We start from the raw sequence: 60,129 nt of genomic DNA on the forward strand, positions 1-60,129 counted from the left end.
GCAGCGCCACAACGTGGCCCTTGAAGCGCTACGGCCGCTTCCTACCCCCGACGGACAGCGACGATGAAGGGCAAAACACCTCCTCTTGGAAGGTGACGGGCGGCGCGGGGGGGCCTGGCTGCTTGGCTGTGCTGTAACTGGCTCCAGTGGGGTCTAGGAGGCCGCTGTGTAGCAAGCAGTAACAAGTGCGGCCTTGCAGGTATATTTTTGCAAGTCCAGAGCTAATCGGGAGAGATTTTGCCTCATACATTATTAGAGTAAACACAGCAATGATATGACAGGTAGTGGCCTTTTTTTTTTTTTAAATACTCCTTCCTTCAGCAGTGACCTGTGGTATTAAAAACTATAGATCAAGTTGGAAGAGTCTGTATGGTTGTTTAAAGTAGTTAAATCTTTATATGGAGGTACAGTTAGTAAAAAAAGTCATAAATGTACCTTCTGTCTGTGGGAGTGAAGGGCAAGTTGTATTACTGAGAGGTAAATTATACACTTGACTTGTAGCACTGACCTTTGAAACCTCTTATTTTGCACTAGAAATGGAAAATGCAGATTTTGTGCTTACAGGGCTAAATTTTTATTTTGTCTATCTTTTTAAAGGTTTTTGAATCAAATGAAGAGTCAGGCCATCTTATCCTTACCATTGTTGTATCTGGCCATTTCTTTATTTCCCAGGGGCGAACAGTACTGGTAAGTTTCTCGTGTATAAGGAACATTTCTCCATTCACGTTAGCATCAGGATTAACTTCGTTTCCCTTCTCAGCTTCATGTTCTCTCCCACTGAAAGAAAACTGACAATTTTATTTTGCTCCTGGTAATTCCCATGTGCTGCTTTCTCTCTGCGTTTTATCAGAATAATACTAAATGTATTATTTCATACTGAGGAACAGTGTCTCTTCTGCGGCTCTAAAAATCTAGATTAAGATGTAATGCTAAGTGCTACTCGTGTTGAAGGATACGCATTTGGGTTTTTTTCATGATTCTTCTGCCTAAGAAAACAGAGAAAACACACTGTTAAGAAATAGATAAGTACGTAACTATTAGTCCCTATGAGGTTTGCTGTATGATCCAGCTAGTTTCTTGCCAATGACCTGTTAGTGTTTTGATTTTGATAATTTGGTTTATCAAAGGGTATGGGGTTTTTTTTCTATGTTGGGTAATGTGATCTAACATACCTGTTTATATTCATGGAGACAAAATAACAACTTCAGCCTTATGTCAACTGATTTTCCTGTAGCCTGTACTTAAGCATGACCAGCTACTAAACTAAGGATTTCACAGTGACACTGAAGAGGTTAACAGAGGTTAACTGCATCTAGAAGAAGTTGGTTTGATGCTCATGACAGAAAAGGCCTGTGCTGGAAAGTGGAATCAAGTGTATTCAGTGCATATCGCTGGTACTCAATGATGATAACAAGTAGAAATTGGCTGATAAATATATTGGAAAGCTATTACAAGCCACTGGAAGATGCTGCAGTATTAAGATAACAAAGACTTTTTTTTATTACTGAATACATAAGAGAGTATGTTGTTGCTTTAAATATGTATAAGCTTACAAATTAGTTTTTCCTGTGCCTCTTAAAGTCTTAAGCTTACAGAAATATCTCCTAAGTATAGGGAAGAACCAACAAACCCTTGAATGTTTTTGGCCTGTGAGTTTGTTATGAGTATTGAATAGATAATGAATGAGCTAACAGAGAGCTGTCAGTCTGCATATCCCTCATACAAGACATATTTGGCTCACGTATTTTGTGAGGACAAGTTGAATGTTTTTGGACAAGGTAAAAATGGGACATGGAAAGTATTTCAGCAGTAACACTGAATAAGAAAAAGGAATGGAGTAATTGAAAGTCCAGATAGGTAAAAAAACCCAAAACAAAACCAAAAGCAACAAACCTGCCACTGAAGTGACACTTGCTGCCATCTCTTGCCAAATTCTGCTTGCAATGAATCAGTGTAGAATGCACCTCTCCTGGGGCTGGTCCTGTTTTCAGTATCCTGATGAGACAGCTGCAACTGTTTAGTAACTAGTAGACTCATATTACTTTCTAGAATGTCCTTGAAATAACCACATAAAGGCTAACTGAAAGTAAGTTTTAGTAACTAACTAAAGAGCAAAACAAGACACAGACAAAAAGCTGTAGCCCTTCAAAGACTGTGTCTGGCAAAGACTGAATCTGGCAAGTAACAATGGGCAGATAAAAGCATGCTGTCATAAGGGATGAGTGCAAGAAGTATAAGAAAAGCTTTATAAAGACTTGGCTGAGAAAAGCACTTTCTTGCAGCTCTTGGATTTAGTGGCTAGTGAAGCTTTCAGGCAGCTGCCTTGCTTGAAATGCCAGATGAGGAATTTCTGAGATCTATCAGGTCTGTTTCAGCTTCGAAGAGACACTAAAGTATCTCAGTAACGATCACAGCCTAAGAATAGTGCAAAATCGAGGTGGAACAGACATGCTTGGTAGATGTGACCAATATCTAATACTGACAGTTTACAAGAAAAAAAAAAATGTTGGTTTTTTCTTAAAAAAAAAAAATGATTTTGGCAATGCTTCTATACCAACCTTAAGGCCAAGACTAACAACATTTTATTAAGTTTTAGAGAAAAGGTATACAAAACCGGTGTCATGCATTTTAAAACCTGACTGTCAATTCCTTTGGGTGCACTTCTTGCAGTGCATGTAACCGGGATCATGCTGCAAATGTGTTCTGTGCATACAGAACTAACCTAGTGTGAAATGCATTGGTACAACATGCCTTATGCCTATTTATATTTCTGAGATTGGAGCAGTTGCAGTCCTCCCACCATTCCTCTTAAACATACTTGACTCACTAAAAAACCTAGAAAATACCCAGTTCACGAGTTCTGAATGTCAGCAGGCATCTTTGGAACTACGTTAGGTTTCTTGTTTACGAGGGATTTGGTCCAGCACATCTGGCTTAGCTTTACGGCTTAGGCCTGTTCCTTAAGCACATGCCTTCCCAGACATGAGTTCCTTTTCCCAACACTATGCAAGACTGATATGCAGTGATAAAATTCTTCTTCCTGGGACAATCCCAATGTACAGGTATCTTTTCAGTCTTTGAAGAACACTGTGGAATCTCTGTAAGTAAAGCAGCCAGTGTCATGAAACAGAAGGGTGATGCAGTGGGGTTGTGCTGAAAAAGACAGCACAGGCAGTGATGCTGTTAGCCAGTAGCTGATAACAGCACTGATATCAAAGTAAGTATGACCATTGCTGGATCTCTGAATGGTTTTCTTCAAGTAGCCGGCAGGGACATTAGAAACTTAGTATCATTGCCATCAAACTGCCCAAGGGCAGTTTGCACCATAGTCTTTGGTCTTCTAAGACTTGTTGAAAACAGGACCAGGGCAGCAGGAGCACCTTACAATGCAGTAGACTCAAAGCAGCCAGAACTGCACAGGCCACTGGTGGAAATTTTGCAAACTGCTTATTGAGATGCTGTATGACAAAAAAGTTGCAATACTGTGCACTCTATGTTATTGCTGTAGAAATAATCAGACTGTAGAAATGGTTAATCTCACTGGTTTTATCTCCCTCTAGTCTCTGGCTCTCAGGAGTTGTCAGAAACCCGTCACAATATTTAAACAGGCTTTGCACGACTAAGTACGTATAGTTCTCTTGAATCTGTTACAAAACAAATTGTCTCACTGGGGGTCCATTACAATGGACATTTTGTCACGGAGGATAATGCGTAAGTTTCTGCTCCAGAGGGAATGTATCAAGTTTGATAGAATGCTGCAATTGTTGGAATGATTCCGCTTGTTTTTTTACTGTGTATGCTCATTTCTACTTGCTGGCCTGGGCTACTGAGTATTTCCTTTTTATTGCCAAGGACTTCTCCAACACATACGTGCTGCCTTACTCACTTGCATTGAAATTCCTTGTGCTCTACTTACAGGACTGTTTCTTGCTGTGTCACAAGGACACCATTTCCTTCTCAACTTGAATAACTATATTGCATTTTTGTAATTCTTCCATGGATGAATAATAAAGGGATTTTTTTGCCCTCTAACAAACAGTAATCCAAAGTCACAGACTGAAAAGTGTGAACTTCTAGAATTTGGCTGTTTCTGTATTTCACATAGTACTTTTCTTTGTTCATTCTTCTGCGGTGAACAGTGCTGTTAACTGAACTAATGCTTACCTGAACTTGGTGCTGATCAGCTTTATGGTTAGTTTTCACTAAACTAACCTCGGTTGGCCGACATGCTAGTGATAGCTCCCAGTGTTTGTTCTCTTAGCGACCATAGGTCCAAGTACCCTTTTTTTTGGATGAAGGCATAATTTTGTTGCATTGCTTAGTGATTCTTTCATCAAACTTTTTTCATGTCAAGTGATGATTTCTGAAATCCTAAGATACATAAACTATTTTCTGTAATATACTCTCCTGTCAGTGTGAGAATAAGAGGATATGGCTTTTGTAAGAGTTATTTCCTTGGTGAATCCTCTTCTTTGGTGTCAACCTTTCATCTACATCCAATATTCACTACAACTCCATTTGCACAAAACTGAGGTGAAAGAATTGTGTAGAAATGGAAATCTTGTATTTCTTGATGGTTGGATTAACATGATCCATTCTAGGAAGGATATTCACATGTTCCTGACTTGGTGTCAAAATATTTTCTCTCTAACGGATGTATTTATGTGTTCTCTTAGTCCTTTTTATTTTCTTAAAGCATGAGCATTAAGAAATCTTTTCTTTTCCTACCAAAGAATGGTAGCTATTTAGAGCCAAGTGAGACTATGACTCTTCTATGATCCGTTTCGAAGAACAACGTTTATAAAATAGCAATAAAACATTCACGTATCCTAACAAATGATTTTTTTTAATACATATAGAAGACTACAGAATTATTTTCATGAGCAATAAAATAGAATATTTAATGAATTCCCTTCTAGCAGTCTTTTCACTAATGGAAGTTGAAATACTATTTTCTTGCCCCAAAAAATGCTACAATATATGCACTGAGTCTCAGCATCTGAGAGTGCTCCAGAACCTGTCATTAAAGTACTTCCATGCTACTATAACAAATAATCGTGGACATATTCAGTGTTTCCATCAATTGCTTGAAAAAAACCAAATTATTTATTTTAATGGGTAAAGTTTTGGGGAATGGGTATGTGTTAAAGATCACTTTACGTATTCTTTAATGACGCTGCCAGAGACATACTCGAAACTATCTTAACAAGGAAACAACTGCTTTCCTTTAAAAATACAACCTAATTCTTGTGATTCTAGCTAAACGGAATGAAGAGGAGGGTAAATGGAACTTCAGAGCATGGAACATAAAAATCCCTGATGTGTAATGCAAATCAAAGGGTGTTTTGACTTATTTTTATTTTAAACAAAGTTCTTCATTTGGAATTAAATTACATAACATATTTAGAGGACCTGTTTTTGCTGCAGTGTTGCCTAAGACGCATATTTTACAGTAGAAAAATCTCATTCTTGCTTACTGTAGATAATGGAATTTTACAGGAATATCTCAACAGCATCTCTTATCAATTTCTGGCCATACTCTCAAGATACATCACATTCTGTTTACCACAACTCTTATTTCCTTCCCCTCCTTCAAATCAGCTCATCATGAAAATTATATTTTGCTGTTTTACTCGATGCAATTAATTCTGGTGCTAGAATTCTTAATAGCCTACAAACTAAACAAATTGAAATTGTGAAGAGGACTTATTTAATAGGATAAAATTAACCCAGAGTAACTGGTTTGCGACCTGATCTTTTAAAGTGTAGACTAAATGCCCTTAGTGCCCTCCTGGTCCCCTCATGACTTCTAATAAGCTAACAGTGCTTAGGATGCAGTAGATTCTAACTCATTAATTAGGCAAGCATTCAGCAGATGTTCTGATGTTCTTGATGCTCTCTTTGCAGTGCCTGAAACTTATGCACCAAATTTTTGCAATGATATTCACAACAGTGCCTTGGGTAGACGAAAGTCCCTGTGCAATAAATGAGGACATTTGACAGGAGCCTGCGGAAGTGAGGAGGTTGCTAATGCTGCTTAGTAGTCGTACATTGCAAAGCTAGAGAAAGACTTTTTTTTTTAATTACAGGTCCTATGATTGCTATTTGAAAGAGTAGAAGGAATCTTAGTTTTATTAACTTACTCAGTACCACAGTCGTGGTTCCAAAATTTCAATTTTAGTGTGCCTATTTCAACTTATGCTGTCTTGGTGTGATAGTTTTGGACGAGCTGAATATCTTTCTGCTTTAGCTCCCCCATTTATGTTTGATATAATGATACATTCCTGTTGTATAATGATTGTGTATTGGTGATTGGCAGCAGTAAAGAGTTTTAAGGGCTTCTAATCTTTACTTTTCTCTTGCCTCAATTCTTCTAAACCCAACTATTAGAATAGTTTTTAAAGACTAGTGATGTCTATTAATGAAATGTATTTACTCTAAAGTTAGAGTTTAATCTATGGTATTGATCTAGGGAAGGACATATTTTGTATCAGGAATTAAAGAAGAAATTGCCTAACTTGCCTTACTAACGGGATGTCCTGAAGAGCTTTAGCCAGCTAAACCCCACAAGCATCCAGTTCACCTCTGTTGGTCCCTGGTCAAGTGCCACTATTGTAGTTTAGGGAAAAAACCCAATTCAGGTTCTCACTGTGAAATATCAAGGTTTGTCCTGAGTTAGGGGCTTATCTTTGCTATTCACTCCTTCAAGGGGCTGTAGTTGGTACCTATCTCGGGGAGCTCTTTCTAGAAAGCTGACACCTGGCAGCACGTGCTCCTGCACCCAACACTTTGGCAAAAGACATTCATCGGTTGCTGAGTCCCCTGGTCATGGTTGTCTTGAGGGTGGCTGCGTGTGTCCGATATTTGCTACTTCATTTAGCTTTCCTGCCTCTGTAGAGACAGAGGACCCGGTTTAATGAGTTCAGCCCTGATGTGTTCTTTTCCACAATCAAACAAGCTTAATAGCAAGATTTAAGATCCGTCTTCTACGAGATTGGGGGTAAAAAAAAAAATTGCACGCAGAGCTTAACATCCTTTCATTCCTTATTCCAGTTAGCTTGTTGTCTGTCTGACTTGGTTTTGAGTTTTTTGGCCTTTCACCTGCTATTCTATATTATGCAGATCTTTTTGAGACGCTAATGCTTACACCAAGATCTAAGTTATATACAGCCTGTGAAGCACATAGTTTATGCTGTGCTCTCATCTTCCCAAAGATGCTATACGTGACATATTTGGATACAGACATGTAGCTTGGAAATTTTTGCAGGAACAACTTTCTGCTTCCCCCACTCTACAAGTTGTCATGTTTGGGGATGATTTTTTTTTTTTTTTATCATGCTGACACTCCTACTCTCGACTCAGTTTTCAAGACAGCTCATACTGCAGGAATAAAAACCAATGTATCTGGCCTTATTTAGATCTTTAAGATACATGTAAAGAAAATTTCTACTTATAGGTGTGTTACAAAATAATAATGCAGATTTGATTGGAATTGTGTTCAAAGTTTAATTCTCACAACTTCTAGTTTTAAGCTGGAATTACAATTTTATTCTACAGTCATTAATGAAAGGAAGACTTCCACTTTTTAATAGAAGAAGCATTTTTTCAATTTAAAAAGTGTAAAATGGCAACACACATTTGCTTTTGGGAAGGCAATGAGTTACAAATTAGTGTTTTTCAGATATACACAAGCATTTGATTTACAATCTATATGTCAAGTTTCAAGCAAACACTTGTGAACATGTTTTCCAACTAAAACCAAAAGTTTTCTGCAAGTGTCTCAGTTTTGTCTCTCCTTTAGTGTTCAGTGTAATACTTGAACATTATTTACCTGCCTTTTCAGGCTGTTTGCTCTCACATGCTTATTTTTACTGTCTCTTGAGATAATGGTTAATAGAAGTCTTATCAACTACAAGATTTCTATCATTGCAGACTTTTATCAGATGTATTAACCACATTGAGTGGATACCTGGACATACTCCAGCCATTCCTTTGTTGCTGAATTAGTTGCTTCTGAGAATAACCAAGGTGTTAATCAGTATAAATGTTAAATAATAATAGTACCTTGCATATTAGAGGTCAGAAGAATCTTGGTATCTGTAACTTGGTAAATCACACAAAATCTAGATAGTGAATATTCTTTCTGAAAAGATTTCTCACTGTACCTTACATCCTCAGAGTGGCTATCCTCAGAGCGGAGTTCTGGGTAGGATGACACAATAACAGGGCAGTGCCTCTCTCCGTCTGGGCAAAATGGCCGGTTGTTGAAGCCATCCGTACCGGTTTTGTGCAGTGTTGCACGAGTTTGCAGGTGGGGGGCTCAGAGCAGCAGAGCATCTTACCCTTCCCCAGAAGAGTGCTTTCCCAAATCTCTTCTTTCGCCCTGCAAAGGCACCACGAGGGGTATTATGCTAAGTTTTGCTCCCCGATTGGGTCTTGGCAGCTTACCTTGGGAAAGGATGAGGATGGGATTAAGGAACTTTCACATCTTGTTTCCAGGGAGGCAAGAGTATGGCCTCTGCAAGTAGATCGCTCTGTTTTCTGGGGAATTGTGTAAGGTGGTGCTGCCTAGCCTGAATCAGAGCGGTGCGAGCGGGATGTTGTCCGAGGCCTTTAGCTTTTCTCTTCTGCCATCTTCCTTCAGCTGTCAGACAGGACCACTCTGGCAGCTATGCACTGGGATATTAATTAATACAATAAAATTCCTTTGATCTCATGCTGAACTCATCATTTCTTGCAAATGCACATTCCCACTCTGTGGCATACTCAGCTGACTCCTTAATCCATTACATTATACAACAAATACATTCATTCTGAACTGTGAACTCTAAGAACAAACTGTTTTAATTGCTTTTCATGAACCTATTATAAGAGGCAGCCAAAACTGGAGAATGTGTGTCTGTGTGCATGGCATTCTGGGTTTTTGTTTGTCTTTCTTAATATTGGTTGTAGTATAAAGGCAGAGTATATAATGTTTGTGGCAAAAAGAAAGTTTTTCTTCCTAAGCTATTTACACATAGTTCAGCTTCATTTGAAAACATCTGTCTTGCCAGTGAGTGAATCCAAACTAGTTGATGCAAGCCAGCCTAGCTGAACTGTTATACAAAGAACATTTCTTAAATATATATTATTTTTTAGCTAAGATAGGGTTGCCTAAAGACCGTGCAAATCCAACATAAAATGGATAATCTGTTCCTCTGTTCATATGTTGCTTAGTACCATAGGGTTTCTAGATGATACAATAATAAAAATATTCATAAATAATATGCAGTACCTTCCAACAGAGATCATAGGCCTCATTATCCAGCAGCTTTGTGAATGCTGAAATGTAAAATGAGAACAAAAGTATTTCCCAGTTAATGACAGACTAGATGGCTGTAAGGCTAGACCAGTGTTATTGGCTCCTCTGCCTCATTAAGGTGTGGTCGTGTTTTGCCTGCTTCCAAAATATTTGGGAAATGCCTTGCTTTTTCTGCTTCAGCTTAATTCTTCTCAGGGTCCTCCCTCTGAGAGACTTAGATTTTTGCCAGAGATGTATGAAACTCTTTTCCTTTAATACAGCATTCTTACAATTATGACCCTGAAGAATGACAGGAGGAGTATATGCACGATTGAAGGTTAATGATCCAACTTAGAAAAGCGCTGCCATTTGTATCTTCAAATTGTAAACATTGGAGGTCTTGTGTTCCTGCCCAGTTTTTTTGTCTGTATTCCCGGTTAATCTTACGCTGCCATCTGCCTTTGTTCATGCCCAATACTGCTCAGCAACGCCCGACTCTGAACATAAAGCAGGTATAGATGGTGTCTGCTCAGGGGGAACAGTGACCACAGCTGCTTTTTCTCTGTATTTCTGTTGGTGTGGTGGCAGCAGTCTGGTGGGACTACTTCTTTTTTCTTTGTCAGTGCGTATGTCCAGAGCAGATTTAGCCTTAATTCATTATCTCTGGAAAAGCACAATCTCAGTATATTGCCACGCAGTTTCCAGGATCTACCCTGTGCCTAGCTCCTGGATGTTGGCAGCGACCCTCTCGACTTTGAGTGATGAAACAAGGGACAGCTTTATTTTGGTCCTCCTTGTTGTTGCTCTGAATTCATTTACCTAACTTCATTCATGCAGATTCATAACTGTCTCATTGTTGGCAAAAGAGAGAATTCTCATTGTTAAGGAGAATCTCATTTTGTCTTACTTTAGGCAGCCTCAAATACAGTCTGCTAACTGAGGTAACATGGAAAAGCCATGAGGAACCCAATAGAAGCCAAAATTTGGCTTATTTGCTGCTTAGAATTGAGGAAAATCTAGAGGATCCTGACTGTAATGACAATTACTGATGTTAACAATTCAACGATGAAGTTCAGTCTGAGTAGTTCTGCGAACCTGAGTTTGTCTAAAACATGCCCCTGCCTTTTCCAGGTAGCTTGCTTGTGCCAAATCAGCTCTCATATCACTCAAGTACTGCACCAAGTTTTCCTATCTGGTTTAGCTATTCTTACTTACTTATTTCTGTTTGGCAATATACAGTCAACCAAAGGTGCAAGAGGAAAGGATATACTTTCTGCTTTGTTCTTCAATTAATTACACTTGAAGTAAATTACATTTCAGTAAATTAAAGTTTTGGTTTGGAGTTGAATAATTAGGAGTATATAAATGAAAAATTCCAAATGCTGGTTTTTTTTCCAGCATTCTTTTCCTCAGAAGGTAAAGAATTTACTTTCTTAAGCTTTGTAAAGTAAAGGTAAATTTACCTTTACATATAAAAGGATGACAACCTGGGAAATTTTCAATGAAATAGTTGGTAGGAAAGTGAAACGTTGGCTGCCTTTTATGATTTCTTTGAAAACAGTTACTATTTTAAGATGACAACATTTATTCTACCTAAGTCTTCCAGTGAAAGGAAAAACACTATAAAAATAGACTTAATATGAGAACAGCTATATTTAAATAAACACATTTGGTGTGTATCAAAAACAGTATTTGAAATGAACTGAGTAAGCACCAGTGGCCACAAGCTAGAATGGCCTAGTGAAAGAATGGGGCATTAGAATTACTTCAATAATGGCATTTATTGGTGCTTGGTGGTGGTACCGGAGGAAGAGCAAGTAGCAGCAGAGAAATTCCCTATGGCAGGAAGCACTAAGCACGTAAGCACGAGCAGCTGTCATACTCCAGTGTGATTTCTTAGACTGGTTGGTTGTCCAGGACTCAGCCTGGCTGCTTATCCAGAGTGGGCAGTTCTGAATTGGCCCATGTGCCTTGAGAAGGTATGGATATCGCCCTCAAGGTAACCAAGTTAAAAGATGTCAACATTTACAGCTTTAAATGAGGGAAGTAAGTCCTTGTGCTGAGATGAAATTCACCTGATTGTGAAGGTAAGATCATAATAAACATGTAAGTTTGTGTTTATTCAACAAAAATAAACACACTTGGTTTACTACATTTTGATTATTTGTATAAACATCAAGAATACAGTTTTCTGAAAGGGACAGTTTAAAATATGAGCTTTTGCTTTGTATATTCTAGTTCTACATGTCCAGTCTTTCCCTGTTCTGATTTGAGAGCATACCCCTACCCGTTCAAACTCTTGCACTGTGTATGCTTTCTGGAACTACTTGTTTCCCCTTCTTGAATTGGACTGCAGGCTTGTACCTCACTCCTCTAACTTCGATTCTGATTTTCTTGCTTCCTTCCTTAGTAGATCCCTTTTAGCAACTATGGCAGCAGGAGCACAGCAGAGGCTGATAAGCATTGTAGATGCGTGTCACTCCACGTCTCCTCTAAAGTACTTCTCGTGTACACAAAACAAATCTGCATTTTTATATTTTGTACAGCCATGTATTAAGACCTCGTTGCAATGCATATGCACAATTAATGCTGATTTTTCCTGTGGCAGATGCTGCTATTTCCATGATGCTGGCGTGACTGAAATTCTTGACTTTTGACATAACTTCCTGCTGGGCACAATTGCTAGCTTAACTTGCTGATGCTTTTCCATTCTCAGCATTAAACAATATTTTGGGACCAAACTTTGCACAGCCATAAACATCCTTAGCCAAATTTCAAAGCAATATATTCTACAGTGCAATTAAAAATATGACCCATGAAATGCTACTGATTATTCTAGAAACGTTCTAACAGTGCTGCACTCTTTTCTTACCTACTAATCTCAGCTCATTCCTCAGGCTTTCTGCTCAATACCTCCCAACTGTAGTGTCCTCTTACCAAGCTCTCCTTGGGCAGTCTCTCAGAAGAGGCTAAAACTGCACACCCCAGAGGCAGGGGTGCTAAAATGCCAGGTGTACAGAGGAGCAAGGGTATTTCACAGGCTTCCTTTACTGTGTCGGGCACAAACTCAGACTGTGTGACAAACTGAGCTTCTTTGGAGACTTCCTACTATTTGACATCAGAGTGGATTTTGTCTGTGTAGAAGAAGGGTGCCTTCACGCTAGACGCAGCCTCCTGCTCCACTGCTTCAGCAGTCTAATTACATCATATAGTATGGCTGGAGAACACTGACTTACCAAGGTGTTCTTTTCTGTTGCAAGGTCTATCATTTGCAGTTTGTCCCTTTTAAGAATCCAGATTCCTTCACTAATTCCTGTAAGAGTAGAGAATACCTTGGTACCTCCCATCAGTCACAGAGGTCTTCTGTTCTTTTGACCTTGAGGCCTTTCACACCTTAGCAAGTCCTACCTTGAGGCATTCTGAGTGCACTCAATGCAAACATACATGCTGCGAGTGGCTCATCTTACCTGCTGTCAGCACCTGCTTTTACAGTGCAGAGGGAAATTCTTCTCTCCCTCTGGCCTCAAATCTTTTGAGAATGATACTTGCGTGCTGTCTTAGCATTTTGGAGCCTATCATAGCAGGTGTCTGAGATCCCGTTTGCCTTTGGTTCAACTCTGCAATGCTTGCTAGACATTCCTCTCGTAAAAGTTCATTTAAAAATCTACATGCCATTACTGCGTGAGACTTTAGAGCCAGTGCCAGTACACTAAAAGAGCAGTGTCTTACTGAGGTGACTTCTTGTACCAAAATAGAATGGCAGATGGTTTCCCAGCCTGGACCTGCGTAAGATGTATAGTAACTCTGGCAAAAACTCACTGCTGGCAGTCCAGGATGGACATGACTTGTGGTTCTTGACCCTTAGGACACCTATGAAAAGCAGCCTGTGTGAAAATTCATGGTCGTTGAAAGCATTACGAGTTCAGATAAAACAGTTAAGTAATTTCCTCCCTGCCCTTAAATTTGTTTGGGTTTTTTCCCCCCCTAGATTTTGCTAACTACTATGTGGCAGTCTGTGGGAAGTGCCTTGGGAGACACACTCCATCACCTCTTTTATTACTCCTCGCAATTTTTATATGATGTTTTCAGCTTCCTGGGGTATTTTTACAGAATGCTGAGCAGTCTGTCTTCTCTGAAGAGACTGACAGTTAATGCAACTGGAGTATAAAAATGTCTTTATCAAGTTATCAAAGCTGCTTCTTGTTTACCTGAATTCCATCTGGAGAAAATGCATCTTTGAGCCTTAGATAAACCAACTGCTGCCCCGTTCCTCAGGTTTGCCTGCCCTCTGCTGACCTCTCGGGCAACTTCGTGGGACACAGAAGAATTTAAAGCTCTCTGTTGCAGCTGTTTTATTATGCATTTCATAGAGGCTTCCATAACGTGCACAAATACAAATGTAAAATAAATATGGAAATTAGAATGTACCCTGACATAGTGTTGTTACTGGAGCTACAGATTGAAATTTAATTCCCGGTGCGGTAAAAATTACATATTGGCAATTGTTTGACAGATACAAAAGTTGCATGTATACAAATGACTAATCTTCATTAGAGATTAAATTACATCACATAAGTGTACTTCTGAGTGTTGCATGTTTGCTGTGCAAGTGGTTTGTGTTCTGCTTTATTTCAGGAAGGCTTTTCATTAATTGATTCCCACAAGTGGTTAAAAATAGTAAGAAGAGCAGACTGCCTGCTGCTCTGCGCACAGTCAAAGGTAACTTGAGTTGCTAACATAATTCTGTATAAGATTTCTTAATATTGGATAAACTAAACCAGAAGTTGAGATACTGTAATTTGTCTACATAAATTAAAGTGTGTTTTGTTGTTTGGTTTTTTTTTTTTTAACTCTAGCTACTAAGCAAGAATGGATTGAATCATCTTAATGTCTTTTGTAACTGTTAATACTTAGGTCTTTTAGACTGCTTTCTGAGAGTCAGCTACTAACACAGCTAGACCGGTATTTATTTTACAATCTCTCTGCCACTTCTGTTAGCACATCTTCTGCTAACAATTAAGAAGATGAAACTATTCTCTTACATGTACAGGAGCGTGCTGCTTCTGAGTCATACTGCACTTTGGCAAACGAAGTATCCAAACAAACAATTATTTAGCCATTTTCTGGCCCCTGACACCTGGCACAGTAGTAGCAGGCTGGTGATTCTGACATTTGGTATGCAAGGCAATGAAAGGCACCTAGATTTCTGATCTTCCCCTCAGATCTCATGAAAAGTGGTTGGTTAGCCTTTAAGTAAATAAACAGCACTTGCTTGCTATCAACTTACATGTAAATCTCCATTTTCTTGGTTTTTAGATGAACTGAGAAGTTTCTTCTTCATCTACACTGAGCACTCACCAGGTTTTTCAGAAGCAAAGTCCGTTTCAGAATGAGAAGAGCTCTCCCTTCTCCCCTGATAGTTTCTAGGCTTTGTTGTTTCAGCAGAAACAGCTTCCCCTCATGTAACTATCTCTACTTGACAAGAGAATTCCTCTCTAAGTTAGAAACAGGAAACCTGGAAAAAGATTGAGCCCCTTGTTCAGTAGCTGCAAGAGACCAGTTTTAACTCTTTGCCCCGTTCACGGAAACTGTTAAGGTATAAAAACATCTCAAGTATTCCGAGATGTTCTGGCATTCTCCCCTGATAGGAACTCTGGTACAGACTGGCTTATTGTAATTTTGGATAATAGCAATATCCAGAGTAGCTGGAAAGTGTAAGAATTCCTGTTTAGTTGTGTTTCGATCTTTTATCCGATTTCTTTTATGAAAGACATGTAAGTATTTCTTTATAGGATGCTGCAACTAAACAATATAGGTTGCAGAGGGGGAAGTGCCTTGCTAATTGCCAGGTAAAGCAAATGTGAGGCATAGTAAATTTTGTTCAAATAGAAGGACTCATCTCGTTTCAGAATAAGCCTAGTCTAATGGTGCCACTAGGAAATGCATAACAAGTATCTTAAAATGTTTTAAATTCATGGGTTATGCTTGCCTGAAACCAAACCACCTTTGCTCTCTGAATTTTGTCAGATTCTTATAAAATGTGAAGTATCATTGAAGATGACTATCGAGCTGTTGCAGGAATTAGTTCTCATGAATCAGTAGATCACCAGTTTCCTTTACAGTTACTAGAACCAGTTCCCCAGCACAGTGCTAAGGGATTCTGCTGCATCTCACAAGAAACACAAAATCAACATCGCAATCACTTTGAGGCTTGAACAAAGCCCTGAGGGACAGTTCAGAAAAGGAAGAGTATTGACATAGTCTTCAATTCATCTGGTACATCTGAATGTTTGCTTACCATAAATTCACATGACTTAAAAGTGCATTTAGTGGCACTCCAGAGGTCCTGTCATGCAGTTTCTCTACTTGATACCCTAACTTGTAGCTGAAGCGATCCCTTAAATGCTGTGAGTGTATCTGGCCACCATGCTAATCTTCAAACATATTTTTTAAAAAATTCAGGCAGCCAGCCACACCGCGTAAGGGGTTACGGCTCAACCTTGGTAGACCTAAGTAAGAAAAGAATCAAGCAGAAGCCATTTAAGCAGAGGAACGCAAGCTAGGTTTTCAAAAACCAGTTCCTGTATCTGAGTGCACAGGGCAACTAAGGGGCATGGGCAGCTAAATATTTCTGATTTACCTCGTGCTCCTTGTTCTCAGCCTTATTTCATTCCTTTACTGGTTCTAGTTATTTTATTTCTTTCCTACACTTGTTTTTGTTGCTGTATGTTACCTGCTTTCCAGTCTTAGAGTAATCCATGTCAAAGAAACACAGAGGTTCATCACTGGGATCATGTACTGCTGAAGAAACTAAGTGAACATTAACTGATTGTTTTTTATAAGTCATTAATATTGCATTTATAGTGAAACTTACTCGTTTCTTAAGAAATACAATTTTAATAGGGTGCTGTGGACTCCTAGCTAGCAGAAATCGTTCCTAAACTGTATTTTGAGAAGCTTAGTGGTAATATACTTACAGGAACAAGACATGTAGAGAAGACACCGGTCACAGATCGCTGTTGAAACTCAGTTGTACTAGTGGAAATCTTACTCTGTGAAGCACTCAAGTGTCTAATTCTGAAGCCGTCCGTACCTGCTGGATGAGCACTTGTGTCTTACGCTTTAGCTGAAACAAACAGCTGCGTGGCTGTGACTGCCCTTCATACAGCTCCATCTCCAGTAATCTGTTCTCTCACATTAGTCTTTGACTCTTGTATAAAAGCTTTTCTATATGAAACAATCAGTAAAAAGTAGCAAGACAAACGTTCTCTGTATTCTTGTAGTAGGCAATTTCCCTTCAGAGTGTTTTAATTGAGCTCACCTTCCCCAGCGTGGGAAGAGGTGCAAATTTGATGATCCAAGTGACCTTAAGGTTGTTTAATACTTGAGCTCCCGTATGGTTCATGTGTTACTGCCCAGTACTCAGTTTAAGCTAAAACTTGACACATCTTAGCTGAGTTTGAGAGCTTTCTCCTTCTAGGAAAAAGGTTCAACTTATAAAGTCTATTGTTGTTTATAAACTCTAATCGTAAGTATTTAACATTCCTTGTGAAAAAGCAGAGGGCAACACGAATAGCTCAGACTAACAATGGATGTAGGAATAACTAAACCAAGCGTTCTTTGAAAGTCTCCTGAAGAAATTCTAGTTAAGATGCAAGTTACCTTTCTTTCATTTTAATGAGAACTCACCTGTCTGGCATATCCACAGATCAGTTCTCAGTTACTTGAAAAGCTGACCCAGTTACATTGACATCTTCGTTCATTAGAGAAACTATAACTGGCCACTGGGAGTGCTACAGTTTGAAATTTTTGACATTTTTTTCCCCTTTACAAGCTTTTATGCTTACAGTGCCCTAAAAATCATTTTATGCAATAAAAGCATCTTAAAATAACATGCATGTAAACACACAGGCTGTCATGAAGAGCTGGCTCATCTTTCAGACAAAAATCTTTAAAGTGAAAGATGTCCTTGTATCCATGTGATCAGCAATCTAGTAGCGTGTCGAGTTGTTAAAAAGAAATGGTTTTGACATTGAAATCTCAGAAAGATGAAGACTCAAAATAAGCTAGGTCAGTCCAAGGAAAACTTACTACTTTTCTAATACTTCAGCTGTGTTTTAAATTCAAAATTTCAAGATCAAACTGAAAGTCCTATTAATTCACTCCCGAAACAAGAGCATTCAATATGTATCTGCCTTACATCAGCTGAATGTGCTTAGGACAAGCTTATCGTGCACAACAGGCTCTTTAGCCCGCCATTTTCAGGGCAGTTTGCTGGACCTCATGTACTTAAAATTATTTTTATATCTGTACCGCATAACAACCTAGACTGGGGGTCAAGTCCTATCCAGATTTTTTTAATTTAAATCATGAAATACTACTAAAAATGTAAAGTAATGCATTTGAGTTTCATGCACTCCTAATCAACCATCTATTCAAGGAACAGCAGCATTCAGTTGCAGTGCCAAACTGAATTTGTACGTTTAGCTACGCACAGACAGACCAGGTAGATAGGTGAGGCTGGGTTTGATGGAGACAGGAACATGAATCCTAAATGGAACGTACACTTCCCAGAACTTTCAGTTTAGATGCCAAAGTTAACTTCTGCTTCCTTTAATTTCATTTTTTGTCATAAATAACTGTTCAGAGTTGGCATACCCTTCTAGGATACTACTTGCAGCAACAATAAGAACTTTATTTCCCTGCTATACATGTAAAAAAACTCTGTCACCATGGCAAGGTTTCTTCTCTTGGCTAGACCTTTAATTAGTTGACAAGTGGCCCTGCTCACTTACCATTTTCTTGGGGGTTTTTTAACTGATTTTTGTACAGCAAATCGTAGTCTTCTCGTTTAGCTGCTGGGAAAAATGAAGATACAGCAGGGAAAACTTGTTTCTTTGCTTTTAAGTTGGTGCAGGAATCCAAAAAATGTATTGCCTTCTTCCTAACTTTAACAAATAGGAATTTAATGGACTCAAAATAGTTTGAGGGGATTCACAGTTCATTTAATTTCTCTTTGGTTTCTGAGCAGAATGAATGCCGCATGTTTCGTGTTCAGTTTGGTGGAGATTCAAAAGAACAGATGCTGGAACACTGCTGCTGTTGCGTTCAGAAACTTGCAGAGTACGTACCAGTTCACATAACTGATGAGCAAAGCCAGCAGCTCTACCACAGTCTCGGTCAGCTGGCTAATGGTGAAAATCAAGTGAAGGACACTGAACAAAATCCATCAGTGCTATATACAGTAAGTAAGCAAGAGCATATAGAAACAGAAAAATAATCAGCTAGCAGTGTTAGGTCTGTAAAAGCCAGATTTTACTTCTGAAGAAAGTTTCTTGCAGCTATGAGACCATCTATATGAAATACGATTTGGGCAACCCAAAATTCAGTTTACATGCAGGGAAACCTCATTAGTGAACAGGGCTAGCTGTTCAGGAAGTCACCTGCTGAAGCTGGCTATCCTCTTCCCATGTTCTTAGTGTGCCTTGAAAAAAAGGCAACAGAACAGTGCCGAAAACAGTGGTTCTAGCTCCTCAAGCTTACTGTAATATACCTCAGAGCAATCAGATGCGTTTGTTTTGGCCTCCAGAAGTCACTAATAACCAAAATAAATTAATATACACATTTTCTGTGATCACAGGAAGAATATTGGGAAGCGTGTGGAATGAGATTTATAGGTGGGGAACAGAGCTTTGCTCTGGGGTTTGAACTTTCCTTTAGCTAGGGAGCCTGGAAACGAAGGGAACGGTTGATGCCAGGCTCAGGCACACACAGGAAGTTACTAACCATTAAAAGAAAGAGCCGCAAGCGCTACAGCCAAGCATTGTTTCCCAATTCCCAATGGGATCGTGGTACAGTTTGGGGAAGACTTCTATGCTTTCTGCTGAGGTTAATAAACGAGAATAGGGAGCAGAAGAGGAGAGCTAAATAATTACCAAAAAAACCCCAACATCCACAATTTTATCAGTGTGGATTTCAGCAAATGCTGCTGGGACCCACCTGGCAGACTTTCAAATATACACACGGTAAGAAAAATGATCAGAGCCATTTAAGTAACTATGAATTGTGTTCTTTTTTACATTTACCTACTCCTGTTTTGCAGTGTTAATAATTGTAAATAAGCAACTGTATCAATTTGAGCTTGAACCTGACACATTTAATATGCTCTCTTGGGTATCCAGAGGATCACATTTACCAGCTCTAAAAAAACCATCCCTGCAGCTAGCTTAGCCAGCATAGCTCTTGGGTATGTGATAAAAATATCAGGACCAAGACTGCAGCCTCAAAAAGGAATGTCAAAGTTCTCAGCTACATCACTGCCATGACAGGACTCTACTGGATGGTGGAATCACATTTTGTAGAGAATGTGCGGGGGGCGGGGGGAAATAAAAATACATTGCTAATTTGACTCTCACCATTTCCAGGAAGGCATATGGGAGACCTTCAACAGCTGATACTCAAGATTTATTGTTTGTTCTTTATGCAGATAACCTATACTTTGGGCTTTGCTCATTTCCCGATAGGCTAAAGCAAAGAATGAGAGGTAAAGAAAGTATTTCATGACAGGATGCTACTGAACACCAATGACTGGCATTAATAACGCTCTTGCTCCAGAAGTTAAGACTGAAAACCTTGCTCAGAAAATAGAATTGAGAACTTAAACCATCTTTTCAGTGATGTGACCCATGGGAAGGGAAGCGGCACGGCCTTTTTTAAAGTTACTTCCAGTAGGTAGTTTAAAAGTTCTCTTAGTTTAGACATGACAGTTTAACTGCAGGCCCATTATTTCCCATCTTTCATTTTTACAGACTTGAGCAGATGTGCATTCAAGTTCCATAAAAAGATGCCTTTTTACTGCATAAGGTAGCCGAGCACATTCTCTTCCCGTTATCTCTAAAAATGGAACCGCTCCCCTTCTTGCACATACCCACACTCAGCCCTTATTTGCATTTGCTGTTTTCTAGCCAGATGAGCCTCTACCAGATTCCTGCACAAGCCTTGGAGAAAGAAGATCTGTAACGCAGCTAGCACAGGTAAAAGAAAAAAAAAAAAGAAAATAAACTAATATTTAGATCCTGTAACTGAATCTCTCGGGCAGAGAGAGGGCAAGATATCTTATGTGCCATAAACATCTGGTAAAAGTCTTCACCGTAAGTCAGGGTGCCATCATCTATACCAAAACCCAGGATCTTGTGATCTGGAGCTGGGAAGTAGGCTGCAAAGCCAGCTATGTCATGGTGTAATTACCCCATTTGCATGAGAGCAAAACAACTACCCAGAGGTCACATCCCAGTAAGCGACTTTGTCACTCTTTGACTGCAGGAATAACTTCTGCAGTTGTAGCTTAGGTCTGAAAATATCGATCATCCTTGGCCTGCAACAAAAACAATCCCATCATTTCCTTGACAGCTTAACTGAGAAGTCCAGGGTAAAGCCGTGTTTAAAAGTAACAGGAAGTTCACTGTTGCTTGTTTACTGTGAATTTGGGACTGTAGGGAATCAGATGACTGAGGAGAAAACTCTCTTCTTTCCAGCCTCTGGTTTTGTGCTGTTGCTTCTACAGGTCTTTCTTACCCTTTTGCCATATTCATAGAATGATCAAGTCAACGTTTCCTCATGCCAGCAGTACGAGGGACAATTCCTCTGCTCCCTATTGCCAATCTGTCCTCTCTTAAACCCAAAAAAGCCCTTTGGAGGCCTCTATTTTCAGAAAGCAGAGCTCCCTGTACTCCCCTCTCAGGGGCCAGAGCGGTATTAACAAGCTGTGCTGTTTCATTCCCAACGGTTTTGTTACAGTCCTTGTACGATGCAGCAAGTGCGCATCAACAAGCCAGACTGATCAAACAAGGCGGTTTGCTTTAGCAACTCTGTTTTTCCTGACCCATCTCTGCTTTAAGAGGCGATACTAGGAAATGTAAATTAACACCAACGTTATAAAAGAATTTATCTTCTAAAAACTGCTGGGTTTTGGTCCCTGTAAAAGACGAATGCATGACACCTGCCTCTGACCAAAGCGCTCTGCTAGCAAGGCCTGCCTTTGCGGTACGCATTGATCCATCTCACTTGAATTACTAACAAATCCCTCGTCACAAAAAGATTCCTTGTAGTAGTTTCCTACATCTTCCTCTACTTCTTGGTCACTGTAATATGACTGTGCTCTGAGCTGGGATTTCCCATGCCCTGGCCCACAGGCTTGCCATTGCTCAGGGCTGAACTTCTTTTCCCCACTTAAACTTCAGACCTCCCCCTTTCAGCTGGGTCATTTCCCCATTATTTCCCCCCAGTAACAGAACCATTCATCTTGATCCCCAGCTGCCTCTGTGCATCACAATAAACTTTCACTTGAGCTGCTTCCGATTCTTGTAGGAACAGCAGCACGGAAAGCGCCCGGGAGTTGCCCGATAACCCACCGGTCTGTTAAACTTCTGCATTTCTCCAGCATGTCTAACAGATGAGAGCAGCAGCGCCTCAACCTCAGGACATGACCTTGGGCACCTTCCACTCTGCTACCACTGGTTTTACACTGAAAAGCGACGCGATGCACATAGTTTGCCCACCACTGAGGGAAAAAGCTGGAGGAGGGGTTAAATGGGCACAAAAAGGATGTTTTAACTCTTTAAAAAGCCCTGTAATTTACCTCTGAAAGGCATCTTGCTAAATTAAGAGCCTTGAACTGCATACTTGGTTACCCTTACACAATTTAAACGGCAGCACACACACCTCACACAGGGTCCTTTTCTCTTACACAGAACGGCTGTTCACGAGGAAGCCGTGTTACCCAGGAAATTGGCATTTCTGACTTAAATAATCGCAAAAGAATTTAAAGTTGCGTAAAAGCTAACTGGAATTGAAGCTAGGTATCACAGAAACAAAAGACATTTGCATGCAGAAATCATATCTGATAAAAAGTATTTAAACAGCATTAATAACAAGGCAGATGCATCTTATTAAATCCTGAAAACTGTAGCTGCATTGTTAAAACATGCCTGTAACGTTACCTTTTACGTACAAAAATAGCGCAGCGCCTCTGGTTTTACTTTCGCAGTCTGTGCTGAAAAAGAAGTCTGAGCTCCCCCTCGTGTATCGGCATGCAGCGTGGCGTGCACAAGAGCTGGGGCCCTTCATCCGCTTGTGTCTTATGGATCAGAATTTCCCAGCTTTTGTGGAAGATGTGGAGAAGGAATTGAAAAAACTCACAGAAGGTTGAGAAACACCAACTGGAATATAAGCTCCAGGAGAGCCAGCACTTGGAGGACTCGAGCTTAAGTGCAATTAAATATTTGGGAGGGGGGGGAAAAAAAAATAGTCTCGGGCATTTTTTTGTCAGTGTTTTATTTTTAAAAACAGGTGAATCCACTTTTTATACATCATTGCACTTCAACAAATACACAGAACACAAGTTCATGCATCTACAGTTACGCACATCATGAGAACCCTGTTAGGTCTAATTTCTACAATCTTTAAATCATGAGAAATTACAGTGTCAAACTAAGGAGTATAACTAGTTGCATAGAATATCACCATGCTGTAACATTTCATCATTTAAACAAACGAACGGAAAAAAATATAAAAGTGTGCCTGAATTGAATGTACAAGAATATGTTGAACACATCAGTGCAAAAGGATTTGAGAATTTACATGAGTTAACAAAACAAAACAAAAAAATCACTGAAAAAGCAATCATATATATATACATTTATAAACTGAAGTTTTGTTTTCAACTGCATTCCACCACGTCGAACCATTCCAGCTTTTGAAGTCTGATTACAGGACGCTCTCTACATAGGTTAAGCCCTTAAGATAATTTCAATTTATATTACTTCTCTAAGTACCAGAACCAGTATAATTCTCTCTTCTTTCCGACATACAGTAAGGAATGAATATCAGCAGCTTAAAAATGAAACACAATTACTGTATTTTGGTTTTCCCCCTCCCCCCAAAATATAAATATATACTGTATATATTTTTTAAGTTTTGCTGTACTTTACAAAAAAAGTATCACTAGATGGCAGCAGTGCGTTTTAGAGCTTTGCCAATTTTAAACAGCTACAGGAAGTAAAAAACGGCGCATGCGTGAACCGGCGTACTAGTTCTAATGTTTAAATAGATGAAAGAGAAAAGGGAAAAAAAAAAAGAAAGAAAGGAAAAAAAAAAAAGCAACATTCACAGCACATCAAGCCCAAAATAGTTTACACCTTCTACACTGAAGCATTATTAAAGTTTATCTGGCTAGGTCATCCTTACAGGAGAGGCTAAATAAGGCATGCTTTAGACAGTCATATTGTTGCTCACTTGAAAAGGAAAAAGAATAAAAAATAAAATAACTCAGACAGAACTGGAGTTCTAGAACCAAGAGTTCCAACCCTTAAATTTAGCAGGTCATATTGCCATCAGTCTCTCAGAAACTTAAAGCTCTAAAAAAGAAACGAGAAAAGGTGCTAGTCAATGCCCGGCAGCGTTCTCAACACCCCGTGCCGTAACGGCGTGCAATCAAAGCGCGTAACATCCGTCTCGGTCTTAAAAGAAGATAAAGGCTTCCCAACCAACCCAGGTTAGCTTCCAGATTTTAACTGAATGAGGAAGGGTTTGGGGCTTTTTAAAGTTTTATTTACAATAGTAGTGATGGTGTAAGAGTTCAACAGCTACCGGATCGTTCAACTACCCCCATATTTTATGGCAGAGATCTCCGGGTAGCCCCCGGTGCCCCGTGGAGCGCGGCAGGAAGGCTAGTGCCATCCTCCAGGCAGCTGGTGACCTTTTAAGACGTGGAACGAGTTGTATTTACGCACCCCAACCACTACAGAAAAAGGAGGACTTTAGCCTGACCGTTTCCAAGACGGGGGTGAGTCATACTTACATGATGAGTGTTTTTTAATTTGTGTTTCTCTGGCGTAAGTTTTTATCTTTATGATTGTTTGTAGAATTGGTTTTCCTGGAGAAATAAAAAATAATAATAATAATGGACCAAAAGTTAAACAGCATTTCATTCTTCCTCCTCTTAAGTGGCTAAAGACAACATGACTTTTAGACTGTACGGTGCCACCCTCCTGCCCCATGCAATCCACCTCCCACATCTCTCATCCTGCCTCCCAGTTTTACCACTTCCTTTTTATAGCTGAAGCTTCCCCCCCCACTACTTTGCCATTTCCTTAAGATATTTGTAAAAAATAAACCCACGTCAAATCTGCCACACCAGGCAGTTGGGGAGACCATACAAAAGTTTGTTTCCAACTCCTTTGGCCGTGTTTTTCTGGCCAGGACCTTGCAGCTATCACTCTTCTTCACTCCAATGCTAACAACCAAAAAACTACCATTAGTAGTGTACTACCATTAGTAACGTCACACGTAACATAGGTCGGATGTCCTGTAATAACTCCCATAAACCCTCAGATGAAGCTCAGTAATTTTTTTCCCCCCCCTTAAAGTGCACTTACATTGGCCCAGCTGGTTCATCATCTGCAGCAAAAATTCCAATGCAATCCAGGGAAAGACAAGGAAAGGAAAGAAAAGAGAGTCAGTCTCCGCACCGTTAACACCGGCTGAACTGCAAACAGCAAACCGATCTATCTACAGCATTAAAGGCCATTCCACTCGATAGTGCAAAGATTCATGGAGTTATTTTTTCCGGATTCGGGTTTTAATGGCAGGTATGTTGCTTCAATGGTTTTAGTTAACACTTTGAATGCTTGTCATGAAGAACTGCAACTCTAGCGGACAGATTCTTGCAATATGGTCAGACTCATCTTGTCCCCAAGTTCCAGTGGTTCAATCTCATAAAAAATAGATGGGAAGACAAACCAACATTTCAGTTGTAAAATCCTGCTGGTTGTTTTCTTGCATTGATTTTTTTTTTTTGTTTAAATAAATATATATACGTTTTAAAGCCACTCTGATGGGTAATTACTGGTATATACACGACAGGGTATATACACCATACGCTCACCTTCCCCTGTGGACAATACAACCTCTACATATTCCGTTTTTCTCAACGTCTAATTAGAACGGACCAGGTTAGGAGGAGGCTGAGGGTGCAGTACTTGATTCAAGTATCCCAACGCGGTCCTTGGCTAGCGACAGGCATCGTGCGTGCGTCCGATAGAGCACAGGGCCCAAAATGCCAGGAAAAGTTAGGGGTGTTGTAATGCCTCCAGGCACAACAGACTTCAGCTACAGAAGACCAACAGCATTGTTCTGCCTGTGTTTCTCGGCAAAAATATTCTCTTTTAGGAATTGGGAAAAGATCCGCCAATGAGTAATGTTTCGCATTAGCTCTTTCATGACCAATTGAATGTTGTTTTTTTTTTTTTATTATCAAACACCTTATTTTGCAGTACCTACAGAAGACAGAAGTGCATTTAAACAGCAGCACAAAAATCAATCCAGAAAACATTACGGTAATGCTCCTGTAGAAGTTTTTTTGGGGGGAACAATTCAGGACCCGCTGTTTTCGGCACTCAACAGTTGCCGTTCCCACCTCGTGCTAGAAGGATTTTTCACTGAAGTCTTTAAGAAACTCTCAGCAGGATTCCACAAGGGTGCTTAGTGCACATGAAGCAGTTATGGAAATTACAGTCTTAACAGTGTAGGCATCCGCATGAGCACACGCTAGGAGTAATGTCGGTCAAAGGGGACATTACTCCACCTGTACCTTCAAGGCAACGGATAGGCAAAGCCACCGCTAGCACAGACAGTGACCGGAACAAAAAAAATATTTCAAAAAAATAAAGAACTAACCACAAACCAAGAGCTTTACAGCCAAAATAACACACTAGCAACACACCAGTGTCCACAGAGGTCCGTTACCAGCAACAGTACACTATCGGACAAGATACAGAGAGAACTAGGACTAGTGAGGACAACCAGACATCAATGTGCTGCTGCATATACAGCGGAGATTTACAGAGACACATCGGGTACTGAAACACAAAGCACAGCAGAGTAGATCTAGAACTGCCCTCCACAAACATCTTCTTAAGTCAGAAAAGATCTTAAAGCAGGCTGCGCTACGTACTCTGCACGCTGGGTGGGAAGAGCCTCAGACAGACAGTAAACCCTTAGTTCGCTCCATCCCCAGCTCAGCACTGCTACCCATGCCGTTCTGCTTTAAGACTCGGTTATCTCAGCTTGCTGACGGGCATAATCGACATCCTTGAGAGTTTGTTTCGCTGGACTTCAGAAGTATCAGACTGCGCCATTAAGGTACAAGCTCTCTCTCGCTAGAAAATAAGCATTTTCCCTTCTCCCTTAAAATATTTAGATGCCTATTGCAGATAAGTAGCTTTGCGTGTTTAAAAAAAAAAAAGCTTCACATTTATAAAGGCTGCCATCAGGTCTTTTCCTAACGAAGATCCAACATGCCTATCAGAATCCTTACTATACGGTGGATCACCACCACTCGCCCCTTTCCCATCTATAACGTAAAAATGGAGATAAAATAAGACCGAGGAAAATTTCTCTGTGCGTTACTATCCTGGTCAGCCACTTAACTGCTGGAAAAGCATCCCCAGTACAGTACAGTACAGACAAAGACCGAAACCTCAGCGAAATCAGGGGGCAACAGAACAACAGAAAAATAAGTACAAAACTAGACTAAATCAAGATTAAAAACAGCAAACTGAAATCCAAATTAGTTGTGAACGTGAATGAAGAAGTTGGAAGAAAAAGTGTTAACATTATGACTTGTGCATTGTATAGACTGAAGCGGAGATTAAACAAACTCCAAAGCATGCAGATCTCTCACTTACCACCGTTTTTTTAAGGGTATGATGCAATTGAAGGGGGGGAAAAAAAAAAAAAAAAAGAAGTCATAGTAACCGACAAATATCAATATAACTCAAAACCGTTATGCCAGAAGGCCTGCTCTAGTAACCGACTGTCTCTAACGGTACGTAAAACCTATGGCCATAGAGAACATCCTCCCAGTACACTGCTTCATTCCGTTCTGCTCCCAAAAACGCTGCCAGGTGAGCTGTAATTTTATAATTGACCGCACTAAACCCCTCCTTTGGCAGGAATTTGCTTTTTAATTGGGAGGGGATCTCTGCAGACTCCAAAAACCCCACTGTTTATATAATACAAGATTTAAAAAAAAAAATATATTACACCAACAAACCACCCAACCAGCCAAGCCTTTCTTGTGGGTACAGTAATTATCTGTAGCCCCGAAATAGCACATTTCTGAGCCGAAAGGTTAGAATTGCTGCTGTCTTTAATGCATCGTGTAACACATGTAATCAATCCTTCCAGGCAAAAATATCTGGACATTAAAATTGCAAAATGATGACAAATAGATTCACTTTAGCTCCTCCACTTGTATTAACCGTCTGGGAACGTAACTCGTGCTTCGGCAGTCTGAAAGAGGGCTGTGTTTTGTGGCCCCCCCTCCCCCCTTACTTTCAGCCTTAATTTATAAGGCATTTTAGATGTTACTCAGTTACTTTTACCCCCTTTGGATGACTACAGCATTTATTTTTAATATCAAACTAATCTTGTGTAGTCTCTTATGACCAGTGGAAGTTAAAAATGAAACACTATGGGGTACTTCCAGCACTAAGACTCTAACATTTTTGCATCCAAAGGGACTCTTACGCTTCCACTCGTGCCTTAAAACCCGCAAAGAAATTGGCACAGAGAGGAGCCGAGACCAGCAGCTTCACCAACGGTTCTTACACCGGCACCTGGCAACCCTCAGACCGCCTTCACAGATCGATAGCGAACTGGAGCATTATTAAAATGTTCAATTTCTGTTCAAAAGCTCAAAAGGAAAAGCCAGCGGCCTGTGGCACTTCGGGGTCCTGTGTTACAATACAGCTCCTACGGTCTGCAAAGCAATTTGTTGGAACCATTACAGAGACCGCTGGGGAATTTTTAAATTTAAAAGCTAGCTTAAGGTTTTGCTTTCTGGGAAGAGAATATCCGACAGTGGCTTGAAAACTTTTGAGAACAACATTTAGAAGAATTTAGATGTGTTGGCCCAGGTTGGAAAAATTAAAATTTCTAACAAATTTTTCAGTTCTTAACACGCAAAACATGCGGAAGGCTCCACATCGAACATTTGAAGCAGTCCACAGCCATGCAGGACAGCGATAGCTGTTCGCAGGGACATGAGCGTTACAACCGGCGTTAACCGTTTAGGGCTGCGGTTGCACGCGAAGATTCGAAGGCGGCATTTACCACCACAACACACGTTGGGTTCGGGGTAACGCTCTTCTCTGCGGCTTCACTAACAGGAATATTTTGGAGGGAGGGGGAAGAAGATGGGAAAGAAGACCCTGGCCTTGCTCGACAAAACAAACCCATAAAAACAAAGCAGTTGCTCTGAAATGGAACAAAGACACAAGCGTATCGTCAACGGAGACTCTCTGGCCAAGACTACTCACATTAGACTGGAGGAACTCTGATCCTGTAAGAGCATCTAACAAATTAGTATATAAAGGCCCAGAGGAGCCAGGCTATTCGATTAGCACTGTGCTACAACGATGCTCGCTGCTAGGTGGAATCAATAGCTACCCCGTCCCGCAATGTGCCTGTCTGACAATTCTCTCCCCTCGATGAAGAGTGGGAAGAGAAAGGTAATAGGGGAAAAAAACCCCACCCCAAAACCAACAAAAATTAACTTGTTACAAGGTAAACTGTTTCAGTGAAAACATTTTGTTCTTTAAATTACTTACAGTAATAGCAGGAACAGGGAAAGTCAAGAAAAAAATAAATGAGTATTAGAAAGGATGTGGGGCTACAGATGGAGCTTCTGCAGAGCCGGAGCAGAAAAACATTTATGGGAAGTCTTTGTATTAAGCTGAGAAGTGAGAAGGGAAGAATGAAAAAGGACATGTTATAACCCAGTCACCTCACGGCTTTGAACTAAAGGTCATGTAGAATATGGATTTTCAAGTAAAAACTGTTTACATTCCTACGGGGGAATGTAGCCAAGGAGTTTTTACTTTCTACTTACCCCAGAACACACCCTTTAAAACAGCGGCTTGGCTAATTTTAGGCTATTTGATCCAACAACAACGGAAAATAACCACTTTCTTTAGGAATCCTTGATATACTACATTCAGGTCACAATGGCTGATCACTATGTCTGTCAAAAATAAGCAGCTTAAGCTATACCAGAGAGGAATAAAAAGCTATTTGCTTCCTTTTATTGTCAAGAGAAGCCCAAGCAGCTTGCATTCTGAGCAAAATGCATCAGCAGTCCCCTGCTGAAACTGTTTCCCATCATACATGCAGGGATGTGCCAGTGTCTCTGGCCTCAGCATGCCACGTTCATGCAGCTTTCATCACCAAAAGCCACTGGAAGCTGCACGTTAGTCACCCGCTCTTGATTTTACAAAACCTAGTCGCGTTCTGGAAAAGGTGCGTGATCCGGCCATTGCTTTACCGTGTGTAAAGCAAGTCAAAACTCTCATTTTGAAAGGATGCAGAAATTCAAGCGTGATCTGCCCTCCCTTCCTCCTTCCAGCACATAATTTGGATGCAAGGGGGCTCGCACCTGCGGGCAGGTTCATGGAGGTACTCGCTGCAGTAACCTCCCCTCCCAGGGACGAGAATGCCCCTAATCCACAGGCACGACAGCAAGAACCCGCACGGGGCATCCACTAATGCCATCCTGGCACCATTTCTGGTGGAAAGATGGATTTCACGAGTGCAAAGTTCCTTTTTCTGCTCTATAGCAGCAGGAAAAAAAAAAAAAAACACCCAAAAAACCAAACTGAATTACGTGAAGGAGGAAATATTAGCAAAGGAGCTCCTGAGCAGCCCTGTTCCATGGCATGAAAAGCAAATAAACTAAAGACAAAAAGCAAAGTCCATGCAAAAAAGAAAAAAACCCAAAAACCTGCGGTCAGGAAATGCCAAAGTTAAAAGGAGTATCCTCACCCTTCCAGCATGGCAGCACTTCTAGACGGAGGTAACACCTTTCGTAAGGCCAGCAAATACATTGGGAAAGCGTCTCGTAACACACAGCCCTTTATCCTCCCCCAACCTCTGAAACCTAAGCGGCCTCACTCTGCAGCTAAACAGTAAATTGAGAAGAACTGCTCCAAATTTAACCAGGTTATCTGTCACTCTACCCAGCCGCCAAGAGGTGAGGTAGTTGGCACGCTAATACAGGTAATTTTTAGCCTGTGGAACGTGGCGATGAGAGGCAAAGGGAATTACTGAATTGACTTTATTTTGGCTGGCCAGGTAGAGTTCCCAAGCGCTCTGGAAAGCATCCCAGACACCTTCCAGGATAGAGATCATGTTTCTCTCCCAACAGTCACATCCCCTCGCTTTTCTATGGAGCTCTTACAAATATCCTCTTGCGTGTACACAAGCGCGCTGCAAATAACACCAGTGAAGTTACCGATCTGCTTTGCCGAAGCGTTATCCATCTGAGAAACATCATATGCTTCTAAAAATAGTTCTTCATCAGTCAGGGTAGACTGGGGGGGACCCTTCAAGATATGTCACCTCACTACCTTTAATGGCACTGAATCGGAGGATTCTTTGGAGATGTGGAAGTGCTAAATAGTTCAATACAGTTCTCCAAAATAGCGGCAAGACGAGCAGTTCCTGGAAGGTGGCACCTCAGTGAAGGCAGGTTAGTACAACTGAGAAAGGTAAAAAGGACTCCAATTAAGCATGCCTGTTATTAATGGAGTCTGGAGCAATCCTGTGCCAGCCTCCAGCTTGGGCTGGTTTTGTCCCAGGGGACGAACACAGCACGCTCTGAAGGGCTGTCTGTAACTTGTGTAAGCTTGACTGAGCCAGCCCTGGAAGCGACGTCACCGGGGTTCTGCACGAGGTGAGAGCTCAGCGTGGGCACCAGCATCTCCCAGCAAGACCCGAGATAAAAGCAGTTCAACTGCATTTCATCCTACGCCGTTATCAGTCAGGCTCCGCACAGGCTGCAGGTGCACTTCTAGACTGTCGATTTAACAGTTCCTTCAGCACCAGGAAGGCTTTGATTTCTCTGTATACAGGGGAAGTTACCACGTTTAGCATCGCCATTTTTCTCCAAAACTTTTTAAGAAATCCTTAAAGTGTCCTGAATAAGTCATCTTTGCACTAAGTCTATGCAGAAATCCTCACTCCTGAGATCTCTCCTCTCAACAGGACAGACATTAGCCAGTACATCAAAGGATTCTCAAGGGGGAAAAAAGCCTCGCTGAACGTGGGAGATACCTCTCCCTAAGGTGGGACCTACGGCACCCCACGGCCCACCCCAAAGCACTGCAGAGGGGAAAGACTACAGGTACAAGGCTTGCACCCCAACATTTAGGCTGCCTACCAGTAGCCAGACATCGTATCTGCAGGAATAGATGGCCTGCAGCAGCAAGGACGTGCCAAGCCAAACGGTAACGATCCACTAGGCAGCAGTCCAAAGATGCAAAATGGCCATCCATCCTCAAACGTGGCTGGGGTTTTTGGCTGCTTCTATCTGCTACTCCAGAGCAAAGGAAGAACATCAGCGAAAACGGGTGACTAAGGAACGTCCAGAGTTATTCCGCTCCGGGAAGATGGGGAAGGGGGTGATGGTGGGGAATCGGAAGGAATCTCGGTGTCTACGGAAAAATTGGGAGACATCCAAGGACAAAATTCACATCCCAAGCAAGAAGGTCCATCAGTGAGGTTACTCTGCTGATGAGGCTAAGAGGGTTTCCCCCCCCCCCCCCCATTAGCAAGTAGGCACTAACAGCTCAATCATTATTGCTGCAGCAGCTTCATACGAAGGTCTGGCACAACCACAGCCCTTGTCCTTAAAGCTTAACGCATCAAAACCAATACTAAAAAAAAAAAAATTCGGAAAACCAGCGGATAGGTGAGAGCGCTCATGGCTGTTGCCAAAATAATATTTATATGAAGTAAAATGGTGTTTAGACTAATATCTGCATGAGTTGCTGGCTCAGCTATAGGCTCATTGATGTTACCCGCTACAGCTCACTGCAGCATGCGGAGGCAGATGTATGATTTTGGAAGCAGAGAGTTTAAATTCCCAATGATAAGCACGCCATTGCATTAAAACATTAACTTTGGCATTTCATAACAATGTATTTAAAAATAACAAAATTAAGAATAACCTAAGTAGAACATCCAAGTGTGGAAATCAGCAGCTTGATTTCTCACATACGCATTTGTAAAATGCCCCTGCTTATTATTATAGGGAGTTTCCCACCACAATATCACAGAAAGCTTCAAATGCCATTACAGAAAATGCAAGAGTAGCCAAGGGAATGTAGGACTCAAGTCAGCCTTCAGTGGAGAAGACATTAGGCTGACTGTGTCTCTTCGTCCAGGCAAACCTAATACACAGACACCGACTGTGATATTCAGTATTGGATTTTGTCCTCCAAGGAAAGTGGACAGAGAAAACATTTGTCCACCACAGAGGTGCATCACTCTCCAAGATTCAAGCTTAGCGAGCAAGCAAATTTAGTAACCTCAGTTACTTGGCTCATCATCTTGGACACTTCCATGAGAGATGATGAGCCTGGATCCCTCAGGCATCTGAAAAGCAGCCAGACCAGCCACGAAAACTTCAGCCTTGCAAACAAACAAGTAGTGAACTCTTCACCTCCCATGCGTGTTTAATTGTGCTAACATGGTGGTGGCACTATGATCTGGTCAAGTCAAAGCCAGTTTCTATCGGATTTAAGTCTGTTTGAGGCTGCTTGCCATGAATATTCACATATCAAATTACAATCTGGTATCTTGTTTCAGTCTTTGTGAAACTCCACCAAATCCAAGTCTGAAACGCAGGGAGCTATGAACAGCCACCATCACAGAGGTGAGATGCCCTCCAGCCATCCCAACATCAAAGTTAGGCCGACGTGACACAGCAATACGGGAGAAGTGCAAGAGAACATTTAAATTGTCTTTTTTGAAGTTTTCCGGGCTGGTTGAGAGCCACTTTGAGGACAAACTGCTGGCAGTATAAACCCCTTAGCAACCATGAAGCTGTTAGTTATGCAGAGGAACATGCACTACACAGTTTAAATTTTCTTGGATACACACCTAGACGAGTCCCAAAGCATGCTCTATAAGCAGTTAGTAAATGCTACTCAAGTGGTTGAGATCAAAAGCTAGTTTCCTCTAGGTATGCGCTACTTAAGACACTTTTAATCTGCTACAGAAGTGATCCAGGCCTCAGCCATTCTCAAAGTATTAACGTTTATTATCTGTTTCGTTAGGTTTTTAAATTTTTTTTTTTTTTAATTCTCTGAAACATAGCTCAAGAACCATGAGGTTGTTCTTGCCCAAACTTCACAAAGTAGATCAGTGTTTCAGCACCTACGTTCTCATGCCAAAAGGCAAACGTCTCGCTGTGTCGTTCTCGATCCCTTGCGCAGCTCGACCACAACTAGTCTTGGCTGCAGAAGCTACAACACAGCTGCCTTTGGAAGTTCTCTACCATGCTAGAGGGCTCATCCAACCGAGGAAGACACTAACGGTTCAGTGCTTCCCGTCCTGATTCAGCGTGTTGCCCTCCATGGACTCTAAAGCAGCTGCTCCATTACTTGGATGCGTCATGTTCCTGCAGCACGACGGCATACCAGCCGCTTCTCACAAGGACTCCTCGGATGGCTTTTCTTGATAAACACTGTAGTAAGCAGCTAGGTGTCACATGAAAGCCTGTTTCTCGATGTGGTTCTTTCCAATAGTCATTTTAGCCTCAAGCTGCCCCTTCCTCCATCTTTAAAAGAGGACGGTATGCAGAAGGAGCTCAAAGGTGAAACAGTTACTACTTTGTGTACCAAACACAGTGTAACTAATTAGCACTACCATCAAACCTGGTAATAAATACCTAATCTTTAGAAAATACACCTCAGTGGCCATTACAAGTAGATACAGTTTCCAGAGCATTCTTTAAATTCAAATTCAGTTACAGACCAAAATAAGAGTCCTACCCCCCCCCCCGTTTTAACACTGAAATCATGTTTTATTTCTGAAGCATCCCTGCGGTCCCAATCCCTTTAAGTGTAATGTTGCCTTACAAAGCCTGCCCAGCGTCCAACCCAGATGCCACATGGACGAGGGAGTGCCGTTGGGGATTAGAGTGTTTCCAGCTCTCCCTTTGTGCTGCTTTACGTTCCGTAGGGCTGACGTGCAGGATTTCTCAGGGCTAATACAGCAGGAAAGAGATGGGAGCACTAGACCCACCTTGTGTAAGAAAAGCTTTAAAGATAACGAAATAACCACCCTCCCACCCCATAGTCTGAGATCTCAGGGAAATCCAGCGCTAGGACTTCGCACAGCACTTGGACCCTCTGCACTTGCTGGGCTTAGTGTTTGGAGAATGAACAGATGAGAAAGCAAAGAGCTCAGAGCTGAACGAACTGCGCTGCTGATCCTTCCTGTCACAAAGCCCCGCTCTGTTCTCCTTCCACAAGTTCACTTTGCCCTTTTTTCCTTTTCCTTACAAGTGGCTTTGAGCACACTTACCGTCTGGGACTTCATCCGGCCGCTTTCTTTTCTCATAAACAACTATGATGACAACGAGGATAACGATTTCTGCCAAGATCCCCAAAAAGGGCCAGAGGGGAGCCAAGTGGCTGCGGACACGGAGGATGGTTGTGACGGAGACAGAGCCGACCTGGTTGGTTGCGTTGCACTGGTACTCGCCAGGATCCTCATTTATCTGTAGGTTTGTGATGCTGAGCTCAGTGTAGTTGTCTTTGTTTGAAATAAAGAATCTTCCGGAGGAGTTGTTGATGTCCTGATAAAAGGAGAAAGGCAGAAGAGGAAAAGAGCAAGAGCTTTAGTAAGTTCCGGTGCCTCTTCATATCTATGTCACAGAAACTAGAAGAGGTTTGAGGGATTCTTGTGAAGAGGCTGGTTCCTTAACACAAGAGAAAAGCCCACTGCTTGTGTTTATTCTGTACCCCGCACTAAAGTGAGCTGTGCTTCACAACAGCAACAACAAGAAAAATGCCAGCCTGACCTACAAGCTCTATTTTTATCCTACTTTAACAGTATCAGCCATGAAATACGCCAGCGGTTGCGATCATGTAAGCTTCCGTGATCTCAGCCTTTTGCTTCAAGAGAAGCTGTTACACTGCACTCACCAGTTTACAGCAGTAAGACGAAACAGGTCAACCTAAACAGGTAAGACAAGTAACAGGACAGAGGATACATTCCCTAGCAGGGGACCGAACGATTTCGGGGGGCGGGGTGGGGGGAAGCAGTACCAGTTAAACTTATTCTACATTGCATTAGATAGCATTTTCTAACTATTTAAGGTATGTCGGCCCTAAGAATGTTTTGCCTTTGCTATATTTTTAAAAGAAACACGCACTGCTCACAGATTTGTGGTCAGGGCAGCCTAAGCCACTGACTTCAGGAATATTTAGAGAAGCTGGTATTCAAGGCACCATATTCCTTCTACATTTGAAAAAAAAAAAAAAAAAAAAAAAAAAAAAGACTTCCATAGTTGCTTACATTTAAAGAATTAAAAATTAAAACTTTGACAAAGGACGGATGATTGACTTTCCTGAAAGTTAATCTTGGGTGAATTTATCAAATAACTTTACCAGAAAGGCAGTGTGAAGGGAGATCTGCAGAAAACCATGCAGTACTCTGATGACTCGCAGCACTTGGTAAGTCACTCATACAGCACTGTCCCTTAAAAATTTAAGCTCGCACTCAACAGCTAACAATCCACCCATACTATTTTTTGCTTAACATTTTTTCTTCGTCTTTTGCTCACTAAAAAGTAAGTTGCCACATGGAAAAAACACAGTCACTTAAATACTAGTAAGGTATCACTACCACATTTTAATGTTAAGTCTTGTGAGCTCAACCAGTAAAACTGGCAATCAGTTTGAGAGATTTATAACCAAATGCATTTTTAAATCACATTTTGCAATTTACAGCAAACACCCTGAACATCATATCTTTCTGGACAGGTCATAACTTTGCCCAGGAGCAACACAATAAGCAACTCCGTTCACACAGCAGATATATAAATATCCATTTTGTACTCACTGCTGCTGAAAAATTTCAGCTTCACTCACTCATGTACCAGACTTTTGAGGAACTGCATTTCGAGAAGTTATAAGGCACCCTAAATAATAGATCCCTAAACCCAAGGTGCTCATCTCCTTCCTTACTGGGGGTTTTGGCAATACATGCCCGACAGCCCAGTTTTCTTACCTCAAATACTCCATTGACCTTCTTGCGCCACACCCACTCGGGATGTGGGAAGCCCACAGACTTGCAGTACATGAGTGCCTCCTGCCCCTCATTTTTATTTTCGCTTCGCTTGTGGCCAGTGATGTCAGGAGTAGCTACGAAACAAAACAAAAAGACTCCGTGTTTACAAGCTGCTCATCAAAGAGAGAGTTATTTCAAGCTCTGAGAATTTGAACAGAAATTAAGTGACAAGTTCCCTGGAAGCTGTTCCTTTCCCACACTGAGCTTATCTTACAGAAGGAAAATTGCAATTCCCATGTCTCTGCAAGCAGCATCTCAGCTGAAGATTTGCAAAAACGTCCTTCAGGCTTTGCCAGACAAATTGCCAGACGAGGGAGAAATCTCAGCATCAGACTTGAGTTATCTACCAAAAACCTACAAAAGTAAGATGGTCCAGCCATTCCCCAGTGCAGGAAGCTGAGAAACATCCACGTTTCCCTCCCCACCACTCAGAAGGTCCTTCTGCGGCTCTGCAGTACATTCAGCTTTGAAACAGAGCTGTCAGAGCTTCTGGTTACAACTTGCCCATCGCGTCAGGACTCTGAACTGATACTGTCTTAACATGAATTTCTGAAAGCTGAATCGAGGTGTTCTTCCTTGCAGCAAGATTTTCAATTTGGTCCACAGACATGCTGGGACTTGTTCCACCTTACGGCAATACTACTCCCAGGTACCGCTGGGTATCTGTAACGCAGCGGAAGTGAAAATCCCTCCAACACAGAATCGTTTCATTTAGCCTATACACAAATACATATATTCTAAGGAGGGTTGCCGGTGAAGCTGGGCAACCACAAGCAAAACACAGTCCTGAATGTCAGCAGAGGGTCTTCCGAATTAATTTATCTATAAATAACGTCACTGCTGTTTGCCACGTTTGTCACAGCAGGCCGCTGCAGCCTAATACCTCACGAGAGATTACGATGGATCAATGGGCTGCCTGAGCTGAACCTTTGCTTAAGCAGATGGCTTCGGTGCTGTAGTGACCACCTTTAAAGCCCATTCGCTTTCTAGCTTGCTAATTATGTCACACGTGGCCTGCTGTGTGATTGCAGGACACTGATCTGTTAATCCAGACAAAGTCCAAGCTGAGTGCTCCAGGAAAAGACCCCCAGGCACTGGAATTTATTACAAGGGTAATAAATTTATTATTTGATAAATATTTATTCAAGGACAGTTCCCTTTACCACTAGCAACCCCTACATAGAGGTAGCCAGAGGGAGCACAGGTTTGTCACTGCTTACCTGCGGCTGCAAGCTAAAAGAATTAAGCAAATGTCACAGTTGTCATCAGTCGCAGCGAACAAAACCAACCAAAACATCTTGTGCAACCGCACAGCATCAGCTGAACCTGCTCTTCCCTAATATTACATCACAACTCTTTGGGAAAATGCTCGGCAAGTTTAAGTACTAAAGGAATTATCATATTTCAAAGGCAAGAGCTTTTCAAACGCAGAAAGCAACCCACGCCTTACTCCTGGCAAGATTCTTTTCGGCCAGTAATGCAGCCGATTGATAATGCTGCTAGAGGCAGAATTAAAATAAGCTTCTGAACAACAGAAAAATCACAGTTGTAAGAATACTTAAGCCACAGTGTTCCTTAGTATGTGTGTATTTGCCTGAAAAGACGCCACCAGGAGAGGCTGATCCAACCCAGGCTTTTCTCAAAATGCCTGTGTAAATTCAAACAGGATTTCCAACACCTGCATGAGCTCTGCCGAAATTCTGACCGTTTACCATGTAAAGAAACATGCACTCCCTGCTTACAGAATTATTAACTCTTAGTTGCGTTTTTTAACGGATGATTTGCTCCAACTCGGCAACAGCCAGAGCTGTCAGTAGGCACCAACAAGCTGAACAGATCCTCCACGCTGGATGCTGCTGCCGAGGGAGCTGAAATGGGAGCTCATTACCTAACAAAAATACTATGATTTTATCAGCCCATAAGGAAGAAGGTGAAGGAAATACGTCATCAAATTCTGTAAGTATCCACACAGGCAAATAATGGCTTTGCTAAAAATATTCAATATACATGATTGTGTAACAAGAACGATGGATGAAGTTAGACAAATGCTGACTAGTTGCAGGATGATGCTACCCATGAGTATGACATAAGAAAAAGGCACTAGGGGCTTTATTTATCTTTACGAAAATGGACACCTAAAATGTATCTTTACACGTCAAACACGAAAATACTTTGAGAGACAAAAACATGAATTGAATGAAGACACCAGATCATAACAATTCTCTGGTCTTGTGCAAAAAGAAGCTGCCAGGTACAGAAACTGAAGCAAGCTGGAAAGGAAAGAACACCCCATACTTGCTAAGCGATCACATACTACCTGTGCCTACGAGGGGCAATAATACTCGGAGGAAATTAAGTCTTCAAGCTGATGGTCTCAAAGAAAAAAAATAAATCAGCCTTAGGGTAGAGTGCACTGCATTACATCTTCAGGATATTAAGCATCAGCACGCACCTGCAACGTCCTTTCAAATCACTGTCTGCAGCCTGAAAGAGGAATATAACATTTATTCCTAAAGGTGGTAGTTCAACAAGAAGTGAATTTCATCTCGTGATCTACTGAAAGGAGTCATCTCCTCCTTGCTAGGCTTGGAAAGTTCTCTTTTAGGCAGCAGCAACGTAAGCCCAGTGACTTCCCTGTGGTTTTTGCTTACTTGAGGATGATACGCAGAGATCGCATCCAACCTAATGAAAATGAAAGGCCAGCAGAAGCGGAGCACAAGAGACAGGCTTATGGTGGCAAGGCAACAGTCCCAAAACCGGCACTGAAGGGCTGTCAAAAGCGATTGCAAATTACCCCCGTTAGGATTCATCAGCTTAACGCTGAAGCCCCACACCGTCTCCATCTGTCAGCACCTCGTTTTTCACTGCCATCCACCAGCAGACAGCGAGGCAAAGCAGAACCTTGCAGGGGAAAAGGGTAGGGTAAGTCAGCACTCCGCAGCTGGCCCGCTTTTTCTATAAGGTTGCTGATAAAGAAAGAAAGAGGGAAAGCTTTCTAGGACACAGCAACTTCTACTGCAGGGTGACCTAGTGTTCTCCTACGGCCAAGAGATAATTATATTTCTTTAAGAGGACACCTTTGCCGGGTTATCCCAATGAGAGCACAAGTGACAAGAATACATTCTGCTCTTTCCTTGCTGGGCAGAGTCATGCAGCAGCCATTTCCAGCTCTACTAGGACGAGGACTATTTTTGTAGGCGGTCTGAGGGGAGCACTACACGGAATATTAATATTTCAGGGCATCTGATGCTAGCCAGCTTCAAGCTATGGAGGAGACATTAATCCAGAACTTATTCTACCAAGCTGTTTGGCTAATTGCGTTCTGCTGTACAAACTACAATTAAAATATCGCTGCAACTGACCTCAATCACAGATTTAGCAACAGAGCGATGTTTTCCTGTGAAGCTTTTCAAGTCAAGCTTTTTCTCACACCGTTCTGCGCCACTGCCAGTAACAGATAAAGCACAGAATGAAGCAGGTTTTTTTCAGAAAGGATTTAGATTTCACTTCAGCTTTTAAGCAGCTGAACCCACATCTCTGTTCAGATGCAGTTGGCTGCGGAGACGTGGGCACAACATGCTATGTCAGCTCCTACATCAACGAAACCAAGATAATGTCCCTGATAAAACAAGTTGATTTTGTCGGGGTTTTTTTATTCTTACATTGTGAAACTGGAAAACTAAACACTGAACGTTTGTTTGAAGCAGCAGTGGAGCTGTTTCAAAAAAAGATGGGCTAGTTTACATTAATTTCTACTAAAAAAAAAAATCAAAATGAATTAGTCATTCTTGACACAAGACTAAACTTCTGATCAGCATCATTCATGTGATAGCTTTAAACTGAATCACAACAGAAAGGGGGTTTGTGCCACAGCAAACACTGGGCCTTTTGGGCATATTTGGTCCTTGAAGCATAAAGTGCTTTGTGGATGGTGTATTTTGAATACAGCCCTGAAAAGAGGGTTGTTTTTTTCTTATTACAGGGCATGTAATGTTGTTTCTTGATTAGGAGGTATGCAAGCCCTTAATTTCCAGGTATTTTCAAGACATTTTACCTACATCACTAAAAGGAAGGGGAGAACTAATACACGTAACTCCTCCAAACTATGTCCCAGTTAACAAAACCCTTTCAAGTTTTCCCATTAAAAGACAAAATTAAAGCAAGGGCAAAAGCACCTAAAAATATTCTGGCATGTAGAAACTATTAGGTCTTATAGGTGACCTAGTAAAAGGGCTCTGGAAGATTTATTTTTCTGCACTGTAATTCTAATCTATGTCTACCTTTATAGCCTGGGCAGAGGGCTAGGACACCAAAGGAACTGCGACAAGTGAGAATGTGATATGCATTTTCTGTGCAATGCTTAGGACCACTCTAAGATGCAGCTGTGCTAAGAGAACGCCCCGATTTCTTAATTAATTTCTGGTACAGCATTGCAAAACTGCTACAGAGGTTTCTTAAGACAGTTAGGAGTCAAGAAACCAAGCTCTTCCAAGGGTGCTGAAATAACCACTCGTTTTCCAGCAATGCTGCTTGGGCTGGAGCCAGAGTGAAAGTGGAAGAGAAACATTCTGAGTGCAGGTATTGCATGTGAAACAAGAGCCTCTGGCTCAGCGGAAGTTAGGGGGTATAATAAGTTTTATGTCTCTCACAAGCAGCGAATGGGACTGGTCTGAGCACTTGCTACGGGGAAATCAAGAGCAACTCGGAAGGACAGAAGAGGAAGGTGCAAAATGAGGAAGGGATAAGGCGGGAAGTCAGAAGAATCCCCTTGCTGACCTAACGGCAGAAAAGCCTTATAGGAAGAGGCATTAAAAAGCTCCACCTGTGCAGGTGCCCGGGAAGAATGCAGCCTGTGATGGCAAGGCAGGGCAGAGACAACAGTTGCCCTCCGTCAGTCTTGCTACGTACATCAACATCTTCCTTGATGCTTGCACTACTTCTGGGCAGCCAGAGGGAACTGCAAGCACCTGCCTTCCCACCTGGTCCTCACTGCTGCTGCTCTGCACCGGACGATGGTTGGTGGAGTATCAATAGACGAGACGACAAATTCGTTTCCTCCTTCTCCCAACCTCTTGATAAGAGCAGAAAGATTGCAGAGGCAAAATTCTCCAGGGTTGCCTTGTGGTTTTTTTTGCTTTTAATCTCCCAGTTTTCAGAGCTCTAGCATCACAACACCGCAGCAAAATCACTGCAGGTATTTCCACCGTGTCGCAACAGAGCGACTTAAAAAAACCCTGCCTCCAGATGGGGAGTAGATAGCGCATTGCATCTTGGCTAGTGCCTGGCAGGATCATCGTCACGGTCCCTGCTGACTGACAGTAACCACATCACACATCACGAGCTGGTTATCTGCCATGCTCTCAGCCGGCTGACTTCACTGCGAAAGCAAAAGCTGGGAGAAGATCCCCGTTTCAAGGCAGAACCTTCCTAACATCAGCATTTACTCAGCCTGTTGTTTCTGGCATAAAGCTGCACTCACACAACGCCCCTAACAGCCCCGAGATAATCTGAGCAAGAACACTCAAAGTCTCCACCAGACACTTCATCCCAAAGCCGACTGTGTGAGGGAAGCCAGAGATATGGCCTTTCTGGGAATTCACCGAGATTGACATTAAAACCCAGCATTTACAACTGCATATAACTATATGTTATATAGTAGTGCTGCCCTAGGACTTTCTTTACCAAGAAAATCTGCTTTAAATATCCACGCACACCTAGCAATTCTAACAGCGATGCTCATGTTCCTGCATTTTTGCATTCTTACAGAGCACACGTAGAGATTCAGGAAGAAAATAGGCAACGTTACATAAAAGGCAAATGGCACTAGTATATCCTGGATTACATCTGCTGCGAGGCATTTGTTAAAGTTGTTCACAAGTTGTCAGAAAGTCACTATTTTGGTCCACAAGCACTTTCGTATTCTGAACCATCTTTTCTATGTGCATCAGCAGTAAAAAGTTGCAATACAATTACAACTAGCTATTCAGCAATTAAATTTGTGTACAACTGCTTGACCACAAACACTGTGATAACGCCACACATGCAGGTTAGCATTAAATTACACCATCTGCATGGTCAAACAAGAGTCATGCATCACTGATGCGTTAACATGTGCCTTGATTAACAAAGAGGTAACATTTCCACACACGAAGTAGTATCAAAATCGGTTTGCTTTGAGAACTAGAACTGCTTTGGCAGACCACGTACAATATTTACACTGAACTGCAGGGATCACAAAGAATGCCTCCTTTTGCAGAGTAAAAAAAGCCTGTGTATTCTTTGCAACTAGCATGGATATTATTCAGAGACATTTCCATCCAAGAAAGTATGTGTGATACCATACGAGTGTAGCTGCACGGCTCTTCCAGGAGCAGTAAATCAAACGAGTACTCTCCGATCAGAGTGAATTCGTGTACAGTGCTAGAACTGCAAGGAGACTGCAAAGTTCTCTTTAACTTGTGCTTTAAATGCAGTCCCAATTCATTACTAAGTTTCCAAGTAACAGGAGTTAGAAAAAGCACCTTTTCAGTTTAAAAGTATACATAGAGTCTAATTTCAAATGTGGGTTACATACGATTTCTCACTCTAGACGAGCCCTGGTACTTCTCTCTACCAAGGAGGAATTTGAGCCACTCTTGTGATGCCGTACGGAGGAGCTGGAGAACACAGGGCTACTGAGTCCTGGAATTGCGACTGCCAAGCAAGCTGCAAGTGTAATACCTCCCAAGAGTGCTGTCGGAGTCATTAACTTTTAGCTGATGACTACTCATTTGTATTCATGTATAAATTACCCATGAAAAGTTGTTAGTAATATTAGTTGTCATTCTCCCTCTGCCCTTTGTGCCAGTCCCTCAATTAGATATATTGGCTTTTCTTTCTACAATGTTAAATCCTATGTCCCTGTAAACCTCTCTGCCAAGTTCTCTCGGTGTCCCCGCCTGACACCGGACAACAGAGAAGCCCTAAGCCAAATGTTTCTAAAAAGTCTTTTGAGAGATTTATACAAAGCTGAAATAGGTCTTAATCTTAAATTTCTCATCTCTGGAAGGAAGGCAGAAAGTATTTCAGATCTTCATTACGATAATATTAGACGATTTAGCAACTAGAGCATACAAGCAGAATGCAAAAAAATCCCCTCAAAAGCAAAAAAAAAAAAAAAAAAAGAAGAAAAAAGACCAACCCTGCACCTATGCACCTTGAACATCCAGAAGACAAGCTCACCAGAAGTACAACCTAAGTTTGAATTTAACTTGCTGCAAGCCAGGTAATAACTATTTTTAGCGCTGCACTCAGATTTTTTTATCAGTAACAGTCCATTTCTCATGTGTTGACATGCCGTACACCTCTTAGCTGGGACAACAGGAACTTGTGGTGCATTTGCATGAGCACATATTTGAGATTTCCTTTTTCCTTACAGAGCTAGCTTCTCCACCAGATTTGGTTAAACACTGGGTATATTTTGGTAGGTTGTTTTATGCAAGATCATTCGCAAAACACTTTTAAAATCTAGAGTGAGAAATCAGCAAGCTTTTCTTGGTACCGTATCAGTCAGAATGCTTATTTATATGGCAATATTTCTCTTCCCCAGGAAACTGTGTGTACTGTTCAAAAGACACTGTTCTCTGGAGAGGAAAGATGGCATTCAAAATAATACTGTACATTTATCATTTCATACAGACTGCTGAATTACTCCCACTTCCTCACTTCAATTCAGGAACCTGAGCATGCAGTGAGGCAGGAAAGAGGTCAGCTTTCCGCTTTTCCTACAGATCTGTGGTACCCCATTTAAACAGCAATGATCACAATATAGATCAGGATAGGCTGCGTCACTGCTGCAGGGATGCTAAGAAATAGTGTGAAGCATCCTCCTTCCCATCCACTATTTTCAAACAGAGCAGAGGAAGCTCTACATTTAAGCTAGGGATGTAAGGAAGGTGGTAAGTAATGATAACTTAAGATTTCAAACAAGTTTACAGTACGCTTTCATAAAACAAGCATCAGTATAGTCCCAGACACGCACAGGCTGGTTGCAAGACTTTTTAACACATTTTTTGCGTGAACTCATCTGCCTTTGACTAACAAAGCTGCCATAATGGATCAGTTCCACCTTAGCGCAGCACATAAGGGGGAAACCACAGCTACTGCAGAGCAGTAGGCCAGTAATTTCCAGAGTTATTCAATGAACAACCTGTATTGCGGCAGCAGTTTTAGCACTGTATAAAACACCATCATCTCCACGTTACCTCTGTGCTGTACAACTAACAGAAACACTGCTCTTTTGTTCAACTGCTACAGTGAAACTTGGTGCAAACCTTTCACATTTTGCAGTTTCTATGCACAATTTTAGGGTCCTAAAGATGTCAGAAGACAGGAAAAAAGGTGCACGAAAGCAGAAAACCCCAATGTGGTAACAGGACATCTGTCCAAAGCAGAACCCAGGCTTTCTCAGCGACTGAAGTAGTCTCTGCAGACTAAAAACAGTTCCAAGCTGCCACACGTGACACGCTGGTTCTTACTTTTTTCCTATTTAGAACAAATTCAAAGTACATTGGATACATTCAGATGGCTTCCTTTACACAGTTGTCTTTGCATGAGTGCAGACATATTCCACAGCAATCCTCATCCTGCTGGACAGCCGGATTTACCAAAACAGCACAGAAGCACATGCTAGAAGGTGTTTTAGTACGGCCCACAAGTGCAATGGTCATATTCCCGTATTTGTGAGATCCTTCCCCTACGACTGCATGCATGACTTCCCCTGAAATGATAACCAAGGATCGGACACAGGCTCTGTTTCGTGAGGAAAGGCCTCTTGAGTTAGGTCTCTTGTACAGACACTGAGCAAGATGGCAGAGGCAGTGAAAGCACTTCACTTTCAGGGAGAAGAAAGAAAATAAAATTAAAAAAAAAGAGTACCTCTCACTTCTATAGTGGCGTTGGCTATAGGAGAGTTTGAAAACACAAACACGCACAAGTATTCCCCTGACTCTTCTGCTCTGGGCTTCAAAATCCTGCAGACAGGGAGAGAACATATGAGCTGTGTTAAGTACTGTGTTAGCAACCAAAAATGAGCAGGCTAGGAATTTATCTCCCCTCCATCCCCCTTTAATCCTTTAATTGAATTTCACAGTTATTACTTGTTAATTCAAGTTATGTTGTACAGATGTACCTACTTGAAACAAAGGATGTTGTTTGCCTAGAAAAGGGGTGAGCTCTACTCTGGAAAGTCAGTACCAAATTAGCTGGAGAAGCTGCATTTAGTTTAAAAGCAAAGAAGGAGCCCAACACCTGGTAATTATGCTCTGCAATTAGTTTGATGCAAGTCATCCTCAAGTCACTAGCCTACTAGGCAGATATCACCTCCCCTTCGGGGAGACACGCGATTTGTCTGTACTCTCTGCATTGAAAAAAATCATACATGGCCAACTGGAAAGCGACTACAAATACAATCAAGGCTCACACTGTCGTCTCATAAGCTGGGTTTTTTTGGTAACAGATAGGAGATTGGTCCATTAATAGTTTCCTCTGATTCAGGGTGGATGTGGAAAAACTGCAAAAGCTGGTCAACTCAAGAAGGAAGACACCACACAGGAATCTTACATTAAGACACTTAACATTAGGAAAGACTAATGCAATAACAACTAGGACAGGGAAAAACAGATTCAAGCCAGCCAAAAGAGCTGTGACAAATGCAAAAAAAAAAAAATCAAGATGAATTTACATTCGAGAAGGTGCTAACTTCAAGTCCACCAGCTTTTGCTGTCATTCGAAAAGCTTTTGGATACAAATGACTTTAAAGCTCTACACATGTTCTTCAGATATTTACCTACAAAAGAAGTCTTAGACTAGAGAAGCATATGATGATGTGACACAATTTACACTTCCACACAGCACAGAATAAGGCAAAGTTCTCCCCATCCCTCCCCTCCCTTTATTGAAAGGTTTCTTGGCTTCTTGTTTAATTATTAACTTTTTAAAATCACATTAAGTAAACAGCATGCAGATGAACAGAAACTCTGCAGAAGATCACTGTAATGAAATAATTTAATTACACACAGAAACTGCTTAGACACGTGGAAAAAGCTGCTCAGTTTAACACAAGACTTCGACTCAAGTCTTCACTGTGTTTACAGCACTTACTTTCCAGAGTCACCAGTGAAAGCCTAAAGTTAGCATGTCTTTCAGAAAAACGGCAATATACCCACTTTTCAGAGTTAAAATTAAAGATTGCTTTAATGACAGAAAGAATGATCACGTAGTATCAAACATCAAAGCACTAACTCTGTTTAAACCGTAGGCAGGTTCCTCCTTATTTCCTTGGGAAGTACGCAGCAACCCTGATCATTAGGATGCTGCTGGCAACGGGCAACTCCACCCAGCTGTTCCCATTACTAAGCTATCCTAAGACTCCGCAATAGTGAGGGAAGGCAGAGAATATCTGGCTTTCTGGAATAGCATTTAGGATCTTAATAGTTAAATATCCATACTCTGACCACTGCTTTTTATCCGCTATAGTCAATGCTTAAAGGGCAGGAGACTAGTAAGACATTGTATTCTTTCAGTTCTACATAAGCTTATTTTTAAAGTGTGAAACCATGGCAGCCTCTACTAGAGTATTGGTACCATAAATCATTAAAGCAAGTGTCAGTTGATACGGCTGCAAAGGTTTCTAGACAACCACCTGAAACAAGTTTGCTTAGCCAACTTCCCTCAGCCCTGTGGTTTTAGGAAAAGCCCAGCTTTTTGTAGATGCAGACTTTTCAGCAGATGCAAAAACACTCAAAACCCCCAACTTTCTTCAATTTAGCTCAGTAACCTGTTACTCAACTCTGAATTAACTGATGAGGAGAAATTCAGAAAGAAATCACTACTTTTCTCCTCCAAACTAGGAATATAAACTAGGGGACAGGTCTTCAGAATGAAAGCATGGGATGGCCAGAACCACTTCCAGGAACTTTCTGCTTGTAAAAGAATACACTATATATAACTCCTGCCCATTTTTAATTAAGATGGTGAACTAAGAAGTTATAGTTAACTCTGAGCTTTCTGACTATAGCTGCCTTCCAGCAGGAGCAGCTACATCAAGTTTGACTCAAGAATTAGGAAAGAATGTGTTCCATTTCTAATGGAAGTTTCTTTAATTTAAATTCTGAAGCTTTCTGAATGGTAAACACCACTGAACTTTAACGAACTACCAACATTTCACAGCAAAACAATACATCTTAATGACTGAAACACCAAGAACCTGAAACATTTTTTATTTAAGGAAAGTAGTAGAATGCAAAAGACTAATCAATCATGAAAAAAAATGCTGAAGTTAAATAACCTCTTTTAACTATAACTATGCTGACATGGCTTACATGAATTTGGTGTTTCTGGATCTAAAAATGTAAGTAACCAAATCAAGTTAGAAGTTAACGAACAGATCAAATGCAGTGTGACCACATGCAACGAAGAAACGTCACAGAGGGCCTGAAACCACAATATACAACAAAGCAGCTTTGTAAGCAAGCAGGAATTTGAGGTCTACCTTGCAAATGCAAATTTTCCCAAATTCTCAAGCTGTCTTGAGATTACAGCATGCTCTGCCAACCCTTCATTCAGGGGGAACAATGTGACTGTCTTACAGTCTGCCCACCTTACTTCTTCCTTCTCCAGGAGGTTAAAAATGAAAGCAAGTTTAATTCTTCCGTTACTGAGAAACTTGAAAGGAAAAATCCACCCTATCTTGGAACAGATTATAGAGAAATCATTCTCGATACTTAGTTTCCTGAATAATACTGTGCGATTTTCAGTAATCTTGATGCAACATACCTTTTGTACCACTCAAGCTGGTGCTTTTGGACAAGACAGCTCATCAAGTTAATCGCTAGATGAGAAACTCAGACCCAGCATTAAACATTCTACTGAGGAAATAACAGGATGTAATTATGGAACTAAACGAGACACTTTTTTTTTAACTGCAAAACTGAACAGCTAATGCTAAGTGAGCTAAAGTGGAAAACAAAACAGAAAACTTGAACACATCTTTATCAGAATCAAACACAACTTCCATAATCCCGTGGATAAAAGGATGCTTTGCTAAGGCAATGAAAACCTTGAATATTTCTTAAACCTGCGCCAGTAAGCAACATTAGTGTGGTAAAGAGCCCACAGTACTCTGCTAGAGACAGAAAGAAGTCAGTTGAGCGTGTAGGCATGCTTCCTTGCTTTGGTGCAGAGATGAGGCACAGTAACCCAAGTGCACTATAATACAGCGGGCCCTGACATAACCATCTTTTTCTGACATAACAGCTGCATAAGAAGGTCAGAAGTGGTCTAATGTCTCCAAAGAGTAAGTCACCACCAGTGGTTAAGACATTCCTTATGTGATCTTAGCTTAACGCTGAACAGAAAGTTGTATTTGTTATCTGTGCTGGACGTAAAGAGAAAAAATGGAAGGTTGGCAGGGAGCAAGAAAATTACACACACAGAACAGATCTCTGATGGCATCACTGGGCAAGCTTCATGTGCTCTCATCAATTCCATGGCAAGAAAGACTCATTTCAAGAATACAGTAACTCTCAAAGGATTTCTGCTCCATGCAAGCTACAATGAAATGAAGGAGGTGGCTGTACACATTCTGTTCTCCTTCACACCCTTAGACGGAAGGTAGAAACAAAGCCAGAGCGTGCGCACACGGAACACATTAATGCTGAAAATGCGGAGATACTGACAAATAAGAAGCACAAGTGATACAGCTGTACTGGTTTAATCAAGATTTATAATAATTCCGTTGTAGTGGTCTGACAACTCATCAGCAACAACTCAGACAACGTTGTCTTTCATCTCCCAAGGCCAGAAAATGACAAAAACAGCTGATTTCAGCAGCTATGTATGTGCTGCATTTCCCTGCATGATAAAAATGCACAGCTGCAGATCCATCTTTATGTAGACATAAGCAAGACAGAGACTGCACAATATACTTAGAGAAAAAGAAAACTAAAAGACTGTGTGTCTGTGCCTATGGCCACACATCACGTATGCTCTATAGAAGAACTAAATGACTTTGGATTGAAAAGAGAAGTTTACGGTATGTTTTTGTTGACACTATGTTTATATGAGCTCCTTAGGACAGCTGTAGACATCAATTTTTCCAGAGCTGTTCTTTCTAACACTATTCAGATGTACTTTCGGTGAAGCCTCTAATGCAGATCAACTCGATTTGTTTGACTACTGTGGAGCTGAACCAGGGACCTTGGGGTCTCAACATCCCATTGTCTATTCCAAAGCCTACCAGGTTTGTCATTCTCCAGTCTAACATGAAGATTATTCCAAAGAGACTTACTTGTATTCTGTAGTGTTTGAAGATTTTCTAGTGCCAGGGATCTCCTCTCCATTCTTCATCCAGTAACTGGCAGAAAGGGGGCTGGGACTTGTGGTGAGGTTACACTGCAATGTGACGGCTGGACCATACACGTGAATGACTACATCCTCGCTGGCATTGATCCTGGGCTCTGAAACAAAGGACACATTAAATAGCAACAAATCTTCACTGGCAGTTGTGCCATGCTAGTCTAAAATTCAGAGGGGAAGTGGGAAAGGAAAAAGACTACACAAGGAATGTCACTGCACTAATTTGGGAGACATCAATAAAGTCACAATAAACAGCTGACCGCTAGTGAAGGCAACAGCTTATGGATCAGCACCCCTATATGGAAAAAAAAGATATTTATTTTAGATTGTTTATTTTAACATCGTTACAGATTTCTGTGTAACAGCATTAATCTTTTTTCACACACTACTGACCATAACCTGGGAAAACGCTTGTCCTGTGACCGTACGTAAGAGATCAGCTGGTCTTTTGGAAGCAGCTTCTTTCTGGCTATTACTTGGTTCCTCTACTTACTGTGAGGTTTAAAAGAAACCCATTTTCTACATAGAATAGCCCTCAAAGATAGTCTTCTGGATAATGTTTCAGGACTTCCCCCTACAAAAAGACTAATGTCTACCTAAGGAAAATATCCTGTGCTCAACAAGGTATTTCAAATAGCACAGCCTCTCTGATTCCTGAAATTCGAGCAAGCACCCAGTGCGAGTAAGGCACAAGTCTGATAGACAATGGCTGAAAGCAGCCCTTAATGATTGATAATAAAAAGTAAGAATATACACCGTGTTAACATGAGAGTCGGGAACTATTTAGTTTATCTAAAGTAACCTTAAACATAAACATTTATGAAGAAAAAAATAATATGTGAGCCTCATTACATAAACAGACCACAAGAGTTACATACTTTGCTGGCTGCATCAGGAACTAAACCCGGGCTGTTTCACATTACAATCTTACCTGGTAACATAAAACTCACATTTTTTAGGGGAAAGCCCTTCAGAAGTGGTAAGATTAGTACATGGGCACCATCATTACATTTGATAACCGCATTTTCTTAAGATGGTGCAGATGGCTATTAGCATGCAACAAATAAGGCTGATGAATTTCTAGAATAGTAAGAGACAAGTTTCTTCTCAAACTTGGAAAAAAGACCTTTCTATCAAAGGTCTCACGGCTCACAGCGGGTTTCAAGAATTCTGCAAAAAAAGCCTTGAACACAGGATGACAGAGCTTAAAGGAAATTTAAGAATTCTTGCTATTAGTCTTCCAAAAATACGTAGATTTAGTATTGGCTATCATTTCAGCTTGAACTAAAGGTCACTGCTGTAGCAGTCTCTACCATGTAAAGGCTAGCGTCCTCTATCTTTGACGTTTTCCTTACTTTAAAGGGTGAAATGAATTCCAAAGACAGCTGTTGCCAGCTGCTCATTTCAAGGACCACGCTCACCCCTCTGAATGCAAGGGCTGCCCCCTCTGCCTTCTGGGCAGGAGGGCGAGGAAGTTGGGCAGTAACGAACGTCTTTGTGATTTTTGCAAGTCAGCAAAAGGTTTTTAATCTCATACATTTTGTTATGCCTTGTGGTAACATATTTGGAATATCAATGTTGTCATACACATGCAGTCTTTTGGATATTAATCTGCAAAGCACTTGGAACACAAATTATAACACAGAAAGAGGAGAAGTGGAAAACACCAGTACCATCAGAAACGTTGCATTTTCCAATCACATAAAAGATTCATCTATGCAGTAGTACAGTACTTAGATTATTGCCCAGAGAGGCAGGGAGAAGAAAATATCTACCTTGACAGAGCCATTCGACTCCTGTATATCCTTTCCCCCTTTCTTCAGCAGGCTGGCTATGTAGCTTCTTTCCACAGCTATTTAAAACTAGAACTATCACTTAACTGCAGAAAAACTGGCAGGTACTGTAGCAATGGAGGGTTTTTGACACTTCTCATAGACACTTTGCTATTACCACACATTTTCAACTGTGTTTCTTCCTCATTGTTCCCATGCTGGGAATTTTGTCCATGCAATGATCTGTTTGGGTCCTACAGAGTACAAAATTGTTTTATTATAGCCATACCATTACTGGACTGCCCTGTTAGGCTTTTCCATCCCCTACAAAAAGCTTGTGTGCATTCTCAGAAAAATACTAACAGAGATCTGGAAATATTTTCAGTGATGTGTTTGAAATAGTAATTCAGTGTCCGATCACTTATCTAGAAAAATAACTTTTGCTAGAATTCACTGATGGTACTGGGTTTTGTTTCAAACGTTTTTCTTTGACTACAAAAGCAGCGTCTTCAAATCTGTGCCTGCGAAATAAATGCAGCGTTTTTCATTTTAGGAGGAAGACGTTGGCAGGACAGGCTTAAAGGCCGCCGCAAAAAAGACCACGACACATCTAGCGTGCGCTGTTACAACAGATGCCGATGCTGTCTGTGCTGAGATGCAATCTAAGGCGGTGATCGGCCTGCAGCGATCCTGGAAATGGAAAGCATACACGCTGCCATCAGAAAGCGTTACATAAATCCCAACAACAGGAAAAAAGTCACCAAAAAATATTAATCTAGTCCCTACAGAAACGAGAAAGTTAAAGACTTAATCCAGGGCTTGACAGTGATAATCTTCTGGCTTTCATATTTTGTGGTTAATGGACTGTCTTAGGGTCAGCTCTTTAGCATCTAACATTGATGAACCAGAAAATACAAGTAAAATAAAAAAAACCCCACCTGCCTGGAGTTCCAATGACTACTTCTGCTAATTCACACCTATTCTTACCTACGCCTCTGCTAAGCTGCGATGTCCAGAAAACATTTACAGTGGTCTCAAGCTTGCTTTGCTGCAGTTCGCTGGGGCCCTTTTGTGTCTGACTTGCAAATTTTTGAAGTTTTAGGATAAAAAAAAAAAGGCAACTGCAGTCTCCTTCACATCTTTCACCTGCATTTAAGTCCCTTTGCTTTTTCTTTTTTAATAAATTAATTGGGCAATCCTAGCCTGATTTAATTCTAGAAGACAAACTGCAAATGGAATACTACTGGGGCAGCAACATCTGCAGAAGGATGTCCACCTGAAAGAGCAAGATGCTGAACAGTCTCTTTAGACATCCCTTAAACTGCCCATTTTACATACGATCAGATTTTTTACATAAAACACATCCATAATTGAAGTTCTTTATCCAAACTAGGAACAAGATAGAAGCTAGACACTAGTTCCTGGGTGCTAACTTAAAAATCAAGTCTGACTTGACCTCCTTGCATTCAAGTTTTGGTATTTGAGAAAGGCTGTGATTTAAAGGACAGTGAAAAGAGGTTGTGCTCTTTTGTCACATTTGATGTTCCCTTCCCGTGATGCTGATGTCAAGTTAAGGCCAGCAGCAAAACAGCCCCCATCAGCTGGAAACTCTGATACTGTTCAGTCAGAAAACTCTTGTTTCAAAGACAAAGTGCATTCCACGCACACAATGAGACATTTTGGGTAGCTTCAGATAAGATGGTCCCCATCTTCCAGGGATGGCTTGGAAACCTGCTCCACCCCTTATCTCCATTTCCAGCATGGCCACACAGGAGTTTGATGTCCAAGTGGTCTGTTGCCCAAGTAGTAGCTGGTCAGATCGCTTAACATACACAATAGATAGCGTAAAAGCATTAGAGGATTCCATTCAGTGTTCCCCACCCCTATGAATAAAACACAATAGCAGAATTATCCTGGGCACAAGGCACTTCGCAATGAAGTCACGATACACACTCCAGAATTAGTAGCACCAGATGCAACAAGAGGCTGTTGACTGGGGAGGAAGATGAAAGGTCAAACTTTAATCCCAGGAGCAGGTTAGTAGCCTGAGAGAGGAAAAACCCACTTTCCATATGGAGACATCTTCACACTCCCAAATGGTGACTTTTCATATGAAAAGGATTTTCTCCCTCAGTAGGTGACTACAACTGACTGGACAACAAGGAGAGGAACGCAGGCAGGACCACCACAGACTTGCCACACTCAAGAAAAACTAAAGGTCTTAACAAGGGACAGTGGGGATTTCCAGGAGACATGACTTCCTAGAAGACAATTTTTTTAGCTTTGTCTTAAGGTAGTATCATTTCCTAAAATGACACAGCTCTTGCTGTTGTAGGTCATGCAAGTGGTCTCTCCATCTGAGTCCTTTGGTACCTCAAAGGCCAAAGGAGGGATCAGGGATTAGGTATGAAAGCCGAGCAGGTTTGAGCTGACTGACCCAATGCCACTTAAATTTTCAAGTCATCATCAATGTTGCTTCCATTTTCCAGAGAGAAGGTCTCTGATCCAGCAGCACCAATTGCAGCACCATGCTTTAGGGAGAGTTTTGGGTTTTGGTTTTTTTCCCCTTAAGGTATCCAAAAACATAACTGAGAACACAATTACAGAGTTTGACATTTTTGTACCCAGACAAAACTCAAAGTGGTACATAAAAACTTTATTTATGCAAGGAGCACAATAGCAAGACCACACCTATGCTCTATTCTCTGCCACCTTAGGACATTGAGAAATCACCAAGAAAACAAGTTCTCCCACACCTCCATGCAGCAGGCTCATGTTGCACATTTAAGTCACTCTGACTATAACTCAACATGCATTTGCCTCATCTTGTTAGCAAATGCAAGGGTTTTGCATCTTACAAGAAATGAAATGGGGTTCTTCTGTAGTGACTGATGATATAAATTTCCAAACTCATCTGGGCCTGCTTTAAAAGCTAGCTGAATGCAGAAAAAGTCTTGTAACAATAGACACCAAAAAGCAATTCTGGGTCAACTATATTCTCTGCTTTTGAAAGTTTTTCCGCTGCCAAAAGTTACATTCTCAGATGAAAGTCATTTAGCTAAAGTTATTAGTTCAACACTGGGGGAGGATACTCTTCCCCGCTCTTTTCACAGGCTGGATTAAGAATAACTGTATCAGTTCAGTGGTCCTGCATCAAAGAGCTCATTAGGAACACGCTGCTGTTCAGAATGGAAAAGAAACACCACGACTTCATGGAAAAATCTAAACATTAAAGGTCAAATGCAACTGAAAGGGAAGGATTTGTACAGAAGCATATATGCAACCGAAACCACATGAGAAGGCATTCACAGAAATTCCAAGGGAACAGAAGAAGTAAAAATAAAAGAGTTAGACCTGGGAAGAACACAGAAATTAAATATAAAGGCACTCACGGAGAAGCCAGCATTAGGGTGGCTGGAAACCTACTACAAAACTAAAGGGGGCAGGGGAAGAACCACAAATTCAACACTGGGCTTGTCTTCACACAGAAGCTATAAAACGGATCCATAGATTTTCCCAAGTCCTTTGATCCTACAAAAAGACAGGGATAGCAGACAACGTCACCACTACAGGCAGAGGAACAGTCTCGGGTTCAGAACAAGAGGACAAGGTAGCAGAGCGGTTTTATGGGGGTAAAGGGGAGGGTAAGGGTCACTAGACTGCCTCTAGATACTACAGTACCGCTACTGTAGGGTGCCGGACTCACTCTGAAGGACGCTTATAGTAGCCTGGGCTCGAATCCACGTTATGGAGGGATTTTGCCTCAAGTCATTCCTCCTGGGATCGTTGCTGGCCCTGCACTCGTAAGTCCCAGAGTCTTCCAAGGTAAGGCGGGTTATTCTCAGCACACTCACCCCATTCGCCCCGTAGGCAGTGTTAATGGTGACACGGCGCTTCCGAGCGCCATCCCACAGCTGTTTGAAAGACTCAGCCCGGTTGACTTCAGCATACCACCACTGGATCTCTGGAGTGGGGTTCCCAACCACATCACAGTACAGTTCAAAGGCGTCCCCCGTGAGCTTAGTTTCTGACATGGGCGACTTGACAAACCCAGCTAGAGGGAGGGGCAGCAGAAACGCAGTGACAGAGCGGCAGAAAACAAAAGATCTTATAAAGAACAAAGCAACGAGGTGCAGAAAACAAAGAGTTAGATAAGACATTAGCATCTAAAATAACACAACTTTTATAGAAAAAGCAAAACACAGAGCACTTGAGGATGGAGGTCAGTAAGTTTGTGAGCAGTGTATTCCCATTCAACAGAGTATTCAGATGGGAGGCACGGCTTCACGGCACCAAGTGCTTATCCTTGCCACTCCGGGGATCCAGCCGCAGCGGCTGTACTTGGGAAGCCACGGGCTGCAACGCACACCAACCAGGAGGTACCTCCAGGCCATAGAGGAGACCGATGGGTTTTCAAGCCTTTGTCAGTTGCGTGGACCTTGTAATTGGCACGTGCTAAGTGTTGGTGGCCAGATGTCTTTTCTCGAAGAGTCTTCTTGCTTTATATGACCTATCTAGAGGGGAGAAAGGGGTAAAACCCTAACCTTCTGCCCTATGCAGCTCACAATTGTGAATTCTGCCTTGACGTCTTCTTCCATCTGTTTTGGACCTCTGAGGCAAGGAATTCCCCAAGATACAAGTGACCTACTTTCCTGAAGTAGCTGGATCACCACAGCTCCAGGAATCACACAACCTTCTAAGGTAAAGGGAATTTCGATGGTATATACACACAGAGGCCAAAAGAGGCATCGTTAGGTAGGAAACAGACAGCATCAAAGGTGCTTCAACAGATAACACGATTTTTGCCTTCTGAAATGAGATGCCGTGCTGACATTCGTGATCAGGCCGAAATATCCGTATTATGGCATGAAATCCTTCAATACTTACCAGCTTCAGAGCTGTGTTAAAGAGCACAGACATCTTAAGTTGTCCTCCAATCCTATTTTCAAAGGTATCTATTCAAAAGTATTGCCTTAAAGCTAGTCTCTTCCCCTGCAGGCCCTCCCTAAAACTAAGAGATTAGAATACAGCTGGCCAGACAGATTATGCAGCAAAAGCCGTCATACTGCTGTGTTCCCTGGGCAGCAGGACTTCTCATCAGCAAGCGGAGTTAGAGTGCCACACAGCTGATAAAACTCGGTTTCATCCCTCCCCTCAAATTCACAGCTTATTTTGAGGAAGAGGATTGAAAGACAATTCAGTGGATTTTAAAAAAGAGGGAAAGGTGAACTTAAAGCCCTAGTAACATTTCTGATGCACGCTCATTAAATAGTATTCCCCGCCCCGCCCATTGTTTGCCCACACTCATGAAACAGTGAAACAAACAGTTGTACATTGACAGACAATTACACAGGAAGTTTGTGCTATAGATGCATCTCTAAAGAATCATGTGGGCAAGAAAACAAGTCCAAGAGACTCTAGAGCACACACAGAAACTGTCCCTTGCCGGCACAGTTCTGTTGGAAGAGCAACTGTGCAGTAGCTGCAAGTAAGAGCTACAAGAAAAAAAAACACTCAAAAAAAAAAAACCAAACCAAAAAACGACTCAGAAATTGTTTCAATTACAAACTCATTTGACAAGGATTCTCCAGCCTTGTACTCCAGCACTAAAGGAGGCGAGGTCTACGCTCAGTAGCAATACCACAGCAAATAATCCATTGCTGCAGGGAGAGAGAGGAAAAGCTATCGCACCAGAAGTGCCCTAATTACTAGCAGTTACAAACCCCACTAAGACCACCGTTGCCATTTCTTGAGGTTAACAAAGGATCACACCGTTTTCACACTGCTGCTTGAGGTAACACAGGGGACTGGCTTATGATCTCGCTCTGCTGGACCGTCCACGTTTCAAGGGATGCTGAACGAGGAAGACTGTATATGTAGAGGCATACATCAAGCAGCGAGACTGACATCTAACTCAGCATGGTTTGCTAGACGCAAAAGGATGAAGGAGTAGCATATGGCATAGGCTAGCTTCTTTCCAAATCTTAGTGGCTCTCTCTCTATACTATAGCCTTTTTTCCTACCTTCCACCATAATACTGAAATGCCACTCACAGTCGACAAGATGACAGTAGCTCAGGGAAGACGGCTCAGAAAGCAATCTCCCTTCTACAGGTTTCCAGTTTCCACTAAACACAATGCACAAAGATCATCAACTCCCCTGTCATGAAATGCATCCCTGAAGTCAAAGGCCAAGTGACCCAAAACCCTAAAGCTGCAATTCAATCCTGCTCCTCCTGCTGCCGCGGCTACCAAGCAACCATTTCGGCAAGAAAGGCTTCTCACCTAGGCTTTGTGGCAGGAATGAAGGGGTGTAATTGTATACTTTAAAACAACTGTTAGCTGCACTGCTGCCGGGGCTATGCTATAGATATATGTAGTATGAGAGCGCACTGTACATCCTCCTATTAAAAGGACTACCAGTAATTTGAATAAAACAAGCTGTCAAAAGGTTTCGGTTTTGAATCTGATTTTGCAGTCACTAAGCTGCTAAAAGTATTATAACTTTTGGACAAAGCAATTAAAAAGATTAAACTGGACAACTCTATCAAAAGGTCTCTTTAGTAAATGTTCCCTGGGTTTAAGTTTTAAACCCTATGTTTCCATCAGTTTCAAATCCTCTTGCAAAAGAATGTCTTAGATTATGATAAATTTAAATGCAACACTCCATCTTCATCCCAGTAACTATGTCGTCAGCACAGATACCGCCGTAACAATGGCAAAGAAAAAACACAAACTGGATTTGGTGGCCGTCCCTGTCCCACCAAGAGATAAAAGTCCTCTTTAAAAATGTATTCCAGGTTACAATAAAATCCTGGAAGGACAAATGGGAAGGAAGGTGGAAGAAAAGCCTCCATATGCAAATTAATAATAACTTAGCATTACAAAGGACTGGCAGTGCTATTAAAAACTCTACACAAGAGTCTCGGATTAACGTTTTGCATTTTCAGCCGTTCAGAAACAGCAAAGGCAACACATCAAACGGCATCAGTAAGTTGAGGCGATGCTTCCAGCTACTGTACCTCTGCCAGAGGGCCGTTTCCGATTAAGATACCCGGCCAGAAGCTAAAAAAAAAAAAAAAAAAAAAAAGCGCGCTGAAATCTGCCAGTACCAAGCAGAGAAGTTAAAAAAAGAAAAAGAAAAAAGTCTAAACATCACAGAGAATGCTCCCTGAACAGAACAGGAGACTGGAAACTGAAGTACTCCTGGTTCTTGGCAATTGTCAGTGATTTCCATAATTGTTCAAAACCAAACACAAAATGACACTATACAGATTTCATTGCTTACATAGGAGGCTTTCGGAGCCCAACAGTTTCCTTACTTGGTCTTCTCCAAGCACAGTACTCACTGCTTTGTTATTACCATGTTCTGCACAATTCTAGAGACAGGAGCATCAAAAGAACAAATACATATTAAAATACAAACAGATCAAGCCAAAAGGTCAAGGTTTTGTTGAAGCGATTATACTATACCTGTTTAAAACTGAAAACCTGCCCTTATTTGTAATTTATAACTGTCTTCCTCCCAAAATGTGAACTATAGGAAGCACTGGTTGCAAGCATCATTTTCAGCTTCAGTTTGCAAGTGTCAGCCCCGCATGGAATAGTAGAGCAAAACTGACGCTAACATTCAAAAGCTCGCAAAGGTCAGGGCTCTTGGGAGGGTGGAGGAAGGAGGCAATAATCCGTAGATCACACCTTAAGATCATATAGGCTCATGGGAAGTAGCAGAATAACCCAAATCTTAAGTGAACCCTTAATGTCAAGTACAATAGGAATAAGCACCTTCAAGTGCTTACAGGAAAATATTCTCATGAAGTTTTGATGGTGTAGATTTTCATTATATTGACAGCTGTATTTATTTCGTTATAGGCATGAGTGATTCTGTTGCACAGTGAATTTTCCACATTAAGAGGAAAAGGTGTTCGAGGCAGAGGTTTGTTTGGGTTTTGGATATTTTTAAGCTAATTGCCATCATGCATAAAACAACAAGGGAAAACCTATTGTTAAATATCCCTTGCAAGGTCTTTACAAATCTTCACGGTACACCAGAACATAAGAAAAATAACGCACAACAGTCCAGAAGGTGTAGCAATTCAAGTACATTATTACGTATCCAACCAATTTTTCTTTTTTTACTAATTGATGGTTATCTGCATGAAGGACAAAACGAAGAACAAGTGGCGATAATATTAAATCACTTCTGAAGTGGTTTGTTAATTGAAGATTTGATCTCATTCACCAATTGTGAAGATAAAGGTGAGGAAAGCAATGGACTAACGCTCTAAAAATAGAGAAACAAATTAGTCTCCACATACAATTCTGCCAAAGACTAATGAAATCCAGTGCACAGCATGGCTCTCCACATTTGCAAACTCTGTATGTTAAAATTTGTATTGTAGTGAAGAACCACTTAAGTTCAGAGTAAGAAAAAACGCATTTTGAAAGACAGGCGCACTTAGAATCACAGAATCATTAAGGTTGG

At 41.3% G+C, this 60,129-nt stretch overlaps 2 protein-coding genes across 2 annotated transcripts; one reads left to right on the forward strand and one right to left on the reverse strand.

Annotated features, from left to right (window-relative positions):
• Nucleotides 1-8: 8 nt before the first annotated feature.
• Nucleotides 9-22,487, forward strand: REC114 (REC114 meiotic recombination protein; the record flags this gene model as incomplete). The annotated part of the gene is made up of 6 exons (XM_010294392.1): nucleotides 9-92; nucleotides 598-687; nucleotides 13,916-13,999; nucleotides 18,309-18,524; nucleotides 20,245-20,313; nucleotides 22,326-22,487. Coding segments are annotated over 6 exons (705 nt in total), but the record flags the coding sequence as incomplete, so codon positions are not given.
• Nucleotides 22,488-23,434: 947 nt separating this feature from the next.
• On the reverse strand, nucleotides 23,435-55,752 carry NPTN (neuroplastin; the record flags this gene model as incomplete). Its single annotated transcript, XM_010294393.1, has 8 exons — nucleotides 23,435-23,694; nucleotides 24,138-24,212; nucleotides 24,715-24,724; nucleotides 34,709-34,982; nucleotides 36,419-36,552; nucleotides 45,395-45,489; nucleotides 49,806-49,974; nucleotides 55,352-55,752. Coding segments are annotated over 7 exons (1,144 nt in total), but the record flags the coding sequence as incomplete, so codon positions are not given.
• Between the last annotated feature and the right edge of the window lie 4,377 nt (nucleotides 55,753-60,129).

This window comes from Phaethon lepturus, unplaced genomic scaffold, assembly GCF_000687285.1.
Source record: "Phaethon lepturus isolate BGI_N335 unplaced genomic scaffold, ASM68728v1 Scaffold11309, whole genome shotgun sequence".
Classification (NCBI taxonomy): domain Eukaryota; kingdom Metazoa; phylum Chordata; class Aves; order Phaethontiformes; family Phaethontidae; genus Phaethon; species Phaethon lepturus.